This window comes from Lytechinus pictus, chromosome 8 (assembly GCF_037042905.1).
Source record: "Lytechinus pictus isolate F3 Inbred chromosome 8, Lp3.0, whole genome shotgun sequence".
NCBI classification, from domain to species: Eukaryota; Metazoa; Echinodermata; class Echinoidea; order Temnopleuroida; family Toxopneustidae; genus Lytechinus; species Lytechinus pictus.
Genome location: NC_087252.1, coordinates 29,987,970 through 30,060,058, shown reverse-complemented (window position 1 = coordinate 30,060,058; position 72,089 = coordinate 29,987,970). Strand labels below are relative to the sequence as shown.

The 72,089-nt window shown below is 36.3% G+C and overlaps 1 protein-coding gene across 1 annotated transcript; it reads right to left on the bottom strand.

The window, feature by feature from the left end:
- Positions 1–25,495: 25,495 nt before the first annotated feature.
- Positions 25,496–63,248, bottom strand: LOC129266549 (uncharacterized). The gene is made up of 10 exons (XM_064104197.1): positions 63,215–63,248; positions 61,052–61,672; positions 57,067–57,218; positions 46,991–47,083; positions 41,890–42,063; positions 34,131–34,241; positions 33,023–33,157; positions 32,155–32,340; positions 31,596–31,769; positions 25,496–25,624 (listed from the first exon to the last, which is right to left on the bottom strand). Exons 1-10 carry the CDS (start codon positions 63,246–63,248, stop codon positions 25,496–25,498), a joined length of 1,809 nt encoding a protein of 602 aa, XP_063960267.1.
- Between the last annotated feature and the right edge of the window lie 8,841 nt (positions 63,249–72,089).

The following is a 72,089-nucleotide window of genomic DNA, read 5'->3' as shown; positions in this document are numbered from 1 at the left end:
CAATGGTAACAAGTAAATAAAGTAGTAATTGAATCGAATCGAGCACAAAAAGGGAAAAGTAGAGCTGAGGAAATAGACTCCCGAAGGAAGTCGAAGCAGTGTTGATATTGCACGAGTAGATTAATAGATGGATAGAGAGAAATAAAAGAGAGACAGATGGATAGATAGAGAATTTGAGAGATAGATGTTAGATGGATAAATAGATAGATAGGTAGATAGAGAATGAGAGAGACAGAGTAGATAGACAAATTAACAGATAGATATATATTGTAGTTCCATAGATTGATTTATAACATAGATAGTGGATAGACAGATATGATAGATATAAGGATAGATATAATAAAAAAAAAGTAATTATGTGTTTTATTTTTCAATATTTTAGCTATTATTCGTTTTCATTCATATAAACGATCATGTGCGATAAAGTAAAAAAAAAAAATCATGAAGCCAACGTATATAGTTCAGCGGAACAACCAAAATACAGAGACTGAAGCTTTTGGTCTATAAGCTCAGCTGCATTTGCACGTATGTTCTGCGGATATCTTCGGTGCGGACTTTTGGATCGCGCGCCCAGCTGATGATGTAAACAAACGTAGACGTAGACTCTTCACTAGTCGCTTTGTGGCTATTTTTCCGGAAAATGCCTTCGCCAGGGTGTAAAACGGAAACGCGCGGGCCGCGCCTAGGCTATGCCTATGGCCAGGCCGCGCGTTTCCGTTTTACACCCTGGCGAAGGCATTTTCCGGAAAAATAGCCACAAAGCAACTAGTGAAGAGTCTACGTCTACGTTTGTTTACATAATCAGCTGGGCGCGCGATCCAAAAGTCCGCACCAAGGTCCGCACCGAAGATATCCGCAGAACATACGTGCAAATGCAGCTGAGCTTATAGACCAAAAGCTTCAGTCTCTGTATTTTGGTTGTTCCGCTGAACTATATACGTTGGCTTCATGATTTTTTTTACTTTATCGCACATGATCGTTTATATGAATGAAAACGAATAATAGCTAAAATATTGAAAAATAAAACACATAATTACTTTTTTTCATATTATATATATCCTTATATCTATCATATCTGTCTATCCACTATCTATGTTATAAATCAATCTATGGTACTACATGATATATCTATCTGTTAATTTGTCTATCTACACTGTCTCTCTCATTTTCTATCTACCTGTCTATCTGTCTATCTATCTATCCATCCAACATCTATCTCTCAAATTCTCTATCTATCCATCTGTCTCTCTTTTATTTCTCTCTATCCATCTGTTAATCGACTTCCTTCGGGAGTCTATTTCCTCAGCTCTACTTTTCCCTTTTTTGTGCTCGATTCGATTCGATTACTACTTTATTTACTTGTTACCATTGTTAAATGTCTTGTATTGCATAATGAGTTTTTTTTCTGAAGGTTGCCTCCTATTCTCTTTCAAATTCCACCTCTTGCTTTCCCTTCTCTTTGTCTTATCCCAATTTCTTTCCCTTCTCTCACCTCTTTCTTCTTAATCTTTGATTCCGCTTTTTTCTTCTTTGGTGACACTTTACTTTTGGCCTTTTGTATTTATTTATGATACATTTCTTTTTTATCTGCATGAATTTGTATTGTATTTGATATTTATTTATAATGCTTACTTTATATTTTGTTATGATTCTATTTGTATGTAAACATTCACTTATTTCAGTCTTTGACTGCTTGTGATTGTATTTTGATAGTTTTTATTGCAATAAAATCCAATATATATATATATATATATATATATATATCTCTCTCAAATTCTCTCTATCTATCCATCTGTCTGTCTTTTTCTCTCTCTCTGTTTCTCTCTATCCGTCTATCTATCTCTCGAATTCTCTCTATCCATCTGTCTGTCTGTCTCTCGAATTCTCTCTCTCTATCTATCTATCCATCTGTCTGTCTTTTTCTCTCTATCCGTCTATGTATCTATCTCTCAAATTATATATCTATCTATCTATCTATCTATCTATTTATCTATGTAACTACAGTATCTATTTATTAATCTTCTCTGTCTCTCTCTCTCTATCTATCCATCTGTCTTTCTCTAGTTCTCTCTCTCTCTATCAATCTATCTATCTATCTTCTAATCTATCTATCTATCTATCTATCTATCTATCTATCTATCTATATGTAACTGCACTATCTATCGATCTGTTAATTTGTCGCTCTTCTCTGTCTCTCTCATTCTTTATCTATCTAACATCTATCTATCTCTCAAATTCTCTATCTCTCTCTCCCCCTCTCTCTATCTATATATCCATCTTTCTGTCTTTCTCTCTCTATCTATCTTCTATCTATTTATTTATCTATCTCTCAAATTCTATCTCTATCTATCTATGTAACTACAGTATCTATCTATCTGTTAATCTTCTCTGTCTCTCTCATTCTTTATCTATCTAACATCTATCTATCTCTCTTTATCTCTCTCCCTCTATCTATCTATCTATCTATCTATCCATCTGTCTTGTTTTCTCTCATTCTCTCTTTCTCTTTTTCCGTCCATATATATCTATCTATCAATAACATCTCTCCCTCTCTCAAGTTCTCTCCCCCATCTATCTATCTATCTATATATCTATCTTCTATCTATATGGTATCTATCTATCTGTTAATTTGTATATCTTCTCTGTCTCTCTCATTCTTTATTTACCTATCCATCTAACATCTACCTATCTCTCAAATTCTCTATCTCTCTCTCTCTCCCTCTCTCTTTCTATCTATCCATCTGTCTGTCTTTCTCTATTTCTCTCTATCTATCTATCTTATATCTACCTATTTATCTATCTATGTAACTACAGTATCTATCTATCTGTTAATTTGTCTATCTTCTCTGTCTCTCTCATTCTTTATCTATCTATCTATCTATCTATTTATCTATCTATCTATATATCTATCTAACATCTATCTATCTTTCAAATTCTCTATCTCTCTCTCCCTCTATCTATCTATCTATCCATACGGTCTGTCTTTTTTTGTTCTCTCTATTTCTCTTTTTCCGTCCATATATATATATCTATCTATCTATAACATCTCTCCATCTCTCAAGTTCTTTCCCCCCATATATCTATCTATCTATCCATCTCTCTGTCTTTCTCTCTCTCTCTCTACTTCTATCTATCTATTTATCTATCTATCTATCTATCTATCTATCTATGTTCCCATCTATTTATCAGTCTTCTATATCTATCTTTCGGCATCTAAGTGTATCAATCCATCAAACTTCAATTGTCTTTCTATTATATGTATCTGTTTATTTTTATTTTGTCTGTCATTCTATTCATTTAGTTAATAATTTATATTTAGAAAAAAAAACTTTTTCATAACTATTCATGAAAAAAAACGTAACTGCAAAAGCATGTTCGGATTTCACTCATATGACTGCTCTCTGTACATGAAGTGCCGAGGAACTCTATGCTCTGATCAGTAACTGTGCAGATTGCATGCGGTGGTGTGGGACTCGCCTGTGTCGCACGCTGCAACCAGCGACGTAGTCCAGGATAGAAGAGGCACAACCTTGTTTTTTTATATATACAATATTTTTTGATGGTTTCTTGTCAATTCGAGGGTGCTGATCACGAATCTGGATGATGCCACTCGTGTAACCTTGAGCATTTTCCGCAAATTGGCAAAATCCAATATGGCCGCCCAAATATGCAAATTACCCATGAAAATCATAAAATTGTCCGCACATTGGCTGTGAAATGCATGAAATTGTGTGGCAGGAGTGAAATACAATCTTAAAAAATAATTTTTGACAAAATATTTATTTTCCTGATATTCAAAATGGCCGCCATAGGCCATTGTATATATTATTATGTACAATATGAATAGGGAAAACTAATTTTCACAAAAATGAGCACTAAACTGGAAAAATCGCGATGTATGAACGAAGTAATGCACGCCAATCGAGATAATATCATTTATTATGTCATTTATGGCAACATTGCTGTATTTTTATATCTTAAAATAGCCGCCACTGGCACAAACAGTATTGCCTTCAATGGCAATGGGGGCCAAAAAATTGACAAGAGTGATCACTAAAATGCTTTTTATGAAGATCAAACGAGTCGAATACTGACTAAAAACATAATTGTTAAAGAAATATATTATTAATATGCCATGCATGTGATGAATATTGTATTTCGATATTCAAAATGGCTGCCAAATGCCCTAAAAGTATTATGCACAATGAGAAATGGGAGAATGGAAATCACAAGACAGAGCACTAAAATGCATATATATGTGATGAATTAATTGGATACTGTCTAAAAACGTATTTTCTAACGAAATATATCATTCAGGTTTCAATTTTGTGTTAAATACTGTATTTTGACTTTCAAAATGGCCGCCATCGACATTAACTGTATTATGTACAATGCAAAGTGGGAAACCAATGTTCACAGGAGTGAGCACCATAAATGTACGTAATAGTGATCTATGAGTAAAAAATTGTCTGAGAGCATAATTTCTATTAAGATATACCATTTATTCTGCCAGTTAGGTGGTAAATACCATTATTTTAAAGTCAAAATGGCCGCTACAAGCCCTTACAGTATTATGCACAATATGAATGGGAAGAAATCATTTCAACAGAATTTGGCTTTGCTTGGTCAAAATAATGGTGATGTATGAGTGGAATATTGTCTGAAAACATGATTTATAACAAAATATATCATATCTTATGTAATTTAGGTGATAAATACTGTATTTTAACATTCAAAATGGCTGCCATATGCCCTTTTTGTAAACGTTATTTTGTCTCCACCCAAATTGTACATGTATATTACACGATAAGTGCACATGGTGGCCATTTTTAATTTAAAAATGCGGCATTTATCACCTTAATTACACATTATTATGATATATCTCGTTAGAAACCCTTATTTTAGACAATAATTCACCCTAACATCACAATTCACAATTATTTGCAATATTAAGAGTCAAGCAAAGCCGAATTCTGTCAAAATTATATGTCCCATGTTACAATGTACATAATACTTTTAGGACCTATGGCAGCCATTTTGGATTTCAAAGTACAGCATTTATTACCTCCACCATGTCCACATTCAAAATATGTGATGCATGTAGATAGAAATAATGTTTAAGACAATATTTTTACTCGTATATCACAGTTATATGCATTTTATGAGTCTCACTCTTGTGAAAATTAGTTTCCCTGTTTGCATGTTACATAACTTAGTTAGGGCTTGTAAAAGTTATTTTGAATGTCAAAATACAGTATTTATCACCTATATGGAAGAAGGAATGCGATAATTTAGAAAAAAAAACGTTTTCAAATAACGATTTACTCATACAACAGGATTATAATTATGGATGTCATAGTCAAGCAAATCAAAATTCTTACAAAATATGTCCCAATTTACATTGTAAATAATACTTTTAGGGCCTTTAGGGGCCATTTTGAATTTCATAATACAGTATTTATCTCATGCATGACAAAAAAATGATATGTCTTGCTATAAAACATGTTGTCAGACAATATTTTACTCGTAGATCACAATTACATGCATTTTATGTTTCTTACTCGTGTAAAAATTAGTTTCTCCATTTGCATTGTACATGATGGCGGCCATTTTGAATTTCAAAATACAGCATTTATCACATCAATGGCATATTAACAATTATGTTTTAGTCAGTATTCGACTCGTTTATTTTAATGATATGCATTTTAGTGCTAAATTTTGTCATTTTTGGTCCCGGCCACTGCCTTTGTACGTAATACTCTTTGGGCCAGTGGCGGCTATTTTAAGATATAAAAATACAGCAATGTTGCCATATATGACATAATAAATGATATTATCTCGATTTGCATGCATTACTTCGTTCATACATCGCGATTTTTGCAGTTTACTGCTCATTTTTGAGAAAATTAGTTTTCCCTATTCATATTGTACATAACAGTGTATACAATGGCCTATGGCGGCCATTTTGAATATCAGGAAAATAAATATTTTGTCAAAAATTATTTTTTAAGATTGTATTTCACTCCTGCCACACAATTTTATGCATTTCACAGCCAATGTGCGGACAATTTTATGATTTTCATGGGTAATTTGCATATTTGGGCGGCCATATTGGATTTTGCCAATTTGCGGAAAATGCTCAAGGTTACACGAGTGGCATCATCCAGATTCGTGATCAGCACCCTCGAATTGACAAGAAACCATAAAAAAATATTGTATATATAAAAAAACAAGGTTTGGTCAATTTTCTATGGGGCCTATCCTGGACTAACGTGTGTAGACTCTTCACTAGTCGCTTTGTGGCTATTTTTGCGGAAAATGCCTTCGCCAGGGTGTAAAACGAAAACGCGCCTCCCGCGCGTCCCGGTTACACTTCGTAATTCCGAAGGTTCGTAATTCCGAAACACGTAAATTGCCTATACCTTGATGTTCGTTAATCCGAAAACGTAAAAGGGTTCGTTAATCCGAACATTTGTGGCGTTATTCCGAAGGTTCGATAATCCGAAAACGAAATAAGGTTCGATGTTCCGAAGGTTCGTTAGTCCGAAAACGAAATAAGGTTCGCTGTTCCGAAGGTTCGTTAATCCGAAAACGAATTAAGGTTCGTTGTTCCGAAGGTTCGTTAGTCCGAAAACGAAATAAGGTTCGTTAATCATTACGTTTTCGGACTAACGAACCTTCGGAATTACGAACCTCATTTCGTTTTCGGACTTACGAACCTTCGGAATTACGAACCTTCGGAAAAACAAACCTTCGGAATAACGAACCTTCGGAATATCCGAACCTTCGGAATAACGAACCTTCGGAATATCCGAACCTTCGGAATAACGAAGCTTCGGAATTACGATTGTATGCGACTTGTCCCTTGGGTTAGATGTCCAGAGGGTAGATGGTAGATGCCCGGAGGATAGATGTCCGGAGGGTAGATGTCCGAGGTGTAGATGTCCGGGTGGATGTCCGGTGTGGATAACCAGGGGTAGATGTCCGGGGGTAGTTGTCCGGGGTGGAAGTCCGGGGGTAGATGCCCTAGGGGGTAGATGTCCAGGGGATACTTGTCCCTGGGGGTAGATGTCCAGTGGGTAGACGTCCGGAGGGTAGATGTCCAGGGTAGATGTCCTAGGGGGAGATGTCCAGGGGGTACATGTCCGAGGGGGATATCCGGGGATGGATGTTCGGGGGTGGATGTCCAGATGGGTAGATGTCCTGATGCACCAATACCATCTCAGATGAATTTGGTTTACTTTGAGTAAATATTAACAGGAGTGGACAATACTTGGGTCAAAAATACCCTTTTTGGTCGTTTTAATATGGCAACAGTTTTTTTATTTATTCCTTGTAATATTTTTTGTCTTGGGTCCGAGAAAAAAGAATGCCGGGGCAAAATCCAAAAAGGCCGCCGAAATCCCCAAAATGACAGGTTTGGCCACAACTTCTTTATTTGGTGGTCATTTTCTCTGGTTTTGGTGTCTATTCATATGTTATGAGGGGGGGAAGCAATTTGTTTTACCGGAAATTAGTACTTAAAAAAACATTATTTGTGGAGTCAAAAGGATATTTTCCTTAAATTTACACATTTCTATACCTTTTTTTTTTCAGCCAAAAATTATTTTTCATCGTCTTGTGGTTCTTGGATATTGGACGAAACGAGCTCCACAATAGCAAGTAGTTTCATATCGCTATATTGCTCTTATCCCTCTACTTTGGGTTTTACGGATATTTCCGAAATGTATAATATTAAGTAATAAAAAATGTTATTTATACGTAGGGGCTATACAGTATACATTGTATTGCACATACTGCACTGCATGCATGTATGTCCATGCAATGACCACCATGACAAGGTCTGTATACTAACTATACTGTCATAGAAATGAGCTATTAAAGGGGAATCCAGCCTTAGCCATAAAATGTTGTGTTGGGCAGAAGAAAAATAAATTAAACAGAATGGTGAAAGTTTGAAATAAATCGGACAAGCAATAAAAAAAGTTATAGCTGCTTTAACCCTAAATAGACTGGGCTATTTCGATGCCTAAGAAGACTGGGGGGGGGGGGGGGCTGATTCAGCCCCCCCCCCCCCCTGTGATCTCGGCCATCGACCGCGCGATCGCGACGAAAATTGGCACGTGCATTACCCATGGCATAATCTCCAAGACTGTAGGATCAAATTTTCCGAAAAATCTTATAATTAATTAATTATGCTAATTTATGCGTAAAATCAAAGATTTGCTCTAATTAACTAAATAAGGCCTCTAAACTGCTAATTTTTTATTCACAGACTCTTTGAAGGATTCTGATCAAATGTACTTTAAAAAAAATTCAATATCACAATTCTTTTCTTATGTATTTTATTGTTTTTAAAATTTCTTATGTATTTCTTTGTTTTTCGACTTTTTTTTTTTATTCAATGGAAATCGTCCGCTACTTTATTTTGACCCTAAACAAGATGAAATTAATTGATTTTGATTAGTAAAATTGAAAATAATGATACATTTAGGAATTTTGGCTAAAAACACAATTTGCATTGGATTTGTACACAAATTCACGTTTTTGAGCAATTTCGGGTCGACATGCACTTACAAATTGTTGCGTAATTTCGGAACCACGTACCCGGGCGTCGCAAATTTGGTCTCAAAAGTTGCGCAAGACTTGAAAAAAAAAGTCATGGAACGGCGCGGCGCCAGCTTTTCGCGTTAAAGATTTATCGCGAAAAATGTCGAGGGGGGGGCTGAATCAGCCCCCCCCCCCGTCTTTTTAGGGTTAAGATTGAGATTACTAATAGTATGGAGATTTCAAATTGGCAAATGTGTTAGTAAATTATGACAAGGGGCAAGGACTACTTTCCCATAGGCCATGTACTTTATTATCAGGGATTTGTGGTTTTCTCCTAAGTACTCATTCCCCTGGGGAAGTAATCTAAATATAACCAAGGTAGTATATTATTTAATATCCTCATGAAAGAAAAATATAATTTGAAATAAAACTTTTGGGGAAAATGACATTTTAGCCACAATATGTAGTGGGGTTCATGGAAGAGTAGTCCTTGCCTTACATCACTATGACATCCCATATGCGGCCAATTTGAAGTCTCCATAGGTATAGTAATTACCAATATTTACAACTATTAAAAATTCATAACTTTCTTGTTGTTTGTCCAATATTGTTCAAACTTTCACTTATCAACTTGTCTGATTTTTCTTTTTCTTATAAAAACAAGTTTTTATTTCGGTTGGATTCCCTTTAAGAAATTGAAGATACAGTATGTTTTGTCTCAGAAATTAAAGACACTTTTTTTTTCAATTATGCTCATTCAAGGGATGGAGAGAGGAAAATATAACAATTGATTATAGTCAACCCCACATTATGGCACTGTCACTGTGGCTATTCTGATTATGGCAACTTTGCTATCCAATGGTAACTTGCATGGAATCCTTCATTCTGATTGGCCGTCGATCAGCGTTACCTTGGTACCTGGGGGCGGAATTCTGAAAATAGTTTTAAGAGAAATATTATTGTATCTTTAGAGTTACAATAAAATCCGTATTCTTAAAGTTCTTGTTTCTTCTAGAATTATGCGTAAAGTACAAAACGGCGCAGAAATATCCCTTTGCGCAAGATAGCATATCGAGAGAAACATGATAAAAGGTATTCTGAAAATTCTCTTATCTTTGCGTTCTGTTAACTTCCTTGCAAAATAAAAAATAAATTACAAGAGGTAGGGGGCTTTTGTAACTTATTGTTGCATGCGATATTTGTCCGTCTGCAATAATTATTTCTTGCTGCATCCCACAAGAACATCAAGTTTTACAAAATGAAACATTCCAAAGACATTATATAGACGGATTGGTGGACTTTTCATCAAAAAAAAATTGGTGTTTGAGACAATGAATCTTTTCAGAGAAAATATGTCTCTGAGAAAACATACATGTATTTTTATCACAGAAGCGCGCAAGCATAAACGTCGAGAGCACAAGGATGTTACGCCTCATATCAACAATGCACCTCATTATTTTTCAGAAGAGACGCTTCTATTGTTTGACCTAAGCGTATAACAAGTTTAGTGATTGGTTGATGACGAAATATTGGGCGTGTCAGAGATAAAATAGGGGACGTCATCACAGAGATAAGAAAATTTTTCAGAATACCAATTTAAGATAATTTTAGCGAGCTGTTATCTTGCTGACTTACAAGAAAAGTTAAGAGAATTTTCAGAATACCACCCCAGATCCCATAAACATAGAGTTAGACCACCAGGGAAAAAACAAGCCTCCAAATGAAGAAGATATGGCTAAAAATGTGATGTACGTACATGTACACGTACATGATGCTTATGTGCAATTCCTGTTTATCATCCAGTTACATCATGTAAATCAGCTAACAAGCAATCAAATTCACAAGTCACAATCTAATTCTCAACCTTAGGAGCTCACTTAAACTATGACACTATTGTTTATATATACAGGACTTGGTATATATGTAATGGTGATTAATGCATGGGTATTATGCAGTGTACAGTAGTATGTACAGTACATTGCATACCGTACAGCCCCTATCGATAAATTACATTTTATTTTATTTGATAAGATGTATTTCGCAAATATCCGTCAACCCCAATTTGGAGGAACAAAATCGATATAGCTATATAAAGCTGCTTACTACTAGTCAACTGGTATCGTCTAATATCAAAGAACCATGAGACAGTTGAACCTATTTTGGGGCTAAAAAGGGGTATAAAAATTGGAACATTTAAGTAAAATCACCTTTTAACTCTACAAATAATGATTTAAAGGTACTAATTTCAGGAAAAACAAATTGCCTGCCCCCAAACCATACAAATAGACACAAAAACTAGAGAAAAACCACTAACTGAAGAAGTTGTGGCCAGAACTGTCAAGTTGGGGGGGGGTTTTGGCGGCCATTTTGGATTTTGGGTCGGCACACTTTTTTATCGGACCCAAGACAAAAAATATTGTAATTTCATGTTGAGATTACTAAAAAGGAGTACAAAAAACTGTACAACCAAAAATCACCCATCTATAGCCCACTCCTAATATTACTACATAGAAAAAAGAGCAACATATCGATGATCATTGACCTCTCCCAGTGACTTTAATCTATACTCATTTGCATGTCTGCCCCCTACGGAAAAATGAAGTATGTGACTCCCCCCCCCCCCCATTTTCATTTTTTTTTTAGAAGTCAGTAAACCACAATGATCTTTCATGACACATCCAGGTTTTTGTTTCAGTAACTGCACTGAACTTAGGGTTTCCCCATGCAAAAACACAGTAGGCCTATCTACATTTTGCACAAATTAAGATAATGAGCATGTTATTTTATTCTTTAAAAAGCTGCTCGAAACTATTTTGCTTCTCAAGTATTCCATTATCATCGAATTGTACATTATATATGTACCTTTTTCAGGCAACCCTGAAATAGAGAGAAACTGTTGTAAATCAACTAAGAAACAAAAGCACAACATTTTTCAGTTTGTTGCATCTATACACCATTACTATGTGATACACCCATCACACCGTGGAAGCACTAGGGACACATACTATGTTCAGTTGACTGTATTAATAAACTGTGATAAGGTATGGTTTTCTCCCGGCAGGGAACATCGTACTAATGTAAATGACACCTGGTTAATATGAAATCAGACTTTAATAGAATACATAACTAAAATGTCTAAATCCTCTTTGAATTAGTCTTTATTATTTTATTAGAATTTGATACCAGATTTTACTAACTAATTACATTTGTCCCTCTGACCTGAAATTACATATATTTGACAATACTTGATAGCTATTATATCTACGTTGTATTAGAAAACATCACGCTTTCAAAATTTGAAAATCTGTAAATTATTATTACAAACCTTGTTAAGAATTTGCTTAGATTTACCTTGATTTGATGACACTTTTCTTTATGAATGGTATTCTCCATCTCCACTCTATGATAACGGTCTATATAGAAATTCATTTGCCTGCAGTGAAAAGTTGGTTTGATGAACTTTTTTTCCCTCATTGACCATTTTGCCATTCGAACGTACAGCCGGTGCAAGAAACCATCTACAAAAAAATGCATTCCAAAAAAGGACAAAATTGAAGAAATAATGTACAAATCAAGTATGTAATGAAATAACATTTATTGAGCATATGTATAACGTAGGGTCGTTATTATTTATTTATCATTTATCTATTTCCAATATACTTAACCAGGGTAGCCCACTCAGCAATAAACTGGTATCCCGTGAAGCCCTGGATTACATTATTTAAAAAATGTATTAAAACATTCATATATAAAAAAAATCATTGTGAAAACATTGAAATATATATAAAAATATAATGGTATTTATAATGACAAAACTGAACACTTTCTGCAATATCGGTGACAATGATATGCCTTAAAGGATGAAAGTACATGAAGAAAATTATGTCCCCATCAAGCTCAGGTCAGCAATGTATTACGCACCAAACTCTTTAAATCCTTAAATAATCATCCTCTGTGAACCGTAAAGTTCATAAAATGAATGTCAAATTTGAAGTTGATCTGTCAAACATTTTTTTAGTTATGCAAAAAAACGAAAGCAGAACGGATGAAAAGACAGCTTGGAAATAGGATGCTTCCCCCACCATCTACATGGGCTAGTCAGAATGATGCCAGTAGATAATTTAACTAAATAAGATTTTCCACAATTTAACCCTAAGCCATATATAGCTCTCTCTTTAAAGAGCCAAATAAAGGATCTAGACCTGCTTTCTTTCTGCAGAGTGAATCTCTTCTATTTATTTAAAACAGTTTAATTTGTGCATAATATATGATTGGGCCATGAAACCAACTCTAAAATTACAGATCATCATAAACAAACCTGGTAAAAAGCGATGAAAGTCTATGGTGAATTTGATCTCCTGGCCTCTTGCATATCGTTCTTTCTCATTGAGTGTAGGGGAAGAACGACATGGTACAAAGAACTTTCTTGCCTGCTTTGAATGAAAAAAGAATGACAATTGTTTTGTAATACTTGACTAGGACACACTCAGGATTTTTGTTCATACTTACTGCTTGCAAATCTAATATATGTATAGTCCTGCATTTACAGATTTACAATGTTTATTGTTCCTTTTCAGGTCACGCGTGTTAATTTATTCCAAACCTTTCGTAATGTTGGTGAAGCTTTTACTCCAAATTTTGACACATAGCAATAATTTTTACCCGATTTTCTTACTTTAATTTTTAATTTATTTCATTTTTTTTTTCACACGTTATTTTTCTTTGATCCCAAATAATTGCGTAGGTTTTATAGGTGAGGTGTCCCTCTTGCAAGTGTCGAATTAGGTAATTTAATATGGACATTCAAATGTTCCTTTAACCAGACATAACTTATCCAAATAAATGAATAGCATGTTAAAAGAGTATAATATCGGCACAATGAAATGAATTTTCAATAGGTAAATCAAATATATCCACACGAAAACGTATGCTATTCATAGGGAAGTCAAACATCCGTTCAATACATATTCATGCATGCATTAAAGTATCATGTCATCCACTGGAAATTCAAATGTTGTATTGGTAAGTCATATGTCCATTAAATAAACCATACACCAATGATGCTGACAAGGGGGTCTAGATATTATTATAATTATTATATCTGTAAGGTGAAAAAGATTTTAAAAATGGGGAAAAGGGGGTGAAACAATCGAGGGACACAAATGTGGGTATATTGATGAGAAAAAAAGCACCAAAAAAAAGATATAACATCTATTCCAATTTTTTTTTAATGCTGTCAAAATATATTTTTCATAACAAGAGTGCAAAATAGATCATATATTTTTCGTGCCAAAGGCTTTAGAACTGGTTTGTACGTTTAAATAATTTTCCCAATCTTACATCCACACTACACCAGGCAAGGCACTGCTGGTATTCCATAAAGTGTTTAAAACAAGGTAATGAAACGTTAGAAATATAGAGGCCAACATGAACACCACATCACACTGAAGTGCATTGTTCAAAACAAATAAAGAACAACATATACGTTAAATGTATAAGGAAAAGTTGAATGATGAAAAAAAAAAGGAAGGAAAGGACAGGAACTTGAAAACAAAGTGCCACCTGCCCAGATCCAGCAAAAAGAGTAAACAATTGGTTTACGGATTAAATTGCTTAAGGCCCCATCCAATAAAATTGTTGTGTCTCATCCGGCTAGAAACATCCATCCCGGTCCAATCAAATATAAATAATTACATTAAAGGGGAAGTAATAATGGTAAAGATATGAGGAAAATCCATCAAAGATTGAGAAAATCATCAAAATTGAAAGTTTCGAGCCGTGACGTCATTACACGAGCAGCTGTCCCATGTGTCATATGAAAACTCGAGAATTACATGTGGGTGTTTTATGTTTGCCGATGTTTTTTTTTTCTTTTATGTTTGGACCCTTTGCACAGGCCATGAATACAAAGAGAAAAGAATAAACGCTCTCTTCGAGCCGACAAGTAATTTCTAGCTGGCCTTTGTCTTTCTTCTTGTGACACCATGTAATATGATATGCATGAATTTCAAATTTCAAATTTTCAATGGCTCATGATGACTTATTTACTTCATTCAGGGGTGGGTCTGAAATGATCTGTCTCCTATAATATTATAGGTTACAGCCCGATAGACCGCGGGTCCGATAGACTGCGGGTCCGATAGTCCGCGGGTCCGATAGACCGCGGGTCCGATAGACCGCGGGTCCGATAGTTCGCGGGTCCGATAGACCGCGGGTCCGATAGTCCGCGGGTCCGATAGACCGCGGGTCCGATAGACCGCGGGTCCGATAGTCCTCGGGTCCGATAGTCCGCGGTGTGTGTAAAATTATGGTCAGGATATAGTGAGATCCAATGCCATCAAGAGGTCAAAATGCCAATGATACGAGTCCATGGGGTTCTATAACGATGACCCAAAGGACAATCGCCCCCTGACATAGCTACTTCAAGGAAAATATTATCCCCATATTTTTATCGTCAGGGACTGTTACCCCCCCCCCCCCGGAAATTGACCCTCTAGACGCCATACGGAGCCTCTAAAATGCCATCGACTTGACGACATGGCGAGATAATTTATCTTGCCATGTCGACTAAATAAGCTTATTATGTCCGCATGGCGCGATACGTTATCCTGCCACTTATAAAAAGTTATATGTCAACATGGCGAGATATTTTATCTTGCCAAGTCGACTTAAATAAGTTACATGTCAACTTAGCGATATATCGGGATTCTCGCCGGGACTTGTACACTTCATATCTCGCCATGTGGACATATCGACTTGACAAGATAGAATATATCGCTATGTCGAAATACACTACTCAAAAAAAGTTAAGGACCACTTTTTAAAACGTACATAAAGATTTTATACAAGGTGTTTTATTTCTGGAAATACCTTAGTACAACTGTCCTAAATGTCCTTAAACACGCTGTAATCAATTTCACGCATGGGTGGTTTCAGTTGTTGCACAATGTCTCTCGCATCACTGCACATCCTGAAAAGTGGGCCCCGAGGGGTATCAGCTACCGACATGAAGTGGTAAAAACGAATGTCTGAGTGTCTTTCAGGCAGTTCAGTAACGAGTGTGACCACCTCCTGCAGCAATAACGGCTTCACAGCGCTGTCTCATGGAGCTGATGAGGCGATTGATGTCTCTGACGTCCAGTGCATCCCATGCAGCCTCCAGAGCCACACCCAGCTGCTGCAGTCCAAGTGGATGGGCTTCGAGCTGCTCGAGACTCCTCCCCATCATGTCCCAGACGTGCTCTATCGGGTTTAAGTCCGGGGACCTCGCTGGCCACTCCATACGCTCAATCCCCTGGCCCTCAAGGAACTCGGTCACCACCCTAGCTCGGTGGGCACGGGCATTGTCATCCATGAAAATGATGTTTTGTCCCACATTTTCTGCAAATGGCACCACTATAGGTTCAAGGACCTCATCCCTGTACCTCACTCCTGTCATTGCTCCCCCTGGGACCACGTAGAGACGAGTACGGTTGGCGTAGGTGATGCCTCCCCACACCATGACGCTGCCTCCCCCATAACGGTCATGTTCTGCAATACAGGGGTCTGCAAATCTCTCTCCTGGTCGCCTCCAGACTCTCGAACGTCCATCATTGTGGTCAAGGGAAAATCTGCTCTCATCTGTGAACAGAACTCTACGCCATTGCTGTCTGGTCCATCTGACATGCTCCCGGGCCCAGTTGAGACGAATTCTTCTGTGAGCAGGGGTGAGTGGGACACACTGAGCTGGCCGTCTGGCATGCATATTGGCTCTGTGAAGTCGGTTACGGATTGTTTGAGTGGAAACAATCACTCCAGTTGCTGCAGCGAAGTCATTGTTGAGGCGGCGTGCACTGTGAAAGCGGTTGCGGAGGCTGAGATTCGTCAAGTAGCGATCATCTCTAGGGGTTGTCGAAACTGGTCGGCCACTGCGGGGTCTCTCGGAGTATAGCCCTGTCTCTCGGTGTCTTTGATTTGCTCTGCTAATGACACTGTGTGACACGCCCATCATTCTGGCTACTCTTCGCTGACTGAGGCCAGCTTCCAGCATCCCTAGGGCTCTGGCTACATCTGTTTCACTTAGGTGGTGTCTTGGCATTGCTGTTGTAGGCAAGTTGTTGATTGTACAGACTAAAGACGGAAAATGCTTTGGAAGACACTTGTCTTATGGCCCACTGCAATGATGCCAGAGACATCATGAAAGAACTGCATGTGTGAAATTAATGTCATTGTGTTTGATGGCATTCTGGACAGCTGTATCTTGGCATTGCTATTGTCAGCAAGTTGTTGATTGTAGAGACTAAAGACAGAAAATGCTTTGGAAGCCACTTTTGTACGGGCACATTGCAATGATGCAAGAGACATGAAAGAACTGCATGTGTGAAATTGATTTCATTGTGTTTGATGGCATCCTGGACAGCTGTATCTTGGCATTGCTGTTGTCAGCAATTTGTTGATTGTAGAGACTAAGGACAGAAAATGCATTTGAATCCACATTTGTACCACTTCACAATGGGCCCACTTTTCAGGATATGCAATAATGCGAGAGACATCATGCAACAACTGAAACCACCCATGTGTGAAATTGTTACAGGGTGTTTGAGGAGATTCAAGACAGCCATATTCGGGTATTTCTAGAAATACAACACCCGGTTTGAAAATTGTATACACACATTAAAAAGTGGTCCTTAACTTTTTTTGAGTAGTGTAATAAGCGTATTAATTACTTAGGCGGCGGAAGCGGGGGGGGGGGGACCTTTCCCCCTAAATTTGAGGTGGGGGACGGTCCTCCCTAGATTTTTAGTTGAGAACCTTTTTTTTTTGCTTGTCAATTAGTTTTCTACGTCCCCCCCTAAATTGAGGTGGACCCCCCTAAAATCTTTTTGTCCCCCCCCCCCCTAATTTTGGTTGATAACCTTTTTTTTCTTGTCAAAAAATTTTGGTGGTCCTTCCTATAAATTTTGGTTGACTTGCTTGTCAAATTTTTTACCTGTGTCCATCCCAAAATTTCAGGTGGACCCCCCCTATTTTTTTTTGCCTTCCGCCGCCAATGATTAATTAAGACATGGCAAGATGGCATTTTCAAGGCTCCGTACTAGGGGTAATTATCCGGGGTAATTGTCTAGAGGGTAAATTTCCGGGGGGGGGGTATCAGTCCCCGGCGGTAAAAATATGGGGATAATATTTTCCTTGAAGTAGTTGTCAGGGGGTGATTGCCCTAATTGGGTTATTGTTATAGAACCCAGGCGCGGATCCAGGATTTCGTGGGGAAGGGGGGGGGGGCCAAATTTGACCACATTTTTGGCGCCCATATGTGTACTTTTCGAAAAATAGCGCCCACTCCCTCCCGGGAAGGCTAACTTAAGTGCCTTAAATGGATTTTGAATTATCTTATAATCACATTTAAAAAAATAAAGACCACTTTTTCATGTGTTCTTGAAAAAAAAAATCCATAAATATATAATGTAATATCAATGGGAGCGCGAAGCACGAGAAATTTTTTTTTTGGGGGGGGGGTTCAATTTGGTTTAACTTCTAACCAGAGTAGGCCCTACTAGAATATTGTGTGAACGGGAGCTGTAGTTTCTGTACTGTTGTGTTAGAATACCCTTCAATAATATTAATGATAACCTCTTGGGAATAATGCAATCTCGAAGCAATCGACTAATTCTCCTCATCAGTGGCGTATTTATTCAGCATGGGTGCACGGGGGGGGGGGGGTGGCGAGGGCACCAAGTTAAAAAAAATAAATGAAATGGGGGGGGGGTAGACGTCAAAGAAAATCTGAGATTTCATTCTTAAAAACAAATTGAGGTATCTCACAAGGCCTAAATAAATAATGAGAACGCGAAGCGCGATCTTTTTTTAATAGATTTTTCATGTATTATATCCTGAAAGCCTAAGTCAGGGGCGGACCCAGCTTCCGCCAATAGGGTGAGGGGCCATTTTTTCACCCATATTTTTCCCGATCGGCCGCTCAAAGTTGATTTTTTGTTTGTTTCTTTGAAGGGGTTGTCCCAGTGCCGTAATGAGCCAACAATTTCGAGGGGGCTCGATATGGTGTATCGCATAAAATTAATAAGAAGTTGCCAGTAAGCGAAGCGAGCAAGCAAATATCCTGACATTTTTATTAAAAAAATACAAGGTTGTGATAGATTTTGACATAATATTTGGAAAATAATATTATATTTCATCCTAATCCCTTTCCTTTTCTCTCTATTTTTTCTTAATCTTGATTCTCTCTATTTTTTAAACATTTTTTGGTCATTTTGCCTCCGACGAAGTTTCTGCTAGGATCGAAAGCTTAGGCCCCTTTTTGACTTTCTATTTTTTTAACAGTCATTTCCTAGCTGTACTTTATAAGCAACATAAATGTGTAATAATCTCTTAAGCCCTATGTAATCTAAAAATGAAATTTCATGTATTTTGTCCTGAAAATAGAACATTTTGGGCAATGTTTGTGAACCTGAACAGGACGCGTATGTAACTAGATAATTACCACGAGCGCGAAGCGCGAGCAGAAATGTTAAATATTCGTTCTGGCCTGGTCGAAAAGGGACCAGTTAAGGATGTTTTGCAGTTAGCCATTAAGACGATACACATTTCAACGATTAAATAATGCGAGCGCGAAGCGCGAGCTGAACATTTTTGATATTCCAACCTAAAAAGATGAGATTTCAAATCCCCCAATGGGACATTCGATTCATGTTTGTCAATCATGAAAAAGGATGGGTAATTTTTGGTATCTCCCTACAATAATAATGCGAGCACAAAGCGCGAGCAGAAAATTTTGGATATTCTGATTTGAAACTGGATAATTTTAGCACGTTTTGAATAAGATCAAGCTTTGTATCTCAAAAAACATGCGTGCACGTGTTTTAGAGTTAGACAGAATCCTGGCAATCTGAATACATTTCATTCTTCATCATAAAAATCAATAATGCGAGCGCAGAGCCCGAGCTGAAAATAATATTTGAAATTCCGATATGAAAAGGGTCAATTTAAGCACTGTTTACAGCACTGTGTATATAGGGAAATTTGATAGCACTATATAAATAATGCGAGCGCGAAGCGGAGCTGATATTTTATTATTTATTTGACCTAGGATCGAGACATTTTAGGCCTAAGGACATTTTGTCATCATATAAGAATGATGACTATCTTCTATTTTTTTTCCTAAAACTTGTTGATATTTATTTCTGAAAAAGGGAAAATTTAGTTATTATGAATTCATACAAATCTTATTTCATATTTATTAATCTGTTAAACCTAATGAGTGTGTGAAATTTGTTGACAGTGCATGAGGCCTGAAAACTGGATATTTTAAGTATTTTTGTAATCATAAATAGGATTCATTGGTTGATATATTTTTAGCAAATAATGCGAGCGCAAATTGCGATCCGGAATTTTTTAATGGGGGGATTTAAGTAGTTTGTTATAGAATTAATATATAGGTATACATAACTCACCAATCAAAATGCGAGCGCGCAGCGCTAGCTCATAGGCCTTTATTATTTTTTTTACAATCGAGACACCTGAAAAGGTATATTTAGAGAATCTTATATGAAATATAAAAAGACAATAGGTAGGCCTACTTGGCAAATAGTGCGAGCGCACAAAATGTTGCAAATGTTGATTCAAACCATAAAACGGACATTTTCCAGAGCACTTAAAAACATAAATTGGTAAATAAAACAAAATAATGAAAGGTCAATGTCCGAGCTGATTTTTTTTTGTATATTGATATCAAAACTTGATACTTTAAACTACATATCAGCCTATTGAGCAAGATTTGTATCTAATTGAACAGGCAATGCGAGCGCGATGCGCGAGCGAAACTTTAATATAGTGACATTAAATATTTTTTAAAATTGTTTTCCAAGTCTTCTCCTGACCTTATTCTATTCACTCGTCTTCCTCCTTTTATGTTTTGTCTTCTTTTTTCTCCTTTCTTTCCCCGTTTTTCACAATTTATTTGCCCTGTCAATAGGGGGGAGGTTGCCCTCGGGCCGCCTCAATCCGCCTATGTTAGTAGTTGTTATGATGAACACGATGCATATCTATTAAGAAATGAATGCGACCGCGAAGCGCTAGCTGAAAACTTTTATAATGATGAAATGAAAAATACATTTTCAGTTGTCAGGTTAGAATATCAAATATTTTCAGCTTGTGCTTCTCGCTCGCATAAAAAACTGTAAGGTCGGGATGCGTATATAACTAAACAATGTATTGATGCCAGCGCGAAGCGCGAGCTCAATTATTTATATACTGACTTAAGAAGGACTAAGGTATAATTCCTATTCTAATTGCTTGTCCTTTTTCTCTTCCTTTTTTCTGTTTCTTACCCCTTTTTTGCGCCACCATGGGGGGGGGGCAAAATCTTTGCCCCCTGGATCGGCCTATGTATGTTGACTTGAAAAACACTAACACTTACATGTGGGATTGAAGCAGAGGATGAATACCTCGTTAATCAAATATTGCGAGCGCGTAGCGCGAGCTGAATTTGATAATAACCCTTTTTTGTGACCCTGAACAGTGTATCTTTCTCGCTAAACAGACTTAAAACTCGAAAATATTGTTTTTTCTGTTATCGTAAAAACGGGATATTTTAATTCAGCCGCATTAATTTAAGTTTTTTGGGCAGGACATATATTTCACTATAAACAGGCAATACGAGCAATGTTGCACCCCCGGTCGAAAATGAATGTGCATGAAGCCCCCTATTAAAGTTCAAGGTCAATTTGGCGCCCTCGGTTGAACATAAACTTGGCGCCCCCATGTGAAATATAACTTTGTCCTCCCTCCCCCTCTCTGAAACATGTATTTGACGCATTATGGTCAAAATTCAAATTAGCGCTCCCCAAGTTCGAACATCAATTTGGTGCCCCGCTAGATCGAACATCAATTCAGCGCCCCATAGTTCGAACGTCATTTTGGCGCCATCAAATCGACGTCCAGGTCAACATCTCCCTCTTCCGTTTCCCATCTCCTTTTCTTTCTTTTTTCTTTCTCTTATCCTCATTCCCCTTCCTTCCTTTCTCTTTCTTTCTCTCTTTCTTTCCCCCTCTTCTTTTCCCCCTTTTCTTCTCTTTCCCCCCATCTTTTCTTTCCCCCTTTTCTTCTCTTTTTCTGTCTTTTCTTTCCCTCTTTTCCTCTCTCTCTTTTCTCGTTTTTCCTCTCTTCCCCCTTACTCTCTCTTTTTCTTCTCTTCTTCTCTCTCTCTCTTTTCTTACCTTTCTTCCCATCTTCCTCTCTCTTTAAATATTATTCTCTTCCTCTTTTTTTCTTCTTCTTTTCCCCCTTTTCCTTATTATGTTCTTTTCTTTCTTTTCCCTCTTCCACTTTTTTCTCTTTCCCCCTTTACTTCTCCCTTTTTCTTTTTCTTTCCTTTCCCTCTTTTTTCTCTTTTAATCTTTTTTTCTTCTCTCCCTCCCCTTCCTCCCTCTCTCTCTCTTTCTTCTCTACTTTTCCCCTCTTCCTCTCTCTCTCTCTTTTTTCTTATCTTTCTTCCCATCTTCCTCTCTATTTAAATATTATTCTCTTCCTTCCTCTTTTTTTTTCTTCTTCAGTTTCCCCCTTTTCCTTTCTCCTTTCTTTTCTTCTTTTCTTTTTCCCTCCTCTTTTTTTACTCTTCTTTCCCCTTTTCTTCTCCATTTTTTTCTTTGTCTTTCCTTTCCCCTTTTTCTTATCTTTTTTTCTTCTCTTCCTTTCTCCTTCTTACTCTCTTTTCTATTCTCTTCTTTTCCCATCTTCCTCTTTTTTAATTCTCTCCCTTTCCCCCTATTCCCCCTCTTTTTTGAGCTGGGGGTGGGGGGGGTGAGGCAGTTCCCCCTCGGCCCCCCATGGATCCGCACCTGATAGAACCCCATGGCTTCGTATCATTTGACCTTTGGACCTCTCGATGACATTTGATATATCTGATCATAATTTTACACACACTGCGGACTATCGGACCCGCGGTCTATCGGACCCGCGGACTATCGGACCCGCGGTCTAACGGACCCGCGGTCTATCGGACCCGCGGTCTATCGGGATGTCCCCATATTATAGAAGGTACAATAAAAGAACAAATTTCCATTATCTGAGTAAATGACATTTTATTGATTTTTGCCATATGATATATGACGTAACAGATGAAAAGGTTAAAAACCTAACGTAATATATATTGTTTACAAAACATGGAATATGCAATTTAACTCACATAAACGAAACTGTAAAAAAGGTTTGTCCATAGACTATGTAAGTAGACATAGTCTGACATTTATTGTGATCCGATGAATATGAATTGTGTGAATGAACAACATAATATGTAACAAAATGGTGATTAAGATATAATTTAAAAGGTATTTTATAAATACATAATTAATAGATATGACTTGAAAGAATATATTCTCCCAAAAAGTTTAATACCATATTTATGAGGTAGGTCTTCACGCTTTGATATTTTTTGTATTATTATTTTTTTTTTATGTAATGTAAAGTTTGATTAGCGCCAAAATAAGGCAGGGCTGTAATTAATAAATCCAGATGCCAATGATACACCTATATGAGTTAGTAAACATATTTGCAAACCCCATTTGAATGACATTAACTTCAGAATTGATACAAAAAGTGTTTATTAAACAATTCTAATGTTAATATTAACAGCTTGTCAATGAGTATCACCCGGATAGGCAACTACGTTCAATTAACAAAAATATGTTCATCCCCTAAATGTAAATACAATTTCATATCAGCAGAGTATTTCTATATTCAGTCCCTCAATTGTGGAATAAACTTCCCGATAATATCCAAGAATGTTCTTCTCTTGATAGACCAGTTCGTAGTTACTTCATGGACAATTTCGGTCAAATGACTTTTCATTTCAATATTTTTTATACTACACTTAGCAAGGGTAGGGGAAAAAAAGGACATTTCGCTTACCAAGATACTTTTATTTCAACTTTCGTTCAATCCATTCATTATAATTACTTTTATATTTTTATGTAATTGCGGTCTGGGGATTTTTTTTTTTTGGTCGGGGGGGGGTGTTTTTTTTTCTTCTATATCATTGTAAATGAATAGACGTTTTCCTTGTGCTATATGTAACAAGAGCGTGAAAAATAACCAAAAGGGACTACTTTGTACATCTTGTAATTTATGGGTTTATATTTCTTGTGTCAACATTGCTTTGAGGATTGAAAACGATGATTCAGAACTTTTCTTAGATTGGAAATGTCCAAAATGTATAATGAAAAAATTCCTTTTTATAATGATACTTCAGATACTTTAAACCTACCGATTTATAGTAAAGCATTTGTTGGACATGACGTAAAAATGTAAATATCGGGAGTTCTAATTAAAGGGATTACGTTTAGCGCAGTTAAATATTGTTAGCTTATTGAGGAATATTGATGAAATACGTTCAATTCTCACTGACAATCAAATTCACATATTTGCACTTAATGAAACTAGATTAGATGATAGCATCAATGATTGTGAGGTACTTATACCAAATTATGATATAATCCATAAAGATAGAAACAGAGTAGGAGGTGGAGTTGCAACTTTACTCCACGTAACTTTAAAATTGACGCTATTAGAGCATGATTCTTTGTCCTGGATAGAAGCAATAGCGATTATTACTCATTTAAAAAGACACAGCCTAGTATATTTGTTAATTGGTACAAACCTCCTAATTCCAATAGTGCAGTTCTCGGTTACTATGAACAAATGGTATCTTTTGTTAGTGGATTTAACTATTCAATAATAATAATGGGAGATGCAAATTTTGATCTAAAACGCCAGAGTAATTTTCAGACTATGCAATCAAATCAATAGTATTTATTCGTTAGGACTAACTAATACTTCTAAATAGGACATTTGGTTGTTAATCTCTCATCCTCCCCTCTATCCCAAGCAGAAACCTCTCTTCTCTCTAAAGGGCTCACGTTTTGCCCCACGCCACCAGAAGTTGACCAGATAGCTCTCAGCCAAGACCTCTCTACATTCTATCGCAGGATACGTCTCAAAGAGTTCTTTTTAGGTTCACCCCCTTCTGATCCCGAGCCCTTCTATAAGAAAAGCACATGGACTCCACCCAAGAATAAAATTCCTTCCCTTGAAACTTACATTCAAGCTGTCTCATCCCAAGTTCGCTCCACAGATACCATCGACAGCAGAGCACATGACAACATTCCTCGAGAAGAATGCCAGGCTCTCTCATCACTTAAAAACAGGTCCGACATCATCATCAAGCCTGCAGACAAATGATCAGCCGTCGTCGTTATGGACCGCGAGCAGTACATCGATGAAGCCATGAAACATCTCAATAATCGATCTCACTATGCACTCCTCGATTCTGACCCTACTTGTAATTTCTCCCTACAGATCCAATTGACACTGAATGATATGAAAGAACACAATCATCTCTCTGGGAAGGCCCACAAATTTCTCTCCCTACTAATGCTAAACCTGTCCGCTTCTATCTCCTCCCCAAGATCCACAAACCTGGCAACCCCGGTCGTCCCATCCTCTCAGGAAATGGTTCCCCAACAGAGAACATCTCCCTCTTTGCTGATTACCACATCAAACCCCAAGTCTCACGTGCACCCTCTTACATCCACGACACTCCAGACTTTCTCAGGAAACTAAACGACATCATGGACCAGATACCCGAGACTGCGATCATCGGCACTTCCGATGTTTCTTCACTGTACACCAATATTCCCGACGATGAAGGTATCCAAGCATCATATGAAGCCTTGGCCGCCAGCGGCCATTCCAGTCCCCCCATATACGATATCAAATCTCTGATGTCTCATGTACTAACGAAAAACAACTTCACATTCATGGGCAAGCACTACCTACAGATATTCGGTACAGCAATGGGCACCCGGATGGCTCCTTCATTCGCCTGTCTCTTCATGACGAAGCTGGAACAGCAGATGTTAGATTTAGCCCCCTGTCGCCCATGGATTTGGTGGCGTTACATAGACGACATTTTCTCCATCTGGACCAGGAGGAAGATAGCCTCCATACATCCATTGACCACATCAATTCTTTCCACAGGACCATCAACTTCACTTCGGATTTCTCCCAACAGGAAACCCACTTCCTTGATATCACAGGCCAGAAAAAGCCTAATGGTATTAATACTACCCTGCACACTTAACCCACAGATACCCACCAGTACCTGCACTTATCCAGCTGCCACCCCCGTCACTGCAAAACCGGCATCGCTTTCAATCAAGCCCTCAGACTTCGCCGCATCTGCTCCGAGGACCCTGATTTTTCCCTCCATGCCAGGAATTTGAAGATACATCTCTGTGCCATGCAGGGGCCACGGTGCCAGGGCAGTCCAACTGGCAATTAACAAAGTTCGTTCTCTCCCCAGATCTGAAGTTCTCAAACCACAAAGTGACAAGGAGACTACTGACAGAATACCGCTTGTGACCGCCTTCCATCCCACTCTACCCCCTCTCCTTAAAATCCTGTGTGATAACCACCACATTTTACACACTTCTGATCGTCTCCTACAGGCCGTTCCCGATACCCCTCCCCTTGCATACCGACGCCCACCCAATCTCAGGGACCTCATTGTTCGTGCTGAAGTGCCCTCCCTCACTAACCATTCTTCTCCCATACAGCATGGCACCTTCAAATGTACCAGCAACAGGTGCATCGTATCGTCGGCGGTCTTCCGAACCGTCGTATCACACATACGACGCGTCGTATGTGTGATACGACGGTTCGGAAGACAGTTCGGAAGACCGTCGCGACGGTGCAAACCCATTTTAGAGAAAATCGACTTCAAAGTTTACTATAATTTTCACATCTAGTTCCCCCAGCTGTAAAACATATTGATTGCTCGAAAATACATGGTTGGAAAAACCAAGACAATTACTTGACAATGGTATCCGTATTTTTTCACAAAAGAAAGGATCAAAGAAAAATAGCGCAAAAGAGCTACATGCTTGTAATTTCGGTTTGAGCGGTTTAGATTTCCCTCGTACAAAATCACCATAGGGAATTCAACAACCCTGATCGCTATTTCAATGCGCGCGGTCAGTCAAAACGTTGTATCGCTTTTCACGTGCAAAGTCAACACAGTGCAGGTGGCCGATACGACAGTTTGGCTGACCGCGCGCATTAAAATCGCGGTCAGTCAAAACGTCGTATCGCTCTGTTACGGTACACGTTTCGAATGGGATTTCCGCATTTTATTAAAAAAATGTATGGCATCGCCGTAAAAATCCTGTCATATCTCAGAAAATAAAATAAATTGCTACCTAGAAATTTAGTTATGAATAGAGTAGGACTTGTACTTTAATTTTCTGCAAAAATCTCTAAATCGATTTTTTTTTTTTACAAAAATTGACTGATACGACGGTTCGGATGACCGCCGACGATATGTGAAATACACATTCACGAGGGCAACACTTTCACCAGCAACTCTACCAGCCTTTCTCACCAAACCAAGGGCAACATCACATGCTCTACCACTAATGTTGTATATCTCATCACTTGTAGAGTTTGCAGGGTACAATACATAGGGGAAACCAAGACTACACTCAAGAAACGATTCTACGGGCACAGATCCACCGTTAACACAGCAAAGCTGGACACTCCAGTTGGCCGCCATTTTAACCTTCCCAACCACTCCATAACTGACATGATGCTAAAGGGCATCGAATCTTTAGGTACCCATCCTGACTCAGTCCGTACTAGCAGAGAGAAGTTCCTGATGAGACGACTTCGCACCACCCAACCCCATGGCCTGAACATCCAAGAGGGGAACGACTGATTAGTCTTTTTTATCCACTCTCTATATAAATTTTTCCCCTCAGCTCTTCTAGATTAGTTATATTATGGTTTCTTCCTCTACATTCCTCCCATATCTCTTACAGGCTCAGCTCCAATTTTTGCCTTCCACATTCAGGCGTTGTAATATATATATATATATATATATATATATATATATATATACATTAAACATATTTTTTCTCCACTCACCTCTTTTGGACTTACTACATATTTATTTTATTTAGTTACATGTATGCTGTAGTTTCTTCATATACATTCCCCCTCTCTTATACAACCTCGGCTTCTATATTTACTCTACCCTTTTAGGCAATTTGCTTCTCCCTTTTCATATATACATGTCTTGTTTCCACTATATAGCTTTTTGGGTTTTTCCCTTCACCCCTAGCGGATTTACAATACTAGTTTCACTATATATTTATATATATGTGTATGTTTTTTTTTTCTTTTTCATATATACTTATATGTCTTTTGCACATTATCAGTTGTTCCCCTTTCATTCCCACTTTTTTCCCCACTCTTATGCACCAGTTTATTATGCCTTTCCTTGTAACCTGTTTGACCCACCTCTCACTAATTCTCTTGTTATTCATCATTTCCTCACACCCCTATCACTGTTTTGTTCCAGATCCTGTTTGATGTTGCCTGCCCAATTGTCTTAATCCCTCACAGCTTTTTACTGGCCTTACTTACACTGACTTCCCTTTGTGTCTGCCTACTCCTTTGCTTTCATCCCCTTCTCTAACCTGATTGGTCATCACAACTCTCTAATGCCCTTTTTGTCTCCTTGTTTCTTGTGTTGCTATTGCATGTCTATGGTCTATATTATGTTTGTTCCACTTTATATGATTGTCATTTTGCCTCCGACGAAGATTCTGCTAGGATCGAAAGCTTAGGCCCCTTTTGACTCTCTAACTTCTAAATATACACTAATAGTACGCGGTTCCTCAACACTAATTGATCATATGCTTACAAATTCTATAAACAATTTGAGGTCTTTTGGTGTAATTGATAATGGGCTTAGTGATCATGCTAAGAGTTTTCTCATTTGGAAATCCCATTCAATAGGTACCCATAAAAATATATAACTTTTAGGAAGTGTAGAAATATTGATATCAGTCATTTTAAATCTGATATTAAGAACCAAAATTGGAATGAAATAGAAAATTTTGATGATATAAGTGATGCAGTAAAAAGGTGGGAGGAACTTTTGCTAGAGGTAGTGGATAAGCATATGCCATTTGAAACTAAACGTGTAAAGAACAAACACTCTCCCTGGCTTAAATGAACACCTCTTCAACTTAATGAAACAGAGAGGTCGAATTAAACGTAAAGCTAAATCTAAACAAGAGGAAAGGTTATGGGTAGAGTATCAGCGCTTAAGAAATAAAGTCACCTATGACATTGAAAAAAAAATTATTATGAAAAAGTATGTAACATTCAAACTAGAAATGAGTCTTGGATCGTATTAAAGTCTTTTATATCAAATCGTAATGTATCATCTGCTAAACATTCATGCACTGGTGACACTTTCGATACTGCTAATAAATTTAATCTACATTTTGCAAGTGTTGCTAACAACATATCTATTGATCAAACGCAAGGTTTAACAGATTTTCCTGAAGTACTAGATATTGATGATATATTTAATTTAAACGAGATACAAGAAAGTGATATTTTGAAGTAAATCATTACACTTAAAAACGAAAAGTCAGTTGGAGTTGATGGTATATCTATATTTATTCTAAGGACTTGTGCAAATGATTTAGTTCCCTCAATAACCTATTTAATAAATAAATATATTGTAGACGGAAGAGTACAAGGTAAATGAAAAGTTGTCAAGATAATACCTTTACACAAAAGGGGGATAAATTGAATCCTGATACTTTCAGACCCATTTCATTACTCCCATATTTTTCTAAGTTACCTGAAAGGGTCATTCAAAAACAACTATTGCATTATCTTAATAAAAAACAAACCATCATTTCTGAACAATCAGGATTTAGACCTAAACGCTCAACTACGACAGCCCTATCAAAGGTTACAGATTAATGGCTTCTTGCCATGGATAATGGGGATAATACGGGAGCCGTCTTTTTAGATTTACAAAAAGCCTTTGACTTAGTCAATCACCAAATATTTTTATCTAAACTTTCTTTTCTTGGAGTTACTGGTAAATTACTCGATTGGTTCTTGAGCTATCTTTCCGAACGCAAAATTAAAAGTTGTTTAAATAATGTCTTTTTTATGAATATGTAATTTCAAATGGTATACCCCAGGGGTCTATATTAGGTCCGTTTCTTTTCGTTATATTCATAAATGATTTGTTATGCTCTCTTCATAAATGTTATTTCCAATATATGCCGATGATTTTGTTTTATATTTCTCGGACAAAATTCCACTTGTGGTTGAAAGAACATTTAATAATGAACTGAAAAATGTGGCAAGTTCGATGAGTAAAAATCGATTAAAACTTAATTGCAATAAGACCGTATGTTTTTAGGTACTCAGCATAATATTATGTTGGCAAGACATAAAACTTTTCACTCATGCATTCGCGAAACTGATATTCAAATGGTAGAAAGTGTTAAATATATTGGAGTTTTTATAGATAGAGAACTTAAATGGAATGATCATGTTGATCACATGTGTTCAAAATTGGTAAAATGAGTTGTTTCCTTGGCAGACTTAGGTGATTTGTTGATGAATCTAGTTTAAAATAAATATATTTTTCGGTTACCCTTCCACACTTTGATCATGCTGATATTGTTTGGCAATCTGCATCTAAAAAATATTTTAATTTATTGCAAAAGTTATAAAATCGTGCAGGAAGAATTATTCTAAAAATTATCCATATTTGCATACTTCATCCTCATAATATATCCATGATATTTTGAAATGGAAGACTTTAAATACTCGGCAAAAGGAACATATGTACGTAATGTTGTTTAAAGTTTAGAATAGTTTTGCACCTGATTACATGAAAACACAGTTTTCTCGTAAATCATATCCTTACTCTCTGCGTACAGAAAATAATTTTTTTTTCCCAAACCAAAGTCAAATAGCTGTAAACGGACATGTGTGTATAGGTTGGCTACACTTTATAACAAATTACCAATTAATTTGTCGTCTAGTTTAATGATTCAGTCCTTTAAATCCAATATTCAATTGTATCTTGGTTTTCCATAATTATTTTGCCTGTTGTTGCATTTGTTTAATGGGTGGGTGGGATGGGGTGATTTTTCTTTCTTGTCATGCATTCAATTAAGTTTTGTCTATATTTTTGTATATTTGTTTTATATTCATGTATTTACGTTTTAAAGGACCCCATGGAAGAACAGTGGTATTTTATTAATACCGCTGAAATGGCCTATCCTCCATATGATCTGTACGTTATGTTAAATTGAGCATGTATATATTTTATCTTTTTATATCGAAATAAATACAAACAAACGAACAATGATGGATTCCTAATTTCCTTCATATATTTTGTTGAATTATTTGCTATGTCAATGACATCATAGTTTATATTTTACTGTTATTGTGTTGCCTACAGGATAACTATTCTCATTTCAGCGATTTTCTCAAAAATGGAATATGTTATCTTAATTTTATTGAACTCATTAATTACTTATATAGAACTTAAGTTACACTTTTATATTTTATGTATATATCGGTATTTTATGTTAACAGGACCATGCTGAAAAAAACATTCAATCTGAGCTTGTGTTCCTGTATAAAGATATTTTAATAAATAAATTAATAAATATCTAAAACATGGCAGAATCTTATTGCTTGAAATATGTTCATTTATAGCTGGGGTACGCTAACTCAGCACCACTGTATGTTATTCGGTTCATAAAAGAAATTTGGATTATCCGCTGCATCATGGGAGTATGGTTATAATAAGCCAATTTGTATGAAATTATTTAATATTTGAGATAAAACTCAGGCACAGAAAGTCACCTTGAGCAGCTCAAAGATAACCATGACTCTGTAGCAGTAAAAAAAAATATGTCTCTATACTGTGGCATATCCCATAATTTTAAAAAATAAATCAGAATAATTCATTGGATGTAAGTTTGACGTTGATCTTAGTTAGACAGCGATAACGAAAAACGAAATGGACTGACAACCTGAAAAAGTGAAATCCTTTGGGGACTTTCTATTTTGTGTGGAGGCGTAATAACAGTCATAATGCTTTATTCCTTGCCCTAATTTCATATGGAAAAAAAATGGTTTCATTACATATCGTCACAACTCACCCCGTCTTTTGTATCTGGAATTTCACAGATGAGATCAAACTTGATCATCATGTTGATAATGTCTTCAAGTTGGGCATCTTCTCCTTTATGTTCATTCCAAACATCTTTAATTATGTCTATATGTAGTATCCCTTTCTTACATAGTTCTTTGTAATGTTCGCTGAGTTTGCCTCGCTGCAAGGTAATAACAATGATAGAATCACAGTGACGATACAAATTATATTAGTGTTAAGTTATAAGGCTCCTGATCGTGGTCTAAATATGAATGAATCATAACCTAATTAACATGACTTTTTATATGATATTTCGATGTATATATTTATTGCAACGAAGCATATCTTCTAGATCCCCCCCCCAAAAAAAAAAAAAAAAAAAAAGTTGCTTTCATCGTGTACGTCTTCGTATGAAATGATACAATAAAGTTCAATATAAAGGAGGTGAGATAACAACGAATGTAATAAGTCAGGTGCAAAGGGGGAAAATGAGAATAAGAAGACTTGGGATAAAGGTCTAACATTTTTTACAACACACTGTTAAATGAGTCCAGATCGATCCTCACCATTTTCTCGCTGTCGACGACCGTTATGATATTACTGACGATGCTGTTCAGGAACTGTGGCTTTAATACGATAAGGTCACACCCTTGGTGATATATGATGTGGCCTGTATCGTGACACCACTTCAGCATTTTCTGCAATTCATCCTTATCCTTGATTCCCCATGATTTCTGCATTGTTAACAGTGCCTATTTGAAAGATTGAAAAAAAGAATATTATATATCCGTGACTGGTTTGACGAGCAAACCTTTATCTTTTGATTTTTTCCATTTAGATTTGACTTTTTAAATCGACCGCATGAGGTCAGCGCACTTGCCGAAAGCTAGAAAACGTGAATGTTTTTTCTTCGACGATATGTCAGAATAAATTACCCCCAAACTGAAGCAGTTAAAGGGCTACCATTTCAAGAAACAAACAAAAATCAACTTCGAGATGCCGATCAGGGAAAGGAAGGCTAAAAAATTCCGCCCCCCCCCCCCCGCCCTATTGGCGAAGGCTGGATTTGCTCCTGCTTTGTAGTTACAATTTGGTCATTGGAAAAAAAAATACTGATAAACATAAGTGAAAGAAGGTAATATTATGTAAAAGGCTTATCATTTACCTCGTGTTTCGGAAGTCTCCCAATTTTAAATTTTCATGTCAATATATTGCTATCACCCCCCCCCCCCCCCTACTCGGATCGGATTTAGGCCTCTGGTATCAGATTATATTATAGTGCAATGTGTAACAAGTTCTACTTGGTAAAAGTAGACTATTATCCTTCACTCCATTTACAGTTATGTCTCCACTAAATAAACCAATTTAACATTTAGGATGATAATGCATAATATTACATCTCGTTATAAGATTCGAAAAAATGCATCTTCTCACCTCTTTCACAGTCCAAGTATCTTTACCATTGCCTTCTATTTCACATAAAAATGTATTCCACTTTACTGGAAATGTGTCTGTCATGTAAGGCGCCTCCTTGATAGATGCATCAATGCGATCTTGAACCTCTTTAATCTAAAAACATATTTAATGAAAATATTGAAACATTTATATATTAGTCATTTGTTTCATCCTCTTTATTTTTATACAGCGTGGTCTATAATTCAAGAGAACTACCTCTAAAGAGAGTCTTGCGGATGTACAACATTTAAGTCTACGTTATACATGTACATAGTAACAGTGAAAACAAGAAAACATTCAAAAATATATTCAAAACATACATTCAGTTAAAAAGACATAGATATTCATTACATCTTTTTGAGTAAAATGTACATAAAGGTATAATGGCGCTTGACTGGTTTCAAAGTTTTCTTGACGCAAAACAAATGGTTTTATTATTCATAATTCATCTCAACTAGAAAAATAAATTGTGGGGTACATTATCGATCTATCCTTGGTACTTTATATTTTATTCGGTACATCAATTAATTTCTTAAATCATCCAACTTATTAAGCTCTATTTAAATGCAATTGATACAAATGTTTTTTTTTATGATCTCACAATATTATATGTAATGAGGTCAATTCGCAACTAGGATAAGTTTTGAAGCTTTATGATTAGAGAATTATATTATCAAAATTACATCATAAATGGAAATTTTAACCTTGGTTAAGTTTTATATTGATACGACAACGTGGTCGAGGTTTTATTACGCTAAACGAGCTTTCATTTTGATCATATGATCTGAAACGTGGGCAAGATGATCAATAAAACTTGATTACCCAAATACCCAAGTTTCAAGAAAATAAACAATTATATAGGTTTCGTTATAGAAAGGCTAAGAAAATTTGATTTTCAGCATACATAAGATTCTCCATCAGCTGTGTTGTCAATGTATAATGCACAAAAAAAATTAAAAAACATGCTAATTTTCAGCGTGGGCAGGCTGCTAGCTCGACTGCTATCTATTTGTGTGTGATCGGCTTTGCCAACAGTTAAGACCATGTGAAATATTCTAAAACCAAAGCTATTCATCTGTTGGCTTACTTCCTTCATTTGGGCATGATGATTGTCAAACTCGAAGATTTTCAACAAGACCTGCTCCCTGTAAGGTTGGGATAGTATCAATTCCTTCAGATAATTTTCGTTTAATTTCACCTGTGCAAAAATTAGAATTATGTTGTTATTAATAGTGGTCAGTTATGTGAGATATACTGAGAGAATATGACAATGACACATGGTGGTATCTGGATTGAATACCAAATTACATTTTAATTGTTTTAATGTATTTATTTTAATCAATTTTCAGGAAAAAATACATATAAAAATAAACAAAATTAATCGAATAATTATTAAAAGAAGTACTCCAGGTTAAGATTTGATCAGAATTGCACAAGGAATATTATTGAAATTATGACATTTCAAAGATTTGCATTATTTCGGTAAACAGTTTTATGCATGTCCTGATGAATTCTCAAAGAGCAAGCTGACGATTTCACATCCCCACTTGTTCTCTTTTTATCATATGACATTGTGAGAAGAAATACGACAAGGTATACAACGTTTGCCATTCTTCCAAATTTATTTTCCGTCCAGGAACTGTATCCAAAATATTTAACAGGTGTTGTACATGAATATGTCAATAAATGTATAAACCAACAATGAACAATATTTAATAAATGTTTCACATTTGACCATTTTCAAGCTGCATACACCGTTTTTTCTAAAGATGTACTGGTTGGCTTAAAATGTTAGGTCTAATTCAACATGTTGACTACTCATAAGTTCGAGAATAATTAATTTTGAGCCTTCGTCCGGTCAAAACATATTATCTCCCTTTGTCTATCTGGTAATTCTGAAGTGCTTTAAACATCTAACATGAGATCCTCTGTAAAACAGGAGGTGAACACTATTTTTCGGGAATCCAGGATAAACGTCGATACCTTTGTTAAAGGTTCATACAGTTTTTCTGAAACCGTGTCTTCATTAAGATGACCCCAAAATCCGTCTCCAGACTGAGCCTAAGTTGTCCAAATGAAGTCAAATGAGAAATAATCACACGTGGTCAAGGATGTACATGAGCGGATCCAGCCTTCGTCAAGGGGGGGGGGGGTGGATTTTTTTTTTAACTTATGGATATCTTGTCTCAAAATTTGAGCATTCTAAGCAACGATTGTTATCCTGAACAAGATATGTATGCAACTAAATAATAACAGCGACCGGGAAGCGTGAACAGAAATTTTGTAAATACGTTTTGATCTGATCGGAAAGGGACCTGTTAAGGACTGCTTACAGCTAGCCATGAATGACGTTACATATTTCAACAATTCAACTATTAATTTTGTGTTCATTTTCCATGCAGGCCAGTCGTTTCCACATTAGAATCACTATACCTACATGCTACAATCAAGTTATCGACCTATTAACTTAAATTCCCCTGACGTTATTGAAATAGTTAATTGACCTCTAACCCCTAAATACGTTTACATGGTCTTTATCCTTATTTCAAGTGAAATTATTCTACATCCAGGTTTTCATTACAAATAGCCATCTTTTTTTTACATTATTCACAAATAAAATACGAACATAATGGATAAAACTTTCTTCTTTTTTTTTTTGGGGGGGGGGTTATGCAAGGATACATATAGATATTATTAACTTTTGACCTATGAATTTGGATTTCAAAGGTGAATGATTATTCTTTATGATTCTTTTGTGCCTTTTTATCTTCTTGCAAAAATTGCTTTTGGACACCAAGATCACCAACATGCAGCATTTTATCTCAGAGATATTATATGATACATATGTAAAAAATAATTGAACTTTGACCTTGAATTATGGATTGATATACATTATAGGTGATTAATTTTATTTTATTTAATCTTCCTGTAAAAATCTGTGTATTTTGATACCATGATCACCAACCTGCGCCTTTTCATCTCAGATATACCATTATATATTATCGTATATAAAAAAAAATTTTCAGAACACTTTTTAAAAATAAATGTGTAAATCAAACAAAATAATGAAAGTTCGATTTCGGAGCTGAGATATGTTTTGTACATTGACTTCAAAACTTGATATTTTAAGCTTGATAATGAGCAATATATGTAAATCACCTAACAGGCAATGCCAGCGCGAAGCGCGAGCAAGATTTCTCAAGAGTGACAATTAATTTTATTCACTCGCCTTCCTCCTCTTATTTTTCCTTTTTTTTCTCTCCTCTCTTTCCTTTCCTTTTCTTTGTTGTTACTTCTTTCCCCTCATAATGGTTAGTCGCGTGCATCTGAGTGTCCCAAGGTCCACACACATAGCTTCAACAAAGGGAACAGTTGTTTTGTTCATGAACGTAATATTGCAAAAGTCCGGGTACTATATATTTATAATCATTAATATTCTTACACCAGATTGATAGTATTATGAAAATTTTATTCAACTCCATTAATTTGATATAAATATTATCAAAATTAATTCAGTATTCTCGCTGTTCATTTCAATTTGTCCATGTTCACAACTCTTGCTGTGACAAATGGTCCAAAACCACCCATATTTTCGAGACACTGGCACCTCTGTTTTCCCACTGAAATATACCTAAGGGTTAAAAAAAGGTCGAGATTGATTGTCATCCAAATGCTAAATAGATTACCTACATCATGTACATGTTGATGTATAATACTTTGTGACTGGTATAATGGTTGCATCCAGTGGCGTAACTACGGGGGGGGGGGGGCATGGGCCCCCCCCCCCCCCCCAATCGGCTGACCAAAAAAAAAACGGGGAAAAGGAGAAAGTAGGGAGAAAGGAAGAGAAACGAAGTGGAAAAAAGACATTATTGTTCATTATAATGTTATATTATATCAAAATTATGTTATGTTATCTTATATAAGAAACATTTTTTTTCATAACTTTATGAAACATAATTTGCTCAGGGCCTATGTCCTCATTGTTCCTGGTGCTCGCATTGTCTGTTTACCGAGATATATTATCCTGTTATACTAAAACCTCCCGTTTTCAAGTCAATATACACCAAACTGCCAAATATATTTCCTCGCACTTCGAGTTATTGTTTTATGTACAATAGTATGCTTCTTTTTCATGACTACTTAAAGTGATTGCCCAATTTTAAGGTCTTGATATAAAACATTTCCTGTCCGTGCTTACGTTCGCAGTAGTGGATTGGTGAAATATGTCTGCTCTCCATGGATTCCTAGAATCAGTCCTTAAATGTCCCTCTTTCTAATCTGAATATCAAAAATTTTCAGCTCGCGCTTCGCGCTCGCATCATTTGGTTAGTGAACTACGTATGGTCTTCGTGAATTTCTACAAACAAGCCTTAAAATGCCCCTCTTCAGGTCTGAATTTCCTAAATTTTCAGCTCGCGCTTCGCGCTCGCAAGATTTGATTAGTGAGATGGGTATATTAATCATGATTACAAGTGCTTTATGTGCATGTTTAGATGTAATTCTAACAAAATCAGCAAGCGCTTATTGGCAATCGCATTAGATGACTATGGTGAGATGTGTATACTCTTAATGCATTCCTTTAAATATAGTCCTTAAAATCTTCCTATTTTGGGGTCAATATTTACAAATATTTCAGCTCGCGCTTCGCGCTCGCATTATTTAGCGAGACAGGTACATATCATGATTACAAGAAATTGATTATAATGTCCCTTTTTAGGTCTAAATATCAAAAATTTTAAGCTCGCGCTTCGCGTTCGCATTATTTGACCAGTGAGAGACATATCCGTTTAATGGCACTGTACTTAAAATGTATCTATTAGGTATACCTGGCAGCTGGGCGCGCTTCGCGCGCTCACTTAGTGACTCAAAACTTTTGCTGGTGCCCCCCCCCAATGCCGTGACCCACGGTACGCCACTGATTGCATCTCATTTTTCTCCAAAACTTTGAGATCGAGCAGGTAGAACATGGCATATTTTGTTGTACAATGCCACGTGAGTAACGTATAATAGTTTTCGTTCCTAGACCCTTTTCATTTGAAACAATTAATACACTCCAAACAAAATTAATTATCGCATTTAATGTTGAAAGTAACAATGTTATTTTACTATAAAGCTTTGCCTACTGATAGTTATAATATAGCTACAGTTTGAGATATTTAGTAGTATCGAGTCGGAAATTGATTTTGATTCGCAGTAGGGTCTCCATGTATGTATACTATAAACTAGCAGGCTAGCATCATCTGCGACGTAAACCAAATGAGCGAACATGACCGAAACTAACCATTATATTTATTTTCTTCTTTTTTTCGCCGCCAATAGGGAAAGTGGGCCAGGGCCCCTCCCACCCCCCCCCCCCCCGGATTCGCCTGTGGATGTAGAAGCACAAGATTGGCAACGTTCTTGATTCTGAGAGACTGCGATTGAGAGGATTCCTGAGTACGGACGAATGTACATGACTTAAGTAGCGCCATTCGTTGTGTGGATGTAGAAGACCGACGTGATAACGAGCGATTCAAACTCTCTGTTTTTGTTACCAAAGTCTGCCTGATGGGTCGATCTATCTCGGCCAACCATACTTAAGTTCGGGCCCAATCTAAGTCCTGTCGTTCATCAGTTCCTCTCATCCTGCGGAAAAAGAAAAAAAAATCTTCCGGCAGAATATTGTTCAAAAACACTCTGATAAGTACATGTATATCTTTTGCCCCCTCCGCCAAAACGTCCAAATTAAGTGATTGACAATATCGTTTCCAAGAATTCAGCATGTCCAACAGGGCATCTTTTCCTAATAAAAAAAGCGATCTCTGGTGTCCCACGCTCCAACATAAACGACAGACAATCTAAACGCAGTGCAGACAAAAGCATAATTGTGTCATAGAATGTACAACGATCACTGACCCATCCGTCATCTATTTAAGTGTTTATATATTCAATCTTGACCCTTTGGGTGCGACGGGCTTCCACAAAAACCCAGCGAGTAGTCCACTAAGCTACGACGGGCTTCAACAGAAGCCAAGATTTGTTTGGTTTAATTTGATGAAGTTTTTCAGCCTTTTCGTAAATTTTAGGTAATAAAACCTCTGCCACTATTTCCTTTATGAACCTATTCCTTTATGAATTTGAATAATCGCAGCTGTTAGTTCAGAAAATGTACGAACCCAAACACGACGGGTAAATATGATTTATTATCAGTTACCATTGAAAACGATTTTTTTTTAAAATGCCTTTCGCCAGCCATCGCTCCCACCACCACCTGGCTACGCGTCGAAACACGCATCATCACACCCATCATCAAATTTCGCGCATGTTGTGGTTGATACTTTCACTGCAAGGCCAACCTGAAAGTGAAACTCGGGAACGAAAGTAGCATTGACATTTACCCATCACCATTCATGCCATTTTGACAATATATGCCTGGGAGATTTGTTTGATTTCATTTGTTAAATGCTAATGTGCATAACATGTATTTCAAACGTGGTTTTGTAATCCACTTTTTGTGGACAATTGGCTATTACTTTCGGTTTCCAATGACACTGCCCATTATTAGCCTAGCTAGGCAATACCGTAAAACTTTACAACACCATTGCCAGGCTAGCCTATAATCTAGTCGGAGGTTGCAGTTATTGTCTTTGCCAGATCAGATGTATCGCTTGCGTTCAGCATAACAGCAAAGACAATAACTGCAGCCTCCGCCTAGATAATAGGCTACTGTCAGGCCAGCCTGCGCGTTTCCGTTTCACACCCTGACGAAGGCAATCTCCGCAAAAATAGCTACAAAGCGACTAGTGAAGAGTCTACGTTTGTTTACGTTATAAGCTGGGCGCGCGAAGCAAAAGTCCGCACCGAAGAATCCGCAGAACATGTGCAAATGCAGCTATACAGGTTCAACACGAATGATTGCCTTTGCCGAATTGCTGGTAATTTGCCCTCTCACTATCATGGAAGATGACATTCCGTCACCGCTGTAGGTATGAGAACAGCTATCAGAAACTAGTACCAAGTATGCTACATGTAAAAATATAAGGCAACAATGAATTTATCAGATTTTGAAGTACAGTCACAAGGCCTCATGCATGTCTGATCTGGGCTTGTGATTTTGGAAAATTAAACACCAAAGTCCCAACTCTATTTTTTGTCAATGCATATCATTTATCAAATGATATTCTTTAAATATAAGTGGTACACGCACTGTATTAAGAATACATACATTTTAATTTTGTGTGTGAGTGCAGTGTATGTGTTATTATTAGTAGAAAGTAGTAGAAGTATATCATTAGCATCATTTTGTAACTCTTATAAGATTGTTAATTATACATTGCATAGTTTGTTATATTATCATTCTTATTATTATTATCACTATTGTTATTATCATTATCATTATTATTATTGTTAGCGTCATTGTTATGAACAGTAGTAGTAGTAGTAGTAGTAGTAGTAGTAGTAGTAGTAGAAGTAGAAGTAGCTAGTAGCAGTAGTAGAATCGGTGGAAGTATACACAGCATGGTTTGAAATTGTAAGATATATATATTAGCAAATAATTAACTTACCGTCAAATTTTCGATGGATTTCTCAAGTCCGCCAGGCGATTGGGATGACTTACAAACTCCATATTTTATCGATATATACTTGTGCGCATGCACAAACATTTTGGCGAATCATAGTTCAATGAAGCTTTGAGTAGTAGTTCTCTAGTCGATTCGCAAAAGGATATGGACAGATACTGGGGGATTATTTATTTATTTATTCATTTATTTATTCATTTATTTAGTCATTTATTTATTCATTTATCTATTCCTTTATTTATTTATTGGTTTCCTTTATTTTATACGGCAGGGTAGGCCTGTTCAGTTATGCAAAATTGCTTTCCAAAATCGCCTGCAGTTTAACAAATAACTGATCATCAGCATTTCAACGAATGTAACATAATAAAGTAAAAACAAAATACACTATATACATAGAGTGAAATCAACAATTACTCGTAGAATCATTACATTTACATCAAGATATTTAGGGGAATTATATGTATGACAGTCAGATCTTTAATGATTTAAAGTGTTTTTTATGCATGGAGGGACGTGCATTCTTGTGTATTGCAAGGGGAGAATTAAATACGGTGGTAGCAACATATTCAAAAGAGTGTCTTTTATAATCTGTCCTAGGGCAGGGTATTTGAAGGGAACGTAGTTCAGCATATCCCGTTTTATACATGTAAGTTACATAAGTGGTCCCAGACTTTCAAATTTGTTTGTTTGAAAATTGCGGATTGTGTAACAGTTTGTTCACATTTTACAGACAAAATAAATTTATTGAGAGTCCCGTAGGACCGTTAGATGAAGTTGTTAAACCAATCATGTTGTAATGTTAGACAAGATATTTTGAAAAAAGCGCACACAAATGACCATCCTGTTTAATGACTTAAAAATACATGGAAAATTAATCTTTATACAGGGCTACAAAGCACTGCTAATTTCACTTTCAAAGTAGTTAGAATATTGCATGTATTCAATTAATTATACAGATATCAACAATTAAATAAATCAAGCTGGACAAACATTAAGAAGTAAACATTTCAATGTTTCTAGATGTCCTATCGTAAACTATAATCGTTTTGAACATTTTCCTTTTTTGCATAAAATTTAGCATTACAGCACCTTGAGGGGAATAATAATCAGCCAACTAAGTTTTGTCATTGAAAATTGCAAACAATTTCATTTCGTACAGGATAAGTAATTATTCCTTTTACTTGTCTTAAAGAATGACTGTGTAGATCTCTCCCCCCAAAATTGGTCTGAAAAGCACAGTTGAATAAAAAATACATTTTGAGGAAAAGTGCATATTTATGTTACCTCATCCTTATTAAATCGCGTGTCTCTTTCAACTGCAAACGTCCCTATCAGCAAAACCTTTGGGTTGCCTCCCGAATTTGGATTACTAGGTACTGCGTGGGTGTACACTGACATCAACCAAAAATGTATCAACTCCAGGATTGTTCGGTGCGTTCTCACAGTAGACCCAATCAACTGAGTTGAAAATTAAAATGTTAAATTTGACCGTATTAGCATTGGAACATTATATTTTACACGTCGACGCCTATCATTTCTATTGTCCTTTAATAAAATATAACAGAAGAAGTGGAATTTTCCTTGCAGCCCTGGTGCGACTCCCATTACTCTGGGTATCATCGGTAAATCTGCGCTTCCTTCGGTAAAAAAATTAAGAAAGGGGGTGAGAGAATAGAAAAAAAGAAGAAAGAAAGAAAGAAAAGAAGTAGAAGAGAATAAGAGAAAGGACATATGAAAGAAAAAGGCAAAGAAAAAGAAGAAAACAACATACCAAAATGGGAAAAAGAGAGATCGAATGGAACGGAGAAGGAAAGGTTTGAAAGATAACGTTTGAACGTGTCGGTGCCATATACGGAGTCTGAGGTGTCCGTTGAGAAAAAAAAGATGAATTGTCTCTTATTCAAGAACAGGGCTGATGGACTTGTCGAGAAAATTATAAGCTGTCGGGTCTCACAGGCCGGGCTGTTCCGTGTTATTGTTTGGCCTATGAGTTCCATTATCTTTGTTGATAAATTACAATCGTAAAAGTGTTGTAATTTTCTTTTGCCAAAAAAAAAGTTTTCTGTACCGACAGTGTTTAGAACTACCAAGTTTTAGGTCTAATAAATTGCCGAAAATTTCTACTCGGCGCGTATCTGACTCGCAGGGCTGTTGGACTGACGTCTGTCGGGCCGACAGTTTGTCATTTTCCCCGAAAGACGTCAGTCCAATACCCCTGCGCTTGCATAACAGACAATTTATAATTTTTATAATATCTCAGAATCTGCCTCTTTAGGTGGACTGGCACACAGGTTTTTTTTTTCCTTTTTGAAACCTCGACTACCCCGTTCCCTTCTCTCTCACTGATTTTCTCATTCCTTTTGTTTTTATAATGTTTTCCTTGTTTTTTTTTCTCTCTCTATCTTCCTTCTTTTCTTTCTTTCTTGATTTATTTGTTTCTTTTGTTCTTTTTTTCGTTCTTTCTTTCCTTCTTTCTTCTTTTTTCTTTCTTTCTTTTTCTTTTCCATTTTATTTTAACTTTAACTTTTCTTATCCTTTTTTTTTCTTCCTTTTTGCCCCTTTTCTTCATTTTTCCTTTTTAGGGACATGTCTACACACTTGGGTTAAATTGACTCTCCTTCATATCTTGACCGCTGATTGCGCGATCGCAGCCAGAATAAAAAGGAAATATCTAAAAATAATTAATTTGCAAATAAGCTTTTATACAGCCAGTAGAGTGCTAATTTTGAGTGAAAATATCAATTTTTACATTTCCAAACAGTATCTGCCAAAACATAATTAATTTCCTTTCTTTTTGTTCGTTTTTTTTTTTTTTTTTTCTTTGATTTTCGAATGCTAGTTTCTCTTTTTTTTTGAAGAACTTTGTGTAAGAGACACTTTTGTGATCATTAATAGCATAACAAAATCAATTTAAACATGCAAATGTAGATATAATCAGATATTTACTATTCTACTAAATTTGCAATGACCTTTAAAACGAAATCACGTTTGTGAGCAATTTCGGATGGGTTTGACATGCATTTACATGATGTTGCATAATTTCAGAAACTTGTTCTCGGCGTTGCAAATCTGGTCTCAAAAGACGCACAAAATTTAAAAGTAGAAATTCAGCGTTCGGCGCGATCAAAAAATTAATATGCCCGGCTGTGTAGTGACAAACTCGTCGAGTGGGCGTGGGAGGGGGTCAAAAAATGCTCGCCTCGTGCATGCATCATTTATTGCATGATACCTCCCTTTGTCATGTTGGTATGATTAAGATCATTAACATGTCTCGTTTTTAGGTCTGACAAACCTAAAAAAATGTATTTTTTCATATATGTATATATATATATGATACATATGTTGTTCTTTATCTTAAACGTGCTAAGAATGTCCAGTTTTTAGATCAGAAAATCATTGTTTTTAGCATTCGCATCACAAAATATGGGTAGAATGTCAAGTTTTAGATCAAAATATCAAAGCGCGAGCACTATTTGATTGGTGATATATGCATCATCTTTCCGGGTCACTGCAAACAGTCCTTTTTAGGATTCTTTTCAAGACAGAATGTTTCATTTTTTACACCTTTGTACTCGCATTAATTGATGAATCATATACCCATCCTGTTTATAATAGAGAAAAGTCTTTAGAATGTCCATTTTCATGTCGGAAAATAAGAAATTTCTGCACTTCTTTAATTGGATTGTCTTTCTTTATAACCATCCGTTCATGGTTATATTGCTTTGAATGTCCAATCCTTGGGTCTAAAATTATGTATATATAAAACCCAGCTCACGCTTAACATGCTTAGAGGGGAATCCAGCAGTCGTCATAAAATGGTTTGTTCGAAAGGAGAAAAATAGATAACACTGAAAGTGAACGTTTGAAATGAATCGGACAAGCAATTAACAAGTTATGGCTGTTTTAAAATTGAGATCCGTAAGACTATGTAGATATCAAATTGGCCACTGGGTAAGTAAATTATGACAAGGAGCAAAGGCCATGTACTTTAAAGGGATGGTCCGGGCAGAGAATATTTATATCTAAAAAATAGAGTAAATTCAAGAAGCAAAATGCAAAAAATTGATCAAAATCGAACAACAAATAATGAAGTTATTGAAGTTTAATAGGTTGTGAAAATAGTTATATGCAGGAATATTCATTAGGTGGGCTCATGATGTTACATTTCCATATTCCTTTTCTTACGTTAGTAAATGAAATAATAATTGTATCGTTTTTCATACATGTGTACATAGTGTGTCTCCTTTATGATAGAATAAGTTGCAGCAATACATAACCAATGCACTTAATCAGTTGTCAATCCCATGGTTTTAATTCTTCATAGAAAAATTCTTTATGAACCCAATTTAATATAATAAAATACAAAAGAACAAGTTGGGATATGACATCGCCAGCCCATGTAATGAATATTCATGCAGACATGCCTTGAACTTTTTCACCGAAATAACGCAAATATTTAAAACTCAATAACTTCTGTTATCCGATTTTAATCCAATTTTCAGCATTTTGCTTCGTGAATGTTACTCTATTTATTTAGATATGAATATTTTCAGCCCAGACTATTACCTTAATTATCAGGGATTTGTGGTTTTCTCCCAAAGTTCCTATTCCCCTGGGGCAGAAATCTAAATATAACCCAGGTAGTATATAGTCTGATGTCCTCGTGAAAAGAAAAATATATATATAATTTTCAATAAAAACTTTTGAATAAAAAGACATTTTGCCATTTTAGATATTAGAGTAGATGTGTGTGTATTTGAATTTTGTCAGACGTGTATCAATCAGATATGATTATTTACGTCTGGGACCGACCTTTAACGTCACCATCCGATAGACGTGACCAGGGCTCGAACCTCGAACCTCTGCATCAATTTGTAACTTCCCTACAGCTTGGATTACAGGCGCACGCCACAACGCCCAGATAAAGGAGTAGTCCTTGCTGTGCATCATTAGAACATCACAAATGCAGCCAATTTGAAATCTCCATGTGTATAGTGATTACCAATATTTACAACTTTTAAGAATGCATAGGTTCGTATTGTTTGGCAGATATTGTTCAAACTTTCACCTATCAACTTGTCTGATTTTTCTTTTCCCTCTGGAAAAATGTTTTGGTTTTCCTTTTTAATCTGGGTCGGATTCCTCTTTAACACTCTTATACTGTGTTCTTTACGAGAAACATGATTAATCTGTTCAGTTTTTCATGTCAGAAGTTTTAAAAAGTTTAGATCATGCTCGCATCAATTTTAGTTGTTGTTTAGTTAGTTATTGCTTTTGAATTGTGTGGGTTTTTTTTAATCAAAATTAATTAAACTAATCCCAATTATTGCATGTACAATGTGTTCTTCATTAAAAACGTGCCTAACCGGTCAATCTTTGGGTCGGAATATCAAAGATTATCAGCTTATGCTCTCATAATTTGATTGGTGAAATATGTTTTCTATCCATAGGTCACTGCAAAAAAAATATTAATATCAGGTATACTAACAATTTACAATTTCAAACAAAGCTTGCAATTTTAGTCACATACTTTTGTTCACAATTCAGCCAGGTTTCAGGTCAGGAAATTAAAATTTTCTCCTCATTGTTCAAGTTCGCATTTCCTTTTTTTGTCATATACCCATCCGGTGCAAATGCTCAGGTGACGTCTTTGCAAAGATTATTGTACAATCTTGACTAGTAACTAGGAAATTAATATCAAATTGAAAAAAAAAATGTCCCCGACTGCTTAAAGTTCAACAATGTAAAAATAAAAAGACTAAAAATTTGTCATTCTTTTCTCCAAAGTCGTTCTGCCATATGTCTCATTTGACATTTTGACGAGTGGTGATATGTTTACAGAATAAATTAACATTATCTTTATATTATCATCTAACATGTCTAACCCCACGCCAGACAAACATGATGGTTAATTTTGATCACATTGGTACGTTAATTTATCCATTATTGGTCAGAGAACTTGGTAGAGTCCTTTAAAAAAATAATTTTTTGTTACATTGAAAAACGTAGTATTTATACTGACGAGATGATGGACAGTGAGGACACATGATGATACGGGGGGAGGTGTTTCCCTAGATAAGACCATAGAAAGTTTTCAAAGTTCATAAACATTTGATGAAGTTCTTAGGAATTGAAGAATGGCAGTTGATTATTGAATTCTTGTCTAGATTTCATAATAAAAAGAAGCTATGAGTGCATTATCAAACAATAATTTTAGCTTGTAAATTTGGTATTAACAACATTGCCGTTTACTCCTTCATTTGCTATTTTTCAAAAAGTTTTTTTATGAAAGAAATAATAATGAAAAACAAAGAAGAAATATATTAATGGATTTTCATTATGAGCTTTAAGAATATTTTATAGTAGATACTTTAAAGCAACATACTTCAGTAAGATCTTCCGTCCTTGGTGCTTCGTCACTGAGTTTGAGGTGTAATGGAATCACAAGAATGTAAAGAGCTCGCCAGGAAAGAAATAGCTGTAAAAAAATGTTGATAATTAGATATACATATTAATCACAGGTGTACATCATAGATTGATAAATGTTGGAGGGGAGAGGAAATATTCACATTCATAATTTATATTTATTTTATTAAGAAGTGACCTGTAACAAATATATTAGAAGGCGAAGATCGGACACTTCGGCGATTTTTTTTCAAACGCTCGATAATTGTTCATGAGGAAGGACGCCCACTAGCGTTGAATAAGTAAACCATTGCACATCGGCACGCTGCTATGTATAAAACATATGGGGTAAATGAGAGAGGGGATTTTGGAGAGGGTGCAAGGTGGGCACATGGGAATTATAATTCCAGCTTTTATTACCCGGAAAACTCTAAATATTGTAATCTCCGGTTTAAGGAAAAGAAATTCAAAGAAAAAAATATCAAAATGTAAAAATTGTCTATTCCTTCACCCCGTCACCATTTCTCTCATATGTTTTGTTTACATCCATATCGCGATACGCAAAGGTAAAAAAAAAATCGTTATTTACTCAACGCTAAAGGGCGCTCTTCCAAAGCGTTTCATTAAGAGGTCTTTGTACCGTCCGATCTTCCCCTTGTAGCATCTTTGCCTGTAATATCGGTTTACTGACGGATGGTCTAATATCAATTGGTCTAATCATCAGATGGGCTTACAACATTCGGGCTAAACCCACTTAGTCCAATTCTCTTTGGTCCAATGACCACTTGGTCTAATAGCCAATTAGTCTAATGACCACTTGGTCTAACAGCCAATTGGTCTAATGACCACTTGGTCTAATAGCCAATTGGTCTAATGACCACTTGGTCTAACAGCCACTTGGTCTAATGCCCAGTTGGGCTAATCGTCACTTGGTCTAATTGCCATTTCGTCTAATGTATTTTATTGTCACTTGGTCTAATTGCATTTGGTCCAAAACCAGTTCGTCTAATAGTCGGTTGGTCTAATTCTAGTTGGTCTAATACCAGTTGGACAAATGCTCACTTGGTCCATCATTCATTTGGTCTATATTGCAGTTGGTCTAATATGCAGTTGGTCTAATCCTCGCTTGGTCCATTATTCAGTTGGTCTAATTTCCATTTCGGCTAATTTCCACTTGGTCTAATTTCTACTTCGGCTAATTTCCAATTGGTCTAATTTCCAGACAGTCTAACATTCATTTCGTGTACATGCCACTTGGTCTAATTTGTAAAGTTTACATGGTGAATTGTTTTCAATTTTCTGATGAAATTTTTAAAGTTACTTTCCGCGCGCCGGCTTCGAATCTTCACACGCGCGCCCCTCGATTTGGAGTAAAGTTAGAGAGACTATATCTCCATCCCCAAATTTTGAAAAATTTGGGTATTTCAAAAGCCTGTGGAGATGAAATGAATTATTTGGGGATTAAATAAAGTTTGGGGATTTTTTGTCTGTTTTAGGGGATTTTTGAAGGTTTTGGGGAAAAACAATAAATTTTCTGTAAAATAACGCTATTATACGATCATAGAGGTGGAAAAATTATGATGTTTATTTATCCATTTCTATGTATATGATCTATTGTAGATAGTTAACGGCTGGCTTAACCAAATCAGGGTTCCCAGCTTTTCAAGAAAACAAAAATCCCTAATTTTTCTCTGAAGAAGTTTAAAAATTCCCTGATGATTATTTAAACCCATTTACAGTTTCTCATGTTTTCTAAAATGTTCCAGTGAATTACATGTATTATTATTATTTTTTTATATACGTGTAGGCCTATTATTATTTTTAATTATATGTACCAGTAGGCCTACTTGTACAGTAGTAAAAGAGTCTACACTAAAAAACCCCACCATAACATGTCATTCAATGAATGTTGTTTTAATATACAACAAAATATAACAGAGTCTCACTGACTATCGTGCTTTCGACTTTCGGGCCGATCAAAAATCCCTGATTTTACCCTGACTGGAAAAAATGTTTTTAAAAATCCCTGATTTCCTTGATAGGCTGGGAACCCTGCCAATCCATTTTAAGGATGAGGGAGGAGGCGAAGAAGTAGAACAAAAACAGAATGAAAATAAATATAAGATGAATGACTACTGTGGTGATAACTGATAAAGTTCTGCAAACGTAGACTATACTAACACATATGGCTGCTACCATAATGGTCGCCGTGGTGTTGTCGCATGCAGCTAACCAAGTAAATCTGTATAGTGTAATCAAAATATATCTAACTGGTCTGTTATTTGCCTCCAAACTAACTATTGGAATAACTAAACAAAATATTCATTAAAAAATGACATGATCTAATGGCCGGGGGGGGGGGGGCATTGACGGGTGGATTCCATGCGCGACCATGGGGTCTCGAAAAGCACCCTAAACAAGTATTTTCCATATTCTGAAAATGCACCCCTTAACAAGTATTGGCGTGTGAAACCCTACCCTTAACAAGTATTGGAAACAAAACGATACACTTAGCAAGTATTCCATGCATTAAACCCCTGAGCAAGTACAGCGATATTCCTACAATCATTGGGTATACGGCCCGACCTCCCACGCCTCGCGCAAATCGGACTCTAAACACGTAGTACATCCTCTTATTTATAAAACATGTTAGTCTTTTTTATACCCTCGCAAATATGACCCTAAACACGTAGCTTTCCTAGCAAAATAGATACATTTTTTCCATTATTTTTGTGTTTTTGACACCCTTATTCCATTAAATGTACGTAACGTGCTATGTAAAAAAAGACATCCTCTTACGTGTTTTTTTGGTCGCGCATGTATCCACTCGTCAATATAAGTGCCCCCCCCCCCCGGTCTAATGGCTTTGTAACTTTTGGAATCCCCAAACTGCATAACTATATTATTTATTTTCCATCAAGTTCAAGTATCGTCCGTAATGGTGCATAACAATGATTTAAAAAAGGCATATACATGTTTACCAGATACGTATCCACACAATCAATTACATTATATTTTCGTTCCTTTCTTCATAATAATGTTATTTGGATGAGACCCCGCCACTGATTTGACCATAATGAGCTACAAGGTCCTCAACTTATTGTTCTGTAAATGTGCATGCGGTGATGTAATGATTATGAGTATGATATAATTTTCATCCTCATCTATATAATCGATATGTATGCCTAATTATAAGAATTATGTTTGATTAGAATAATTCATTTGATGAGCGACTATCTCGTCAACGATAGTCCTTCGAGGTGCAGGTTTTGCCCCCACCAGCCCTACCCCGGATCTACCCCTCCGGATCCTGGCAAAATGTATAGTGATGCATGGTATTTATCCACTACATACCATATTTGTTAAAGATCAAATAAATAATAATGAATAATGGTATGTTAGAATAAATGGACATTAGACCAAGTGTGAATTAGACCAAATGAAAATTAGACCAGGTGACGATTAGCCCAACTTGGTATTTAATTAGATCAAATGGCAATAAGACAAATTGGTCATTAGACCATTTGACTATTAGACCAAGTGGTCATTAGACCAATTTGGAAATTAGACCAAAAGGTCATTAGACCATGTGACAATTAGATGAAATGAAAATTACACCAAGTGGAAATTAGACCAAGTGGTGTTAGACCAACTCGAAATTAGACTAAATGGTTTTAGCCCAACTGCTCATTAGACGAATTGGATATTAGACCAAGTGGGAATTAGACGAATTGGATATTAGACTAAGAGAAAATTAGCCCAACTGGTTATTAGCCCAAATGGAAATTAGACGAATTGGATATTAGACCAAATGGGAATTAGACGAATTCGATATTAGACAAACTGGTTGTAATCGAAATGATTTTAGACTATGTGAAGTTGGACGAACTGATAAGTCTTTTGGAAGGGTATAAATATTTTCTAAAAATAGCAATTTCAACCCCCCCCCCCACCGCGCTTGAAGTTTAATCCTGTAGCGTTTAAGATACGTAAGGTTTTATAGCACGAGTGATATCGGGCCCATTTTCTTCCAAAATCAAACACAAAGCTAAAATTTGTTATCACACAACATATTAAGAGACTTTTAAAAAGTTTCTGTTTCCAAAATTCGCTGAAAAAAGTGTAAAATCTTTTTTCTATACTGCATTATTGAATGAATTTGTAATGTTCGCAACGCCAAAACTAAGGCTGTAGAGGGTACAAGCTTCATTTGATTCTCTAAATTTAACTTTAATCCAATGAATAATTTAATTATCTACAGATTCATGGTTTAATTGGTCCAACTGTGTACCTACACTCACAGACATTTCAAAGAATGTACGGGTATGCACGAAGTCTTGTCCAAAATTGTAATGTCCGTAACGATGAATTTTACATGCGGTAACTACATGTACCACATCATGCCATCAAATTGATTGCCACTTGCACTGTATATAATGCAAGGCCATGTGTGAGTGATTTAATGATATGATTTCAGAATTAAAAAAGGGTGAGCTATCTTAACCCTTTGCGTGCGGGCCCGCGAATCCCGATACCTCTCCCTGCGGCGGAGCCGTTTTGGTACATTGCTGGTATTTGGATCTGTGGCGGTGTTTTCCGAATCAATTGCTAATTGCGCCAAACTGATGTATTTTCAGGATTTTTAGTAAATGTAAAGATGAAAGATCAGACATTTTTCTTTCTAGAAATAAAGGTTTTGCTTCTCAAATCAACAGAATAGTTGAGAAATTTACGAGGAAAAAGTCGTGTTATTTTGTAAAATCTTCGCTTTTCCCCAAGTCAATAGGCACTGTGTACAAAAATGCGTAAGGGCAATCAGCACACGCGGACAGGTCGGGTTCGATCGATACCGCTTTGTTGTCTGCTCTAGTGCCTTTTTCATTGCCTATTATATTGTCACGTACTCGTGAATGGTCTCTTTACCTCCTTGTAGAGAGATCATTTGCAAAGTGTATAATTACGACGATAATCCTTTTTTTTGTGAAATCACAGCATACCAAATACCTTTATTTTCCAGAATGAATAATAAATGGTAAATGTTCCTTTGCAAGTACAATGATGATGCTGCGCAACGAAAGTCCTAAACTAATTTGTGATTTGAGGCTTCTGGGCTTCAAGACGGTGGCCTCAATGTTTCACTAAAAATCGCCTTTGGTTTCTTCTATTCATGAATTATTGCTTGTAATAAAAATAATTTTGTTCCTGAAGATTGCATACCAGTATTCGATCTGTTTTCCTGTTGCAATCTCAAAGAGTGAAGGGGATAAATGTGACTCGAATAGTGGATCTGAAATCATACCTCCCAACGCTCTCCTCGTCTCGTTCTACGTTTCATTTTTTCTATCTCCCTTTTCCCTCCAAAAATAACCATGCTACCGATTACTGTTCGTCATACATTCAGTATGTCATCTTGACGAAATACACTAATCTTCCTTTTATTCAGGGCGTTGGCTATTTGTCTCCTGCTTTTTTTTATAAGGAATTCGTTTGAGCGTCCGCCATGATCTTCTTTTGTTTGGGGAGTGCCGAGATCAAGAACTGCGTGGACGTTTTCACTTTCAAAAGAGCAGAGGATAAACGGTGTTCTAAATTGCTTTATTTTCTGTTTATTTCCTTTGAAATAGAAGAAAAAAAGAGCAATAAGAGAACGAGAGAAAGCGGGGGGGGGAGGGGTTCAAAAGTGTACAAGGGGCCCGTTTTAAAAAGCTACTGAAATCCTTCTATTTGATTGGCTGATGGTAATTTTTTTTTTTATTATTGCGCGTTTGTCAATATAATTATAAAACGGTACCAATTAGGGATTTCTTCGTTTTCACTTTCTTTGGTTTCTTACCTGTAACTATGTATTTTTTACCGCTTTCATTCCCTTGTCTTATATCTATCGTCTTTATATCCCCTCCGTTCAACATCCTTTTTTCTCTGAGTTCTTATCATTTAAATTATATCTGTATCGTCTTCCTTCTCCCCGATTTGGATTACGAGGTATATACCCGCCCCCACCACCCTCAATCCTGTCTCTCTAATTTTTCTTCTCAGTACCTGTCATTTTACATTATATATTACGGTTCCGAGAGAATATATATGCCTCGTTTTTGCCAACTTGTATTGATCGGAGATGGTTGCATTTGTGGGCCTCTCGTCCAATTGGATCGTGGTCATCATGTCGAAAATTTAGGCCCCCCCCCCCCCGTTTCTCAAATTAATATCCCGAAAAAAACTTTTAAAATTACTATTGTAACTGTCACTTCACAATAAATATTAAATCATCTTCCTATATTGATAACATAGGTAGATATCTTTCGCAAAAGACAAAATGATAATGATGAGGATCATCTTATAAAAATGCACGACTAAACTATTTTTTGTGTGTGAACTTGGGGCTTAGGGTTATGGCAAGAAAGAGGCCTCAATCTTTCACTAAAAGTCATTTTTAAAGATTTTTTCATAAATCATACGTCTCATTTAATTCGATTTTCCACGCAGCTATGATAATAAAATAATTTTGTTCCTGAAGTTTGCGCACCGGCATTCAATTTGTAATATCCTGAAATTATTTCAGAGTTAAACGAGTAAAAGTGACTTATTAAAATTGTCTGAAATCATACCTCTCAACTTTCTTCTTGACACTTTCTACGTTTCTTTCTTTATCTTACTTTTCCCTAAAAAAGAGCCACGCTAGCAATTACTAATAGTAAAATAAAGTATTTTTTCTTGAATTGATTATAACATCCGCAATCAAAAGCATTTTTTTATTTGTTCTTTCGTTTTGTTCTATTTTTAATTTGTCTCCTTGATTTTACAACCGAAAACAAAGTAATAAATAAATTGTTAAAAAAACATTCCTAATAGTTAGAATTCATTTTTGTCTTTATCGTTTTAATTGTTCTATCTAATAGTCCAAAGGCTGCGGAGTTGGTAGGAAGTTTCATTCCTCACCCCTTTCAGCAAACATACAACAAATCCGAAGACTATAAATTTGTGATTTTTTGGCCAGTCCACTCCCTCCCACATTCAGCTCAACCCCTCCATTATCAAAACGCTCAGCGGCCCCTGTTTTTTATTTTAAAAATCAGATATTTTGGTTTTGATGCTAACCAGGATAAGTGCCCAAAATGTTTGAAGTAACGGAAACATATTTTTTTTATATGAATCTTTTCTACCACGCTATTGGCCGGTAAAAAAATAGAAATTCGCGAAAAAGTAGGAAAATCAATAAAATTGGGGTCGGTATCAACCCTGGGGGGGGGGGGGGAGTGTAGGTCGCACGTGAATAAAAGTTTGTAGGATTGAGAGGGTTCTGTCGGGTGACACCCCGGACACGCCAGTGTTTTCTTTATAGTGGGCGCCTTAACGTAATTTCTCATCATATATATTTCCTCCATATCAGACGAGGAAACTTCTAGTTCATTATTGGTTTTATCATTTTAATTGATTATGTTTCCGTCAACTTTTCAATGCAAAAAAAAATTATCTGGGAGAAAAAATAAAAATGAGATAAAGAGCATCTAAAACCTATCCTATAATAAATTCATTCTGTAAAATGACATGAATTAAAACAATTTGATTTTTTTAGCCGATTCACCCCCGTAAACAAATACATTGCTGTCCCTGAATAACATAAATCTTTTTCCAAATATTTTGGTTTGGATGCTAACAATGGGAAGCGCCCCAATGCGATTTTTTTTTAAATTATTTTCTTTTGGTCGTAACGGGGGAAAAAACTGGACAGGACGGTCTTTATTATTATCTTTTCCACCGTGTTACTATAGCAATTAAAACAGAAAATAGGAGAGAGGAGACAAACAAGCAATATGACAGTGTAGGTCAGAACATTTCCATCGGGAAGGGGGGCTAGGTCAAACAAGAATAATAATACAAAGTCATCAGTTTGACAAGGGTCTGAGGACTGAGTTGCGACAAACAAACGTTTTGGGACTTTTTTAAAAGTAATATAACAAAAAAAAAATAAAGTCATGTTATTATTCGTTTAAGTAGATATTATGGAATGTTAGCAAAAGCGCACTTGTCTATTCCCCCTTTTATCTCTCCCTCTCTAATTCTCTCTCGTTCTCCGTGACATCTGAACATTTTTTTTCCTATAATTTCCCTAAATGATTCTTCTTTCATCCTCATATGCATCATCACCCAGGGAAGCGCTTTTATGCAAAATGAATCACTGACCGATGTCATAAGCACCTGTTTTGTTGGTAATTGAGACATTTTTTTTTTTTTTTTAGATAAGGTATGTTGGTCGGAAAAAAAGTATTCATAAAAACTTTTTGTATTGCTAAGTACGAAAAGCATTCAATAGGTAATCTTGCCGATAAACGCTAATCTTTCTTTTGTTCGGGGCGTTGACCATCTGTATCCTGCTCTTTTCGGAAGGAATTCGTTTGAGTTGCCGCCCAGACATTCTTTTGTTTTGGGTAGTGCCGATATCATGAACTACATGGACGTTTCCCTTTTGAAAAGAGCATAAGATAAATGGTGTGCTAAACTGCTTTCTTTTCTCTTCTTTTTTTTAGAATAGTAGAGAAAAATAGTGAGAAGAGGGATGATGGGGAGGGAAAAAGTTCATAAGTGCACCGCGATCAGCTCAAAGTACTAAAAAGACATTACAAGCTTTTTGTTTTTCTGAAAATACAATCGATCGATGAAACCAAGGAGATATCATTCTATCTAGAGTAATATCTTCTTGATGAAACAAATAAGACGAAAATGGTGAATAAACGCGTAGGTTATTACGCGACGATCTTCCAGAAAAGATTTTAGCTTATATCTTTCAGAACAACGATATGGATCAAATCACGTGATCAAAACAAATCACGTGATCAGAACAAATCACGTGATCAGGCCTAGTGTGCGCGCGCGTACGTGCACGTCACAAAATTTATCCTTCCCGTTTGACTCCAACGAAAAATTCGGGTAAAGTCGAAATGATTTCCTATTTTGGGCATTTTTCTCCACGTAGCTGTATATTTTTTTCATTTGATTATTGAAATAGGTTTATAAAGGAAATGGTGGGAAAAGTTTTAGTACATAACAATTACGAAAAAGCTGAAAAACTTCATCGAATTAAACCAAACAAATCTCGGCTTCTGTAGAAGCCCGTCGTAGCTAAGTGAACGACTCGCTGGGCTTCTGTGGAAGCCCGTCGCACGCAAAGGGTTAATGACTTTTCCAATTTGCAAAAGTTTTCCGAAATGTAATATCCGTAACGCTGGAACTGCGCATCTCCCTAATCTACAGAGTGTTGCGTTATCTGACCCTACAATTCGGTGAAATGCTGCAAGCAAATTACAAATCATCACGTAACTTTAACAACAGAAAGTTGAATTGTCATTTTAGAACAGACGAACACATTCGCACAGAATAGTGTCAATCCTGTGCACAGGTACTTCTGTGAATCAAATCAAATAAAACACTAAATCATGGGGGTCTGATCAACACAATTTATGTAGCTCTCATTTAATTGTTATTGAGGTAGGGAGGAGCTGGTTTCACATTTGAACTGGTCTACTTGGAGATTTTTCTAATTGAGTTTTTTTTTTTTTTTTTTTTGGGGGGGGGAAGATTTTGGAATTTGGATGGGTTGTTAGAGATTTAACAAAGTTCGGGCCAAGATTTTTCCTTCTAGAAACCAGAGTTTCAAGGTTGATTGCTTGGCCAGCATCTTGATACGATTATAGTTTACGTCCTAATATTATTTTGTACGCTTTTCAGGTCAGCGATCTGTTGTTTTGTTACAGCCATGTTGAAAGCAAGTATGAAATATAATACACTTATATTATATCTTGAAAATTCAAAACGTTAAATTCTGATATTTCTCAAAACAAATTTATCGACCCCCGAATAAACTTTGATCTTGGCCTGGTGACCTAAAATTAGATTAGTCCATCGCAGATACTTAATTAATGTGACACTAAGTTTTATGGAATGTGGAATTATGCTTTTAACAAATGGAGCAATAAAGCATCAGTGGTGACTTTGAAAAGAACCAAATGAAGATGAATAATCTTTCGCCAAATACCCACAAGGTCATACTCTTCAACTTACTGGATGGGTGACGTAGTAGATTTCCTGTCCTCCGAAGTCCCAGATACTGTAGGTTGTATTAGGTACAGATGATTCCACTTTTATAACCTGTTCAGTAATATCTCGAGCTATTTTATCATACTTTCCATTTCCGTTGTCTGATTCTGTATTGCCTAATTCAATGAAAGAAACAGTTGTAGGAGTAAATTTAACATGATCATATAGCTCTCATTTAGAACGGACGAGAGAAAATAATGACCTTCTGTAACTGGCGTTCTTCTACTCTGCATTCTCAAACCACATATCCTTTTCTTGGGCTGCCCCTAAGCCTTCATCGATTTTTTTTTCATTTGTTTAATTTTCAGAATAGTTTTTTTTTTCATTTGCATGAAATGCAATTTGATCATTTGGAAAGAAATTTCTTTGATTTAAGACATGATAACAACATTAACAATTATAATTTTACAAAGGTTTTGAAACTTAAAAAAAAACATAGGAAAGTTTCGGAAATTTTCGGGAATTTTCCGAAAACTGATCAATTGTGTTTTTAAATACCAACTGATTAATTGAAATTCTGAAATGTTATACTTTCTATTTGTATAAAAATATTATTCATTCTTTACATTGCCTAGGGTATAAACTATTCACCAAACTGTACATAAATACATTATACATACATGTGCATGCATGTATCCATTACTGTTTAAAAGTGTAACATGATGGAGCATAATGTAAAAAATGAGGCTTCTTATCAATTCAACATGAAAAAAAAAATGCTTTGCACATGTCAAAAACTCCCTTCCATTCACCATTACAAAATAGCATGTTAATAAAATATACCCCCCCCCCCCAACATGTTGTCTCCAGGCACACACTTTTATTGAAACGTTGATTCACAAGTGAGTCTTCACACAAGACTAGCACCAATATAACTTTCTTTTGAACGAAACGTTTGTTTCACATGATAATGAGGAGAAAGTTAAAATAATTCATATTTCATGTAATAAAATACAAAAGAGACAGCGAGTGGATAATGTCACCGGTCGCCTCAATTGCATAGTGGCAGGGATGTGAATAAAATGTGTTGTGAAATTACGCGAAACTGTAAAATGTCATAACTTTCTTTTTTTCCAACCGATTTTGATTATTCTTTTAGCGATATGCTTTTTTTATTTTCCTCTCTTTATTCAAACCATTTTTTGGTTGGGTAGACTTTTCCTTAAACTATTTGAAAGGTTTAATTTAGCCTTATACAAGAATAATTAATTAGAAAGTCAAAAAGGGGCATAAGCTTTCGATCCTAGCAGAATCTTCGTCGGAGGCAAAATGACAAACATATAAAGTGGAACAACCATAATATAGACCACAAACAAGCTACAACAACACTAGAAACAAGGAGACAAAAGGGGCATTAGTGAGTAGAGAAGACCAATCAGGTTAGTGAAGGGGATGAAAGAAAAAGGAGTAGGCAGACACAAAGGGAAGTTAGTGTAAGTAAGGCCATTAAAAGACCTCAAGCCAAGAGGGATTAGAATAATGAGGCAGGCAACATCAAACAGGATCTGGAACAAAACAGTGATAATGGGATGAAAAACAAGAGAATTAGTGAGAGGTGGGTCAAACAGGTTACAAAGAAAGGCTTAATAAACTGGTGCATAAGAGTGGGGGGGGGGGAGAATGGGGAACAACTGATAATGTGCAAAAGACATATATGATAAAGCATTAAACAAACTAAGAGAAGAAGGTAAGTGTAAATATGTATCTATAAGTGATATGTATATAAATATATCCAAAAAAGAAATGTATATGAAAAAATATATAAATACACATATGGTGTAACTGATACTGTAATCCGCTAGGTGTGACGGGAAAAAAACATAAGACTATATAGTAGGAAAAAAAAAAAAAAAACCTGTATATGTGAAAAAGAGGAAGCAAATTGCCTAAAATGGTAAAAGCAAATATAGAAGAGAGGGGGTGTATTATGAAGAAACCATAGTATACATGTAAATAAGCAAATGTGGTAAATCTAAAAGAGGTGAGTGGAGAAAAAACAAATATATATATATATATATATATATATATAATAATAATTATTATATCGCCTGAATAAGGAAGGAAAAATTGGAGCTGAGCTTGTATGAGATATGGGAGGAAAGTAGAGTAAGAAACTATAATGTAACTATTAAAAAGAGCTGAGGGGAAAAATTATATGTATATATAAATTGAAAGTGGATAGGAAAGAAAAATCAGTCGTTCCCCTCTTGGATGTTCAGGCCATGAGGTTGGGTGGTGCGAAGTCGTCTCATCCAGAGCTTCTCCCTGCTAGTACGGACTGAGTCAGGGCGGGTACCTAAAGATTCGATGCCCTGTAGCATCATGTCAGTGATGGAGTGGTTGGGGAGGTTAAAATGGCGGCCAACTGGAGTGTCCAGCTTTGCTGTGTTGACGGTGGATCTGTGCCCGTAGAATCGTTTCTTGAGTGTGGTCTTGGTTTCCCCTATGTATTGTACCCTACAAACTCTGCAAGTGATGAGATATACAACATTAGTGGTAGTGCATGTGATGTTGCCCTTGATTTGGTGAGACAGGCTGGTAGAGTTGCTGGTGAAAGTATCGCCCTCGTGAAGGTGTATTTCACATATGATGCACCTGTTGCTGGTGCATTTGAAGGTGCCATGCTGTATGGGAGAAGAATGGTTAGTGAGGGAGGGCACTTCAGCACGAACAATGAGGTCCATGAGATTCGGTGGGCGTCGGTATGCTAGAAGGGGAGTATCGGGAACGGCCTGTTGGAGACGATCAGAAGTGTGTAAAATGTGGTGGTTATCAAACAGGATTTTGCGGAGAGGGGGTAGATTGGGATGGAAGGTGGTCACAAGCGGTATTCTGTCGGTGGTCTCCTTGTCACTTTTTTGGTTTGAGAACTTCAGATCTGGGGAGAGAACGAACTTTGTTAATTGCCAGTTGGACTGCCCTGGCCCCGTGGCCCCTGGCACAGAGATGTTTCTGTAAATTCCTGGCATGGAAGGAAAAATCAGGGTCCTCGGAGCAGATACGGCGAAGTCTGAGGGCTTGACTGTAAGCGATGCCGGTTTTGCAGTGACGGGGGTGGCAGTTGGATGAGTGGAGGTACTGGTGGGTATCTGTGGGTTTAGAGTAGAGGGTAGTGGTGATACCATTAGACTTTTTCTGGACTATAACATCAAGGAAGTGGGTTTCCTGTTGGGAGAAATCAGAAGTGAATTTGATGGTCCTGTGGAAGGAATTGATGTGGTCAATGAATGTATGGAGGCTGTCTTCATCCCTGGTCCAGATGAAGAAAATGTCGTCTATGTAACGCCACCAAATCCATGGACGATAGGGGGCTGAATCTAACATCTGCTGTTCCAGCTTCGTCATGAAGAGACAGGCGAATGAAGGAGCCATTCGGGTGCCCATTGCTGTACCGAATATCTGTAGTTTTTTGTTAGTACATGAGACATCAGAGATTTGATATCGGATATGGGGGGACTGGAATGGCCACTGGCGGCCAAGGCTTCACATGATGCTTGGATACCTTCGTCGTGGGGAATGCTGGTGTACAGTGAAGAAACATCGAAAGTGCCGATGATCGCAGTCTCGGGTATCTGGTCCTTGATGTCATTTAGTTTCCTGAGAAAGTATGGAGTGTCGTGGATGTAAGAGGGTGCACGTGAGACAAGGGGCTTAATGTGGTAATCAACAAAAAGGGAGATGTTCTCTGTTGAGGAACCATTTTCTGAGAGGATGTGTCGACCGGGGTTGCCAGGTTTGTGGATCTTCGGGAGGAGATAGAAGCGGGCAGGTTTAGAATTAGTAGGGGAAAGAAATTTGTGGGCCTTCTCAGAGAGATGCTCGTGTTCTTTCATGTCATTCAGTGTCGATTGGATCTGTAGGGAGAAATTACAAGTAGGGTCAGAATCGAGGAGTGCATAGTGAGATCGATTATTGAGATGTTTCATGGCTTCATCGATGTACTGCTGGCGGTCCATAACAACGACGGCTGATCCTTTGTCTGCAGGCTTGATGATGATGTCGGACCTGTTTTTGAGTGATGAGAGAGCCTGGCGTTCTTCTCGAGGAAGGTTGTCATGTGCTCTGGTGTCGAGGGTATCTGTGGAGCGAACTTGGGATGAGACAGCTTGGATGTAAGTTTCAAGGGAAGGAACTCTATTCTTAGGTGGAATCCATGTGCTTTTCTTATAGAAGGGCTCGGGATCAGAAGGGGGTGCATCTAAACAGAACTCTTTGAGACGTATCCTGCGATAGAATGTAGAGAGGTCTTGGCTGAGAGCTATCTGTTCAACTTCTGGTGGCGTGGGGCAAAACTTGAGACCTTTAGAGAGAAGAGAGGTTTCTGCTTGGGAGAGAGGGGAGGATGAGAGATTAACAACCAAATGGGGGGATACATCACTGTTGTTGGTATGTCGTCTAAATCTGTTTGACCGTTGTCGCTTCTTTGTGAGGTTGCATATTTTCTTGTTCCTGCGTTCAGTGAGGAGAGACCTGTGTTTAGAGAGATCAGATTCAATTTCATCATTATACTGAAGCCATTGGGTTTGGGTACAGCAAGAACGTAGTTCGTCTTCCAGGCTACTGATGTCAGCTGAAAAAGAATCAAGAGAAGCAATACACTGTTCAGAGAGGATGTTAATTAATCGAACTGAAGCTCCATGTAAGGTCTGGTTCCATCGTTTGCGAAGTTCAGGTGTGAGCGTACCGAGACCGGGAGTGCAATGAAGTTGGAGGCCTGTGGGTATAATGCGATTGAGGGAATAAAATCTGTAAATGTCCTGGTGAAAAGAGGTCTTGAGGGCATTCAGCTTGATCTTCCTGAGCTAAGTATTATTTATTTTAGTGCATTATAGTAGGAGTTGGCTAGGTTACAGCCCGATAGACCGCGGGTCCTATAGTCCGTGGGTCCGATAGTCCGCGGGTCCGATAGTACGCGAGCCCGATAGTCCGCGGTGTGTGTAAAATTATGATCAGGATAATTATAGTGAGATCAAAGAATTCAAAATAGAACCCTCCGTTGTGTATTAGACGTGGATTGGATGTACCCATCCGAACATATATTTCAAGAATTAAAAATTAAAAGATTTTTAGAAAGAAGACATGTACGCACCTTACAAACAATGTACAAGATAATGCATGATATGCTACCAGAGATTATTCGTAAACAATTTATTTTAAGTGATTGTAACTACATGCTAAGATCATCGTCTCAAAAAATCAAATTACCCTTACTTAAAAGCAATTATAAGAAAAGAAGTTTACAGTACAGGGGGCCAGAAGCTGGAACACACTATCTAATGACTTAAAAGTAACTAGTTTCAACATATTTAGATTGGACGCCAGAGTGATGTAAACTTGTCTGTTCTGTTGGTTTGTTTTTCTTTGTAATATTGATGATATTTTACTTGTATATTCATTTCGTATTATGTATCTTAATTGTATATACATGTAATGTGATTTTAATATGTACGCACGGACGTTCAGAGAACAGCGAATGGCTGAAGTTCGTTTACCGTGTTGAAATAAAATAAAATGAAATGAATGAGATCAAATGTCATCGAGACGTCAAATGATACGAGACCACATGGGGTTTTATAACAATAACCCAAAAGGACAATCGCCCCCTGACAACCACTTCAAGAAAAATATAATCCCCATATTTTTTACCGCCGGGAACTGTTTCCCCGCCCTCTTTCTCCGGAAATTTACCCTCTAGACAATTACCCCGGATAATTACCCCCTATTACTGAGCCTTTAAAATTCCATCGAATTGACGACATGGCGAGATACTTTATCTTGCCATGTCGACTTAAGACATGGCGAGATATTTAATCTCGCCATGTCGACGCAATAGCCTTATTATGTCGACATGGCGAGATACGTTATTTTGCCATTTCAACTCATTTGCCTTGTTATGTCGACTTGGTGAGATACGTTATCTTGCCAATTAAATCCACTTATAAAAAGTTGTGTCTCGCCATGTCCACACATTTTATAAGTGGAGTTGGCAAGATAACATATATCGCCGTGTTGACATACAACTTTGTTATAATTCGACTTGGCGAGACAACATATCTCGCCATGTCGACAAATAACTTTTTATAAGTCAACTTGGCGAGATGACGTATCTTACAATGTCGTCGGCGAGAATCCAGATATCTCGCCATGTTGACATGTGATTTTTTTTAAGTTGACTTGGCAAGATAAAATATCTCGCCATGTTAACATATAAATTTATTTAAGTCGACTTGGCGACATAACGTATCTCGCCATGTCGATATGAAGAGTTTAGTTGCAAAAGGGGTCAGGTCCACTTTGGACCATTCCGAGAAAAAAACATGTTTTTTATTCTCACTAATTGCAACATTCTTATGAGAAACTAAATTGTCATGATGTACTACCCTATCATGGAAACATAAAATTTGGTAAAAAAAGAAATCTACCTGTCTTCATTTTTTCTATATATTTTCTAATATCATTGTGGAACTAACCCCTTTTATGAATCCAATCTCTTTTGATTAAAAAGTGACTTTTCTTTGCCACTTTTATTCACGTATTCATTTGAATTTCAAATTTTCTTTGGTATCACCCGAGTGACTAAAAATTTAGAGGTAAAAATCTTTCTGTCTTCAATTTTTTTAAGATATTCTTTTCCAAAAAAAAATCTGTGAGGACCTTACCCCTTTTGCAACTAAACTGAAATGGATCTAACCCCTTTTGTAAAAGAAAGGGATTTTTCTTTGCCATTTGTAGTTCATTTTTAATAGGAATTTCAACTTTTCTTTGGTATCATCTTATAGAGCTACTAAATATAGGTTTTCCCGTCCAATTTCATCAGAGTTACATTTAAATTAATGAAAGGACGTTCAAATTCGAAATATTTTGTCAACCCTCTGTACACATGATTCATTTTCATTTATTCCGCATTCAATACCGTTCTTTGTCATTCTTTTGAAATTTGTAGAAATTCAATTTAGAAACAAATTCGTTCAAATTAATGGCCAAACGTTGTCATTTAATTTCACGACGACGAACTGATCGTTCAATTTTGCCTAAAATACCATTTTCAATTTCATTTATCGTCACACATATTTGCACTTTAAACGTCCAAATTCAGATGACACGTTTCTGTGGTCATTTTTGGTTTACGTTATACAATTTTTTTTTCAAACTTTACCCTATTTTTCTTTTCTGATCTTTTCAGTTAGAATCATTTCATTCCATTATGATTGGTAAAGACGTAATTCATGTAACACTTATAGGGTATGGTACCAAACGGTAATTCTTTTAGTGATTTATGAGTGGGAGCAGGGACGGATCCAGGATTTCCTAAAAGGCAAAGGCACATTTTTCCGGCCTAGGAATTTGACGAGAAAAAAAAAATGTGGCTCTCAAGGGGGGGGGGGGCACGAGCCGGTTGTGCACCCCCCCCCCCCCCTGGATCCGCCAGTGAGTGGTTGGATGACCTATGCCAATGGTAGGTTTTTTTTCTTCATCTTCTTGTTCTTTTTTTATTTTACATAATTGTAAATTATATCGTTTGGGGGAAGGGATGGGAAACATGGTATTGACAACAATCTATAGTTATGAAAGTGGAAGAAAAACGAGTTGTTCCGATGATTGTTTGTCAGATCATGGGCGGAAACCCCAGGGGGGACAGGGGGGACGTGTCCCCCCTACTCAAAATAGTAGGGGGGACACAATATCAAATGTCCCCCCTACTATTTGTGGTCTTTTATGATGAAAAGAAATACATAATTCAAAATCGAAATAAAACATGTATTTTAGGACGAGAATTACCTTACTTTTGGGCTGATAACTTTTTTTTTCTTGTCAAATTTATTTTCGTCGAAATCACCTTGATTTATTGATTTGATTTTGATTTATTGGTTTCCGTTTCACAACATAAGCATGATAAGTATAACAAAACAAGGTCGAAAATAATGCAAGACGTAATAAAATATACATAACACATAATCTTAGATTTAAGGAACACAATTCAATAAATAAAATTACCTTGTATGACAATTGTATTTTAAAGTAAAACGGAGGGTCTTGCCGAAAAAAGCAAAGCTTGTACAAAAGGCAAGCCCCTAAATAAACTTAGTTACATTACAAAAAAATAGCATTAGGGAGAGAGGGGGAATGTGAGGGGGAGAAGAGGGGAGGGACAGAGAAGTGCAGGGTACATAACATAGAAAGAAAGCGGGCAGCAGGAGCAGGTACTTTGGCCAGTTGCAATTTTAAGAAGAAAACAGTAATAACAAATAATATTCAGTTATTCAGCATGATCTGCTTGCAACGAGTATTGCAATATTAACATTTTTTTCAGTTTGCGTTTAAAAATATTTATATTAGGGGATTCTTTAAAATCTTGAGGCAGAGAGTTCCAGTAGGCAGGCCCGGAAAAGACAAATGAATTCTTTGCAAATAGAGTTCTTGTTAATGGGAGATGATAATATTGTCGTTGCCTTGTTGGGTAACAGTGTACGGATGCATTTTTATGGAACATATTTGAGAAAATAGTGGGGAGATCGTCCTTGCTTAATTTGAACATAAATTGACTTAGTTCGAAGAGATATATGTCACTTACTTTGAGGATGTTATTTTCAAAAAATAAGATATCAGTATGTGATCTAAAGTGTGTTTGAAAAATTATTCTTAATGCTTTTTTCTGGAGAAGTAATATTCTATTTAGTTGTGTTTGTATTGCACATCCCCAGGCAATTATTCCGTAATTAATATATGGTAGAATAAGTGTGTAGTATAGTGTTAACAAAGTTCGAGAATGGAGAAAATGTTTGAGTTTATTAATAATTCAAATATTTCTAGAAATTGTTTTACATGTACTATCGATATGAGGCTTCCAGGATAATTTGTTGTCGATAAGGACACCCAAGAATCTGGTAGTGGAAACATTATTAAGAACGAAATTATCAAAGAAAATACTGTCTGGTAGAGTATTGATTTTATTACTAAAAAGCATGTAGTTTGTTTTCTGGTGATTAAGCGAAAGTTTGTTGGCCTTGATCCAATCTGTAACATTTGTTAGTTCAGAATTTATGATTCTAACGAGTTGGTTAATATCATCATGGGAAAAGAAAATATTGGAGTCGTCAGCAAAAAGTATAAATGAAAGTAAATCTGATGTATTTTTTATATCATTGATATAAGTAATAAAAAGAAGTGGGCCTAGTAGGCTACCCTGGGGGACACCGCAAGTAATTGGAAGAGTAGATGAAATGTTATTATTTACTGATACAAATTGGGTCCTATCAGTGAGGTAGCTCCTGAACCACTCCAAGGCCTTCCCTCTAACTCCATAATGACGTAGTTTATGAAGAAGAATTTCATGGTTTATAGTGTCGAAGGCCTTGGAGAAGTCCAGGAAGATACCGACAGTATGACAACTATTATCGATGGAAGTGGTGACTTTATTAATAAATGATAAAATTGCATGGGAAGTACTATGGTTTTCACGGAATCCAAATTGGAAGTTTGAAAAAATTTTGTGTAATTTGAAAAAAGCACTTGTTCTGGTATGGACAAGTTTTTCTAGAATTTTAGAAAGTGAGGTTAGTAAGGATATCGGACGATAGTTGGAAACGAGTTGGCTATCACCCTTTTTGAACAGTGGGATGACTTTGGAGATTTTCATGTTATTGGGGACCCGTCCAGTGCTAAGAGATGTGTTAAAGATATGTACTAATGGGTCAACGATGGCTGCAATAATTTTTTTTTGTAGAAAGTTAGGTATACCATCGTACCCCGGGCTTTTCTTATTCTGTAGATTGCTAACTATATTTAATATTTCCATCGAATCAGTAGGATTAAAAAACGTGGAATTGGGGTTAGGGTCGTCGAGGAAATCGGAAAAAGATTTGTTAGTTCGAGGAATATTTTTAGCCAAGTTGTTGCCAACATTTGAAAAATACGAATTAAACTCTCTTGTGATTATATCAGTGTCGTCTGTGATAGTATTGTTTGATTTTATTTTTGTGATTGTAGAACTTTTTTTCTTTTTGTTCAGTACATTATTGATAATCTTCCATGTATTTTTCATATCATTTTTGTAGATGTTTAATTTAGAAGTGTAGTATTCCCTTTTGGCAATACGTAATAATGTGGTAAGGGTGTTTTTATAACAAGTGTACTTAGAGCGAGAGTTTTCGCTTGGTTTAGAGATATATTTGTAATAAAGGTTATTTTTACGGGTAATAGATCGTAAGAGAGATTTAGTAATCCAGGGATGTATTGGGATCTTTTTATAATTTGATTTTCGGTTGGTAATAAGAGGAACATGGGTATCTAAAGAAGACGTTAATTTGGTTATAAAAGAATCGTAAGCTATATCAACGTCTGTGGAGTCAAAAATGGTCGACCAGTCTGTATTGTCTAAATCATTAATTAAATGGGAAATGCTATCATCGGTTATTTTACGATAGGAAGTATTATATGATTCATTCTTAAAAAGTTTATTTTTAGACAACTTTGCAAAAATTGAAAAGTGATCAGAAATATCACTAAGGACTATACCAGCTGTGGGGGTAGGGTAAGTTACATTACTAAAAATATTATCTATAATAGTTGCAGAAGTGCTAGTTACTCTCGTTGGTTTAGTAATTAGTGGTAAGAAAGAATTAGTCAAGAACATTTCGAGGAACTCTTGTGAGGTATTGTTAGTGTTACTATTTATTAAATTGATGTTGAAGTCCCCCATAAAAAAACATTCTTTATTTTTAAGAAATGGATTGATTAAAAACTCATTGAGGGTTTCCAGAAAATGTTGAGTATTTGAATTTGGAGGTCGGTATAAAACTCCCAGTATCAGATTTTTTTCCTTTTGGGTTGATGATTTCTACAAAGAGTGATTCTAAAGATTCACTGGATAAAGTCATATTATTTATAAGATTATATTCGTATTGTTGGGGTATATAAAGTGCAACACCACCACCGGGTCTAAGAGTTCTGTTATTAACAACTAGATTAAAATCAGAGAGTTCAAAAAGAGAACAAGGATTTTCCGAAAACCACGTTTCAGTTAATCCAATGATTGAGTGTTTGGGAAACTGATTATTATCAAGAAATAATTTTAATTTGTCGAAATTTTTCTTGGCATTACGAATATTAAGATGGAGAAGAAAAATATCTTCTTCAAGACTGCTAGAATTAATGAAAGATTTAAAGTTTTGTTCTGTAAAATACTGTGAAGTATTAAGCTGCCCGCATGGGTCATTTGGGTCAAAGTTTGAGTTAAGATCAGCAGTATGATTATTCAGGTAGTTTTTTATATAAGCATCATAATAGGGGTTTTCTAACGTAGCGCCGTGTTGTGATGAAAGAGACAACAGGTCATCGTTGCATAACGAGCTGAATGGAAAGTCAGACATATCAGCCGTCGGAGCCGGGAAGAATTACACTAGATACGCTAAGAATAGACATGCACGCCGCCATGCTCCTGCTCCTGTGTTGCTGTGCAAGAAGAGGGAAACGGAAGGAATGAAAGTATGCTGTGCAAGAGAAAAAGACAATACAAGTTTAAAGGAAGAAGAGTAAAATGGGAAGAGAAGAGATAAGAAACCCGAACCAGACCAGATACAAAAACGATCATTACGACTATGTGAATGTTGTAGGATAGAAGAGAGGGAGACGAGAAACAAATGAAACATACAAGAGAAAAAATGAAGAAGAAAAAAAAAAAAAAAAAATCTAAAAAAGGGATGTAATTGAGAACGCTACAGACAAGGCACGTGATAAGGGGGAAATAAGAATACTTTGCATTTCTCCCCTCAGGAAATATAAAATCGTTGATTATACCTTATGAAAACGATAACAATTCAGCAGATGTTAGATGAAACAAGTTTAAAAATCAGTTGTTAAACAGTGGAAACGTTCCTCACTATGTATGCACAACGCTGTCCACCACAATAGCCTCACAGTATTAACTGTATTAGTGTATGAAATCTTAAAGAACAAAATATATATTTATCAGTAGTAAACAACCAATTAAAAGTTCATATAGCAAACAACAATCAAAACAACGCTTTCACTGAGTAGTCATGACATATTGGATAAAAATAAGCCTATTCCAACAATCAGTGCTTTGTTATATGTTAACTATGTAATGTCAGGAAGTTAAAAAACCCAATTATTGTAATTTTTGTCTGTTTGCAATTGACAGTAGAGCAAGACCAAAATAAGTTGTTGTGTGGGTAGCGTTGCAAACAGTAGCAAGGTATTGGAGGTCTGATTTATGCCTCCGGACACACAAAACGTACTTTCACACGTTTTGAATAGCGTATGAATTGACAAGAAAATTCATATAGAAAAACGATGATAACTTGAACCAGCTTCTTTTTTTTTAGGGGGGGGGGGGGGGTTCTCGTTCAGTTACTAAACGCTTTCCAATCGCTGTCGTGTTATGCATGATCGAATTCAACCTTTCCGTCGTTATGCAATTAACTGCAACTAGTCAGAAATGAGGCCGTTGAATTCCAAATGCAGTGCATCTACAATGATTGGAAGTTAAACAAGTATATGGGCTACTACTGTCATGATAATGCAATATGGTAATTGGTGAATGCTGCAGCTGACACAACGTCAAATATGCTTGAGAATCTGGAGCAAGGCAATTAAGGTACCCAAGAAAATTGCTATCTCTAGAGAAACATAATGGAAGCAATATTAGATTCAAAAGGTAATTTGTCGAAATTGTAAGCATTGTAATAAAATGCAAGAAAAGCATGCATCATTGGGAGCTGCCACATTCATCCAAGAAACGATATGCACCTCATGATTTGCTTTAGCAACCGTTTGTCTAAAAAGAATAAGGGCATACTGAAAGCATTCAGCTGACTCGACTGATATAGCGAATAAAATACTCAAGTATTTGGTATATTGTTCGAGTAATTGCATACATTAGACATGTTAAACGGATGGATACATGATATCATAACAGAAGGATACAAGGCCTGACAAGTTGATTCCCAGAAACGGGCCATTCTTGATTAAAAAAAAAGAGAACAGAATGTTTGCCAGCACCAAGTTCAGATTGTCATTGGTTATGTAATTAGATATACAAAATCTACATCAACGAATGTTACGTCGTTGATCGAGGATTAAGCGTTGCGTGTCGAGAACTGATCGCTATGTACAATTTGAAATACTCAGGGAAAGGAGATTATGACACGTAATAGTGGGGGTGGGGCGGGGGCGGGGTATCCGCAAGAGTGCGATATACGAGTTTGCATAACCAATATTGTAATGTATAGGTTTGGAAAATATAGAAAAAATAAACTACTAGCATGTTGTCAGGTGAAGTCAAATATCATAATCTGCTCTAATAATTAGATTTAATAATTAGATTTAAACCAAGCAGTTGCTAACAATGTAAGCCAAAATGCCCTAATGATATTGGAGAAGCATGACCAATGACAAATGGTAAAGACCTGGTATCAAATTGCTAACAATTGAAATTTGGGGTGATAACCATTTTTTTTCTTTTTTTTTGCTTGTCAAATTTTCCAGCCGGCTTGTCCCCCCTACCTTTTGGGAGAGATTTCCGCCCCTGTGTCAGATGGATGATACATTTCAGTAAAGTTGTAAACATCCAATTAAGCAGTAAAACCCATTTCCATAATCATTCAAAGAAGTAAAAAAAAAAAAACGAAAAACACCGTCCATATCCTATAAGTGATTTTTAATTCCTAAACGTTCGCAAGGAGGGTACCGGTGCGAATTTGAAAACACTTCTTTAGCTATTTTAATTTGATCGTTCTTTATACTTGTTTAAATGAGATAACCGTGAAATTGCGTGCCAAAAGAATTAAATTGAATTCGGCTATCTAAATGTTGATCTCACAGGTCATTCAAATTAGTTGTAAATTGAACTATTACATCATTAAATCGGTTGAAATTTTGATGAAATTGGACGGGAAAACCTATATCTATACACTGAGACATAAAACTCAAATTTGATGAAAAATGGACCTAACCCCTTTTGCAAGTGAGCTCTTTATATATAATTATGAATATGTCGGCTTGGCAAGATAACGTATCTCGCCATGTCGACCAGTCGATGGCTCCGTACCCTAGACAATTGGTACACATTAGTACAGGTCTCTTTAAGCGAATGACGATATGCCTATCGACAAATCTATCCGCTTGAATGAGCACCACTAACTTTTTAAAAAAGTTCGTGAAAAAAGGATTTGCGTAAAATTTGTTATATTTGTTATATTAGTTATATTTATTTTATATATTTTTTTCTCTAACTTATTTTCTGGGCCAAAACACTCCCTTGACCGCCACTGCCCCCTCCCCCATGCACCCTCTCCACACACCTAGACCATCGCGATAATATCTGCTTTACATGTAGCATTGATTCGCATGAAATAACAGGCTTTATTTTTATTGTTATTCCTTGTCATGCCTGGGGAAAGTGTGAAGAAATAGGGATGAAATGAAGTATGACATGTAAACCCCTTTTAAATGAAGAAAAAAAAAAGAAATAAGGCAGGAGGTGTCTGAAATGAACATTTGGCTGCAATGGTTTGTTTAATGTTTTGTTCTCAGATCCAGCTGGCACAAACAACTTAAAAATTATGTTAACCTAGGCTTGAAATATTAATTTAGGGAGAGAAAAAAAAGTTATAAAAATGTATTTGTTTCATTTCCATTAACCTGAAATGTCTTCCTAAAGGTCAAAATGTACAGCGCGGTTAGTTCGGGGGTTTTTCGCCGCATTCCATCGACACAGCGTGAAATTCATAATTTCTGCGAGCTTTACAAAAATGGACAGTGCTCCCCCAGGCGTAAGATTCTATCAAAAATTATACTATCATCTGATAGATAAGACCAAAGCCTAAGAATGTGAAAAAATTATCCCCATGTGTTATTTTGTCAATGTGGAGGACTTTTTATTGATACGCCCTGTATAAAAACTGTACTTATATTACTGTTCTTATTATAAAGAATTTTTTCTTCACTACGTTATAGTCTTCTTTCTA

Bases quoted from the DNA above. Each gene is read 5' to 3' on its own strand.
- LOC129266549 (XM_064104197.1), bottom strand. From the start codon at position 63,248: ATGGCGAGATATCTGGATTCTCGCCGACGACATT. The intron at 34,242-41,889 runs GTAACATAAATA...ATTTTTGCACAG, and splicing joins CGCGATTTAATAAGGATGAG to GTGAAATTAAACGAAAATTA. The intron at 32,341-33,022 runs GTGAGAAGATGC...TCTTTCAAATAG, and splicing joins ATACTTGGACTGTGAAAGAG to GCACTGTTAACAATGCAGAA.